This window comes from Trachinotus anak, unplaced genomic scaffold (assembly GCF_046630095.1).
Source record: "Trachinotus anak isolate AG129_WGS33_773 ecotype Australia unplaced genomic scaffold, CSIRO_AGI_Tana_v1 ptg000021l, whole genome shotgun sequence".
In the NCBI taxonomy this organism is placed as follows: Eukaryota; Metazoa; Chordata; class Actinopteri; order Carangiformes; family Carangidae; genus Trachinotus; species Trachinotus anak.
This window is the reverse complement of record NW_027273872.1, coordinates 7,349,187-7,421,275: the sequence shown is the minus strand read 5'-3', so window position 1 is coordinate 7,421,275 and position 72,089 is coordinate 7,349,187. Positions and strand designations below refer to the sequence as shown.

Here is a 72,089-nt window from a genome sequence, read left to right as displayed (position 1 = left end):
TGTCAGCATCTCTGCTGTAACTTATCTAATAATAATAATAAAAAAAAACTCCCACCAGGAATCTCTGCTTAATGACTATTACAACTGCACAGGCTAATCCATCCATCAAAATGAATGTTTTTGCCAACATTATTATTACCACAAATGTAAATTAGAGCTCGACTGAGTGAGCAGAGCAGATTTTGGCATTTCATTCATTTTCTCTCACTCCTATATGATCTGTTCTGTAAATATATGTTAACTGGTTTTCTGGCAACAGATATTCCCACTGGAAACTATTTCACTCACAGCCAGGTTTGATCTTGAGAGACAGCCAGCTGACCTGAATCTGGGTTTACAGTACATCTGTTATTCATGAAAGTACATTGGTTGTGTGATTATTTTTTCTTTGTTCCAGCACTATGGCAACTTTATCTGCGGTATAGCAGCCTGGTCCACACCGAGCTGGACTGTCTGTGCTTGCATTCAGACACACAGTAACAGTGTTACTTCCTCATAGACACAAGAACTGCCGTCCGCTTGTAGGCTACCTTTAGATTGTCCACTAGATTTGCCACCTGTCCCATAATAATATGGAATCGTCCCATATTTGAAGATAAAATTCTGCGTCCTGGCATAAATCAATACGGTTCTCCTGTGCTGTGTAATGTTAATTAAGAAAAACCAAACTAGTTATAGTCTGCAAGTGGACTAGAGAAGTTTATCAATGAGCAGTAGACTTTCAAGCTCTGTTTGCTGTGAGAAAATACATGTATGGTTGCCTTTCATATATAAAAGTAACCACACAGTGTGGGGCACTGATGGCTCACCTGGTAGAGCGCAGGTTTATATTCAACCACAGTGGAGTCTGACCCAAGGCCCACTGCTGCATGCATCTGCTTTCTTCTCTAATACTAATTGTAAAGTTGTAGTACACTGCATTTTTTGTTACCCTTGATACTTTTGGTTTATAATCACATGAAAGAGTGTATCGGCATTTTGAAATATTAAAAAATGTTTACTGTTGGCACTGACCAGGCAACGGATTCCCTCATCATAAAAATAATGTACGGACGGTTTGTGCAGGATTACAGCTGTTAGCACCACTGCACAGCAATACTGCTTCTTCCTCTTTACTTAGCCAGAGGGACACATTTCACGCTGAAACCCTTCCTCAGGACCAAAGCAACACACTCAATTAACACATACACTGACTTATTTTTATACAGATGTTTGTGCCTTTATATATTGAAATAAAAAAGGGGCTTTCTTTTAACTCACAGGTGTACTTTCTTCTTCGTTTAAGAAGTTAGAGCCAACGTTATGCAACTGTTGAGCATGTAATTCTCATACGGACCTAAATATCGAGCTGTTCACACCCACAAGCTCAGACGCACAAGGAAATGATGTGTGATTGATCTGTGTGAAGTGCTGATGAACAACATCTACAGCAACCACACGAAAGGTTTCCCTCCTCACTGTTGTATATGAATAGGAAGGAGCTATTTCAAAAACTCATAACATCTTATACCGAGAGGTCTCAGGAGGGTTTATAAATTCAGCAGTAACCCAGAACGCGCTTTATTTCACTGCCAGCAAACATTTGTTTGCGAGAGCAGTGGTCAGATTTGTTGATGTCTAATTTTTTGGAAGGCGAGCCATCGTTTCTGTACAACCTAATTTCAAACTCCGACATCCAACCAGTCCTCAAGCGACAGCACGAACAGCTCCTGCTGGCTCTCCTCTGTCTGCCAATTCCCACACCTTCACCTTTCTGAAAACCAGACAAGGAAATATATCCTCCTCCTGGCTCGCCATCAAGCTGCCAGCGCTGCATTCGATTCCCGGAGAGATTTAACAGAACTGCTCGCTGTAATCAACCAGGAAAACTCAAAGTGAGGAGCAGTAAAAAAAAAAAAAAAAAAAAAGAGCACACACACACACACACACACACACACAGCCACAGTTTATTTCATCTCACAACATCAAATTAGTCATCCTCTCCTGGTGAATACAGTCATAGAGTGAAAACAGATGTGTTAACTACAGTGGACGCGTGGCGGTTGTTTGGCCGAGAGAGGTGTAAATGATGAGAGAGAGTTTCTGGGGATCAGATGCCCCACAGAGTGATAAATTGAGGGGGAGAGGTGACCAGCTGTCTCTTCGTTCTCCTCCTGGGTTTGTTTTGAACCTTCCTCATTTCAGTCTCTTTCTATCTTTGTTGGGCGTCCAGGGGGAAGCAGGGGGACAGCAGTTTCCGTCTGGGAGTTCCTCGTCTCTCTGTCTCTGTCTCAGTCTTGGCTCTTGCTTGTTCTTTTCTCCATCCTATCTCTTTCCTTCTCCTGGCTTTAGGTTCTTCTCTCTTCACTTTTCTCTCTCCTGCTCTTACTCTTCCACTCTTTCTAATTTCTTCTCCCTTCTTTGTTTGATTCTTCTTCCTCCAACTTCCTTGTGCAGAGTTTCCTCATTCCTGTCGCTCACTTTTTTTCTCATCTTTCTCACCTTGCTTACTCTCCCTCTCTCGGTTCCTTCTTACTTTCCTATTTTCTTTTTCTTCCTCATTCCCTTTTCACCTTCCTTTCTTCCTACAATTTCTTCCTTTTCATCGTCTTTTCTCTTTTTTGTTTCTGTGTCTCCTTTTCTTTCGCTTTTTCTCCCACCTACCACACATCTTTACCTTGTGTTTTAAAGATTTTCCACTTTCATCATGTAACACCTTAATTGGTCTCTAACTGGTCCTGGTGTGAAACTCTCCACTGGAAGCTTTTATGAGTGAACACACTTTACTGATCTGCAGCCAAAAGGAAAGATTTCCAGAGTAAATTTTCATGCAGTTCCAATCCCAGGATGTAAGATCTAAAGCTTTGCTCAGAGTGTGACTCCTCATGAAATGAAGTTGGCAGAGGTGCACCATCAGGAGAAGCAAATGCTTGGGGCCTCTAAGGGGAAAAGGGGCCCTTGATGGCCCTTAAAAAGGAGCATGCACATTGTCTGCTCCCCATCACAACTTGCAGTCCTCTCTGCCTGGTATGCCATCGACCAGATCAAACAACCCACTATATCCACATTGTAAATGAACTGAATTTTGCTGGTAGTGCTGCATTTAAATGCAGTTTGATGGCTTCAAGTTCTTTTTTTTTTTTTTTTTGTTCAGTTAAATATAGTCTTAAAATATTTGTGAATAAATCATTACTCCAAATTCAACTTTTTAATTTTTCAGCAGACTCTGGGTGTCTAATGTACTTTGGTGGAGTTCTGACATTGAAATCACAATATAAAAACATTCATTCATTCAGTAGCTATACCATTTATCCTTTCAGGGTTGCAGGAGAGCTGAAGCCAATCCCAGCTGACACTGGATGAGGGCGGGGCACACCCTAGGTCACCAGTCTATTACAGGGCTGAAATACAGAAACTACCATTCATGCTGACATTCACACACGGGCAATTTAGAGAAGCCAATTAGCCTAAACCTGCATGTCTCTGGACTGTGGGAGGAGGCCGCAGTGCCCGGAGAAAACGCAGGCAGGTACGTGGGCAAACGCCACACAGAAAGGTCGGCAGGTTCAGGCCCAGAACCGTCTTGCAGTGAGGCGACAGTGGCTCTAATTGAAGACCAAAGATAAGACTGAGACTTTAAGATTAGGTTTGATGAAACATCTTTTTGCTTATTGGCACATGAAAAGTCTGTGTGGTGGGAGATGAAATGTTAAAAGTCTTGTTTTACTCAGATTTTCGATAAGGAAAAAAAACTCTTATGGTCCTGCAGCATCTCTCCCTCTTTCCCTTTTCCCCTCTCTTCTTTCTCTGTTTGTCTCCCCCGCTCTGTTTGTGTATGCACCTGTCTGGACATGGCATCCAGCTTCTCCTCCCACTGATTCACCTGCACACCTACTGCTCATCAACTCACCGGACGCCTGCAGAATTTAAACCCCGGTCCTTCACTCTGCTCTTCACCTGATTGTTCTGTTTTCCGAGTGGTACAGGACTTTCGGCTGATGAGTCTCATCTCGCTAAGTATAATTCTGTTCATATTATTTGATGCTGGCTAATGCCTATCTGCCTGTGCTTCAGGGTCATCGCTCCTCTCTTCCTGGTTTTCCTGCCTCGCTCAGTCCCCCGTCTGTCAGCTATGTTTGCTAATGATTAAACCTCTGCTTGTTTCGGTCCAGTGGCTGTCCTGGCTCAGTCACCTGAACTCCTGCCTGCCCTGCTCTTCCGATCTCAACAGCTTCAAAGACTTTTTTTTTTTTTTTTCTTTGAAACGATAAATTGCCCTTGTTTGAACTTTAACTTTGCCTCCGTGTCTGAGCTCTGCTCTTGGGTCCTAAATCTAAATGTTGAGCTTATCCAAAACTCTCCAGATGGCAGACTATAAATCTGTTGTAGACAGAGGAGTTTATGAGACAGAATAAAGTCAAACTGTGGATTCTGTCACTCTGCACTGCATTAATTACAATTAACTTGTCACATGATTGAATATATTTACTGAGAGAGACTGTTGAAGTTTAGTGGCCCCTCCCAGCAGCTTTAAATTAAAACACACCGGTAAGCCAGGCTGATTACAAATCTTCAGGAACGTTCACTTTTATTGTTTCTTAAGTGTTCGAGAGTCGACCCAGCACCGTCCTTGAGCTTAATCTGTTCATTAGCATTAAAACTGCACTTCTTTATCAGCAATTAAGCCATCAGATAAATGAGGCACGAAAACCCCAGTCTTCATAATGATTCACTGCTAAATGGCCTGATACTGTCTAGAAAACACGCTCACGCACTCTTTCTAAACCTTGTAGGATAAAGCAGTTTTTAGCTCTGACCCACTGCCTCTGATTGGCATAAGTATTGATTATCAATACTGTCAGGAAGGTGGGATTGAAGTGAATTCTTACCATGGTCGTTTCTTGGATAGAGCCGAAACTGTTGATGAAAATGTTCACTCTGTCTTCCACAGGAATTCCTGGATTGAAGAGGAGGAGAGACGTGATTGTGGTATTGAGTCGACTGTGTCGTATCTTATAGCAAGTGTCAGCATGTTTCATGAAACCATGCACGTCTTTATTTCTGCGCCGATACAAATTGTTCCTGGTGAATGAATTGAGTCTGTTACTGATCAGGATTTGTGCAAGACTTTATCAACATTGCAAAGTAATAAAAAAATACCCTCTAAAGAGCATCCTGTTCCTCTGCTAAGCTAACACTGTAAACATTTATACAGGCGTCTCTCCCCGCTCAGCCTTTTGCATAAACTAATAAAATCCTTGACGAATCCCGACTGCTCACACTGCTTTGAATAAATGATTTCCTTTGACGTGTTTACTGGAGGCTCAGGAGTTTCACAGGATAAATTTCATCAAGCAATTTACAGCAAAATACAGCTCACATCTCTGATGCACTATCACAACCTAGGAAAGTGATTAATTTTCAAGAAACCCTTGTGGCGTTACCTTAAAACTCTCTATATGGTCTATAAAAGCAGCTCACCATTTTATAGGCCTGGGCAAAGTAATGCACCAGGCACAGTTTAGGATGTAATTTGGGAGATTATGACATGGATGTTAATGGACGGGGAGCTTTCAGCCCACCCTGAAATCAAGAGCAGATGTTTGGCCACTGGACCAGTCACAGGCGGTCAGGGAGGGAGACGACTCTGCTCACAACACATCAAACACCGAGTCCCAGATACAGCTCCTGCTGCCAAGTGCCAGAGGATGGAAACTATCTGAGGATCCACCTGAAGACCGACTCATCAGTTAGGCTGAGGGGCCGCCAGTCACCTCTTTGTTATTTTTATGGCTGTTTCTGCAAGACTTAAGCCTGGTACTCCCTACAGTGTGATATTTACAGCAAACTGTAAAGATACTTGGCATCCGGTAAAGAATGAAGAAAACAATGCACCGTACAATTTCAGTGTTTATAATTAATCTCAAGTGGTTAATGGAACATGAAACTATAGTAACTTCCTGCATTGAAAAGTCAAATACGATACACACAATTTACTCTGTGTGTTGTTGTCTTTTTCAAAGATTTGAGATTGTCTAAGCTAAAAGATTTTTATTCCCACAACAGCCTGCTGTGTGTGGGTCAGTCAACGCCATATCAAACTGTCTCAGAGGAGGGACGGACTGAGAACATCCGCTTACTGCTACAGTGCTGTAGTACAGTTTATATATGCAACTATATGCAGATAAGGAAATTAATTTTCATTAATGTCTCGAGCACCATTGATACTATGCAGATACTTGCTCCAGCACCAAATTCTGAGGAGGAATCTGGAGGTACACATTCATAGTAAACAGGTTTTTTTAATTACCATGACGGCAATGCAGCAAAAATGTAAATTAAAAATAGACAAAGACAGATGAAGAGGGAAAGAGACTTGCCTTTGAAGTTGGGCCTTATTCTGGGATCATAGCTGATCAGTAACCTGTTCAAGATGTTACTGGTTGAATTTGCAGGGACCCGGGCCAGATCCTCAGATGACAGCTGTCTGCAAACAAAAAAAGACAGAGAGGCAACTGTAGGCACGATTACATTAGCAGGTCAAATTCCTGGCCGATGAACAGTGCAGATGCACAGTACACCAAGCTCTACTCTGTATACTCTCTGATTAAACTATAACCTGAGAGAGCTACCAGTTAGGGATTAAATTAGCTTTTAAGATTTGGACCACCCACCCAGGCAATGTTAGAGCGAAGGAATGTTTAGAAATGTGATGTAGTGCTATTTTGAGATATTTCCAGATCATGAGTGGGGAGGTTGACGTGCACCCAGGGCTTGACAGGGGACAGATTTTCAACTTTCTGGGCCAATTTTGAAATTAATTTTTAGAGAAATACTCTAGAATGTACAAAAGTTTAGCCTATTATGATGCTAACATTTGCTAATTAGTAGAAAAAAAACACAAAGTATGAGGGTGGTTAATAATAATATTTCAAGAAAACTTGAAAATAAGCTACAGGGATCAAATGCTCTAATGATACATTTAAAAGTGGCACCTCATTGGCACTTCATTCTTGATTTGACTCAATTTTTCTAGATTTATTTTTAGTTGCATTTTTAGTGTAGAATGGAGTCAATGAATCTGCCATGTGTAGCATAAATGATTTTTGTGACTGTATTTTCACTTTTTATTGAGACCTTTGAAGTTCCCTACAAAAAAAGCAAAAACACAGCTGTTGACTGAAATTTACCATAACATACAGTGGTCGTTTCAAAGATGCTCAACATCATTTGTTTTCTGAGGTTGACTGATGAAGAAACAATGGGACAGAGAGAAGGGGAGGGGGGTGTCAGGGGGTGGGGGGGTTGGCAGGAAAGGAAAGAAAAGGAGAAACAGAAAGCCTCCTTGTGGGTGGCAATGAATTCTCCTGCCAAAGAATTTCCCCTCCTCGAAGCACTTTATATATCATTATGTAAACCTTATCATGCACTGAGGATGAGCTAAAGTGCTCCACAGGAATGCTGCACAGTGTGCATATGTTCTGCGGTTCCCCTGATCAAAGTGAAGAACATAATTCCCATCCACTAAACCTCTTTTTTTTCTCTCTTTTAACAGACCTCTCTGACAACCTCGAGCACAACAGTTAAACTGGAACCAAGTGGCTCCTTGATCCACGAAGGCATCCACAGCTCTGAACGAAATATGTCATACAGCTTACACTTGCCAATACTGGGACTACATCAAACAGTTTCTTCCTCCTTTTAAACAGTTTGATTGTCAAACCATTTGTTACACTTTAGTAGACGGTGCAGAGACAATGGACACTCTGAAGGCATGTAAGGACATACTGATGTCCACTCTGTTAGGAGGCATGTATTTACTTCTTTAGATTATCCATAAGCTGACAACTCCATATTTATCTTACACTTCTTTACAGTGCCCTATGGTACCAGTCAGCTGCAGCCAGTTACCAAAGACTAGATACAGACATGCTTTTGATGGGTTTGGCACAGGTTTCTGTAAAGTCCATTGATCCTATTGGACTTCACTGGAGCGCTTAAGAGAACTTGAGTAGCTCTACAGTAAAGTATCTGACAGATCTGCTCATACATGACAATTGGATGAAGACTAGGAAGTATAATTCATATAACAGAATATAATTTTAGACCAAGTTTTGCTTTTTTGTAGTGCTTTTCTGCCTATTCTGAGGAACCTCAATAGGACCTTTGAGGGGAGCTCCACCAATTTTACAGGTAACGTCCAGTTTACTCGTCATAGGGACTGCAGCTCAGCCAATGAGAACAGTTGTACAATGTCTTGTGTGGCTATGAAGGAGCAGTGAGCCACTCTGAAACTGTAAGGTTACTTCGTATTTGCCAGAGATGCAACATGAAGTGCAGTATATATGTTATGTTATGTTATGTTATGTTATGTTATGTTGTAATGTGTGACAGGGCTTGGTGTCGTTTGTTCCATACTTACGATGGACAGTACACCTGCTTCCCTTTCTTTTTTCCCTTCTTTGTTCCTTTTTCTTTGGCAGACCCTCCCTCCAGGCAAAGAGAGAGAACCAGGAGGAGGACGACGAGCTTCTTCACGCCCATTCTGGTGCGCGCTGAGCCTGTAGAGGGGAAAACAAACTGATTAAATAAAGGGAAGAAGCCACTGAATTTAAATTACTCGGGCTTAATGGCGTGCAATTTAATAACCAAAAAAAAGAATGTTTCTCTCATCACATTCATGGGACAGAGGATGACGGCTGCTTAAGATGTACCCTTGGTGAGAGTACAAAGCCGAGGGGTATTTTATTCTATTTCCTGTGAACACTATGACTTTGCCCCTTTCCTGATATAATGCGTTCCCATTTTCTCTGCATACAGTAAATGTCTTAAATGTAAATTAATCAATCTGACAAGGTTTAATCAAGTAGAGCAAGTTCAAGCACAAATCCAATCAGTGGAGTAATGCACCTGAATAACGATGGTCATTCAGGCCTTGTCAGGTGAATGTGACCTCTAAGGGGCGGCTGAAATAGGTATTACGTAAAACATCCTCGACTTCAGTTCCAAAAGCTGCAAGGAAAAGGTTTAATGATGCTGTTTTCTGCAACTGTGCGTTCTCTTTCTCATGATGTTTAACAACTGTATCATTAGGTCTGATCTATGACAGCTGTGGTTCAGTACGTTCTCACACACAAACACTAGAATGTGGGAGATAATGCGGTCCCTAGGGTTTACCATAAACCTTGTTGTTAGAAGATCCATCGGCGGGTTTAACAGTAGCGCAGCCAAACATATACAAATGCACACGTTATACTCAGAGGCAGTGCATTTTTGCATTTCTTGATAGGGGCCATTAATCAGCCAGCAGCCATAGTACCTGTGTGAATCCCCCCGCCATCTAGGAAAGGGGTGCCCTTTCATTGCATAGGGACATTGAGACCAACAGCAAAGCCAACAGTCTCACCCCACCTCTCCCACCCCACCCACCCCACCTCACCTACCCCACCTCACCTCACCCTGCCAACGAGACTGTATATTAACTGAAGCAGTTTATTGTCTAGACAGAGACACTCTCTCCCTCTCCTTTTCATTGCCTTGGCCCAGTAACTCCGTGTCTGCTCCTCGCCTGCACATTGATCATCATGTTCTCCTGCCGAAATCGTTTCCCCGCTCGCCTCGGCGCCTTTTTTTTTTTTTGTCTCCATGCAAACTCCTGACTTCACCCGAACTAAGTCAACATCACTTTATCGATTCAGAAGATTCCTGCAGAATTGGGAGGTTGGATGTTGTCCTCGTTCTGGAGGAATAAACGGCCAGCATGCATCAACACTGACCCACACATATCCGCCGGCACTTTTCTTGGAAATCGTTTCTTATCTGACCTACAATTTGTATGTCCCATCTTCGCCGGTGGCAGATGACAACTCCCATCTCTGACCCCCTAATCCAGTTTTCCTGACAGCACATTACAGCACTAGTTCCCAACCTTTTTAGTTTGTGACCCTTAATCATCAACCGATGCCTCATCAACCGCTTGAGGGACGTTCCCTTCTCAGAGTTTTTTAACCTTAGTTTTTTGAGTTGTAGAGTCACTTGTTTTGAAGCTCACACTAGCCCGCAGCTTTTCTGGGTGTATAATCACAAAATTTTTTTTAAAAAAGAGAGATAACCGTGAGGGTTCAGCTGAGACCAGGTCCATAAATTGACCGTGGCACTCCCTGAGTCAACTCTGTGCCACCACTGAGGAACATTGCCCTTTCCGTGTTTTACTACCAGCAACGTTAAAACTGCAGAGGCATCGTTATAGAGCAGCTGACAGTGACTCAAGAAGCCTTATATGGTCTGCCCCATGGGTCCAAGGTCAATAAGCAATTCTGTTCTGCCCACATTACTTATACAGGTTGTGCACTTTTTAGATTCTGGTCCATAAACATGTCATTATAAGAAAAATCAATAATATTGAGATATATGAGAGATTATTAGCCTATTTTTTAAGCTACTAATGTTGACAGTAAAACAATAAACCTATGTGTTTTGGTGTAAATAAAATTATACATTATCTATTATTGAATTTTAGTTAGATTCAGCATACTATAATACACTCCAGTTGACTATTTGATATCCTTATCTAACTGCAAAATGCATTAAGCCACAAGGAAAGGCCTCATGCTCATCACAGCACATGCTGATCACAACACTGAGACGCATCCAGTTCAAAACAACCAGCACACACAGTATATAGGCACTCACAACCTGTGGCTGCACGTCGCTTTGGGTCTCCGGAACAACAGAAAAGTAAGTAGCAGAGGCTCACACTCGCCCAAAGCCTGGGCAGCAGAGGAGCGGAGGGGCCGGAGGGAGCTCAGCTCAGGAAAACAGCGACCACCATGACGGGGGATGGAGGGGGATGCAGGAGGAAGACGCCAGCACACATGAACGCAAGCGCTTTCACATGAGCCCACGCTGCGCGAACATGACAAAAACACGAAAGTGGGTTTTTTTTTTTTTTTTATCACACATCACGCCACACGGTCCCACTCACCGTTTCCTCCTTATTACCTTCAGTCCTTCAGAAAACTGGGCTCGGTGGAGCTGAGTGTGCAAATAGTGGTTAACACAGCCTTCCAGACCAGCCGCCGTCTTTCTTTTCCATCCTGTTCCCGCTCTCTGCACTGAAGCGATTTTCTCTGAATGGGTTTTAGTAAAAAAAAAAAAAACAACAAAAAGTTACATCTCGGCAAATTGCCAATTTTTTTTTTATTTCCGCGCGCTGTTTGTTGTTATTTTGGGATCAGTGTGTATATGGCTGCTGCCCTTTCGCCTCAGCTCGGGATGCCCAAGATGGAGGCTGGCGTGTACCTGTCATGCAACATGCGCAGTAGCGGCTGCTCGGAGCCGGAGAGCATCAGTCCTCCCATCAGCACCACGGACAGCCGCTCCCCGCCTCCACACACGCACCCACGGCCGCCGCTAAACGCTGAGACGTGACGTGGCGTGGCGGCAGCAAAAAGAAATGCTCTCATTCACTTGATGGAAGCAAACGCCTCACTCTTTGTGGAAGCGTCTGCACGGTATTTAACGGCAGACGGACGTGAGCGGTGAGCAGGGCTGTAGAGACCATAAAGCAGAAATGATGGATGCCATAGCCTACAAGTCCACTGGTAGTAAGAGCAGGATGGCTATATGGGAATCATATGAATTTATAGACATTAATTCATAAGGAATATATGATTTTTAAATATGATTTCATATGAAATGTATTTTTTCGAAATAGGAGGAGGAAAAAACTCAAAGACTGTGTGTGTGTGTGTGTGTATATATATATATATATATATATATATATATATATATGTATATATATGTATATGTGTGTGTGTGTGTGTGTGTGTGTGTGTGTGTGTGTCTGTGTGTGTGTGTATACAAACTCTTAATAGATTAAGAGAATAGGGGAGAACTATTTTTTCAAGCTGTTGCAGGAGGTTTCAGTCATATAGAGATTAATGTCCCAGAAGTGGGACATTAATCTCTATGACACCTGGGTAACTCCATGATGAAGATAATGTGATATGATCAGAAGCCAACAACAACTACTTCTTGGACTCTTTGGTGCACAGACTGTTTTCCCAGCTGCTGTTTCCAAGATCAATAACTTGGCTGTGAGTCGGTGTGTTAAAACACATATCCGTCACTGTGGGATGGATAGTTGCATAGTGTTTTTTATTGTTGCACCTTTGTCAACATTGAGATTATGCCTTTAGAGGAATGAACTGAAGAATGGATGAATGGCAGACTGGGTGATGATCAATGTCCATAGATAGGTATACAGTATAAAGGTATATGACTTTTATGTGGATATGACTTTTATGTGATTGATGCTCCTCTTGTGTGCAAGGCTTAGACTGGCTTGGATATGGACTAGCAATAAAGCGCCAATGTGATGGAGACTGGAGATTCCTCTTTAAACACGGCCACATCCTGTAAATGAAGTCAGTTTCCCTGTTGTAATGTAGAGTGATAAAATTCAGGGGAATCAAATGAAAAATGAGAGAAACCTTGAATACGATATATGCAACTTTTGGATGGAAAAAGATTGATATTACCGTAACACACAGTTTCACTGTCATTATTTTTATTGGTTGAAACAGAGTGAATATTCACTTCTTCAATAAAGAATGACAAATCCATAATTCGACTTTGTGTATGAATTGTAGCTCTCCAGTATTAAATATGGACGTCAAAATGGCTCGTAAAAACGTTGTGGACCATCATAAAAGCCGATCCAGTCTTTTAAAATAGATCTAATTATGTGGGTGATGATAGAAATTACTTTTAACATTTCAAAGAATTCCCTCCAGAGATTTTGCATTCATTTCTAAAAGCTATAATATGTGCTTGGATTTGGTTGTGGTCGCGAATGTCAGAACTGTTTGTGTCACTTTTCGTTCATTCTGTGAGACTGGTTGAAACACATTAAAAGAACTGAACAGGAAGTCTGATCTTTTGTTCTTCCAGTGAAAATAAAATCCACCACTGAAGCAAGTGAAGCTGATTTTTTTATTTTTTTTTCCCCACAATTCTGATCCATATCTCATTCATCACTTTACTGTCAAACAACTTGGGCGGCCTTCCCCTAGTTTAATTTTGACTGACATGGCGTCCCATTTGCATACACGAATTAATCGGCACCATATGCAAAGAGATTAATGATTTATGTCACAGGGCATGGCTCTCGTGTTACAGTCAAGAAGCAAGCAATTGAGCACAAGGATCTTTTTGTGTGGGCTAGAAAAATGTTCAGTTGCTGGCTGCGAGCCATGTGAGTGTGAGTGACAACTATGTGCCATACCAAAAATATGTCAGGCCGATGGATTGAACCAATCTATTGTGGCATTACACCTGGCATGCGAACCACATTTCTGCTACTGCTGAGAAAAGTTATATCTGTTTTCACATTCTTATTCAAATGAAAATGACGCTTCTGACAGATGTAGACTTGCGCAAGTGTCGCTGCTAAACATCTTGTTTTTCACCATGTGAAAAGTAAACATGTCTGTTTTCAATTCAGGAGAGACAGGCGGTTGTTCCACCGAATCCAGAGGAGCTTCGTGGACGTGACTTCAGAGCGGGGACAAGATAAAATACTTGGAAGAGGAAGAAGCACAAGAAGCTGCCAGACTGAATGACACTTTCATGTAAATCATGAAGGATGGAGATCAAACTGAAGGCAGCCAGACTGGTGGGACTTGCAAAATAGAAATGTGTGTGTGATTTTATATATTTTCAACTATGCATGTGCAAAGTCAATTTAATGCTGAATTCAAAGTAATTTTGATGAATAGTAAAAACTATATTTTTCTGAGCATAAAGAAATAAAGAGAAAATGCTGAATGCTAAGTGATGATTGTTATTTGTGCATCATACTGTAAACACAGTATCTTGTCCATGGGGTCTGACTTGAACTGTTTGATTATAGTCTTTTCTGAAAGGACGCGTACAACACTCACATCAAAATTAGTCTGAGTGATAATTAGCAGAGACGCCTGCTTTTTTCCTGTCAAAAAAAAATGTCAAAAAATACTCCACTGTTTTCACTCTTGTTACAAAATAAGCAGCCGTTGCCACGGTGATTCTGGTTTACACTGACAGAACTGCGAGGCTTTTTGCTTTCATGTTATGTATAGTTTGTCAGAGTTTAGTGAGAATTCAGCTGAACACAGAAGAAAACACCACAACCAGTCTGTGTTTGGGCCAGAGTTTGTTCAAAAATTTTAACCCATATGATTTTTGCTTTTCCTATTTTAAAAAACATGCAAATAAAGAAATCAAACAAGATTTGTGAAATAATTAATTCTGTTGGCTTGAGAAGTAAAGTCCTTTATGTTGTGAATCAGTGTCCTCATTACAGCAGCACAGTAAATAGGCAGTTTTACACATGCTCCCTTAATGGCATCCTCCTGGTTGCTGAGTTCTCCTTTTAGTTATTGATCAAGGTTCCTCTGACCTGTAAACAAATGTGCATGGACCTAAATGAACCCATATCATACATGCTGGAAGCATTTTAATGTCAACGTTATCTTTTAACAACACATACTATCCAAATTGCACATGTTCAGTACGGCGACTTTGTACATTCAATTGGTAACAGTAGACATATGCACAGTTTAGTAGGCTTGCAGATGTCCTCTGTCATACAATCCATCATTGAACATTGCTGGGCTCCAGTACAACACTTGATTGATGACACTCAGCACTGTAGTAGATTTTATACTAGATTTGATTAAATAAGCAGATTACCATACTGGAATGTAAGGACAATGCTATCCAAGACTAGAAAATTCTGAAGAAACTGTGCTGGGATTCCTGCCTCTGCACAGGCTGAAGCTAAACTGCATTGCTGGCTTGAATTTGTGTGAAGAAAAAAGGAAAATTGATGGAGAATGTAAACTGTTTCATATGCGGTGTAAGTGAGTTGAAGTACATGCAGAAAGACTGAGCTGCATCGCTTCATGCATAGCCTAAGACAAACTGCATTGCTTATGAATGGTCTGAAATTTGCATGAAACTTAAACTGAGATGAAAGAAAACGTAGGTTATGGAGGGTGTGAAAAAGCCGAAACAGGGTGTAAAAAAAACAATACTTTTGGGACTTTTTAAAACTATGAATAAATTTAAATTTTTACAAAGCAACAAGCTAGCTTGACCCCCCCATCTCAGCCCAGTGCTGAGCTGCAAGCTAGCTGCTGTTGTTAGTTGGAGTGTGTACTGACGCTCTCACTGTCTTCAGTCAGCCTGAGCTTCCAGTGCAGCTTCTGCTTCTCACATGCATGAGCCCCCAGACATCCCCCTATTTCCCCCCGGGTATCATGATTTAGGTGAAGTCTTAAGCAAGGAACGAGCACAGGCTCTGCCCCATCATCGACACTATGACTGTACCGTTGTAAGTGTCTGAGCTTAGGTCGTCACATTGTGTGAAAGATGACAAATTTGCTTACATTCTGACAAAAACTGATCTCTGTAGAGTGAAATTTGTGGCAGTGAGGACGAGTTAAACAGAAGATTTTCAGACCAGTTGAACAGCTTCTGCCCACTCTGTATGTGAATGTTAGGCCACATACGTACACACCAATGTAGAAATCTGGAAAGGTCCAGAAACGCTCATGAAACTTGAACTATCACTGTATAAAAACTATGAATGGGATTTTAAAGTTGAATTCAACCAAAAATGAAGGAAAGTTTCTGAACATTTTGACTTTTGAATTGAGTTTCTAGAGAGTAGAAGGGGTTGAAAAATGCAATGCAATGCAATGATTTTGAACATTCAGTTCATTCACCTGAAAAGGAAAAAAAATGTCACAAAAATGTTGAATATTTTGGAAAGTATGAAATATGTTTTTTTTTAAACAGGGTATAGAATAATACAGAATAGTGCAGAATAATAAAGAATTTTTGAACCTGAGAAGAACATGTAGTTCAGAGCTTTTTCAGAAATCCTACCTAATTATGATGGAGGCATCGAGCCAGAGAGATGTTCAGCTGGAGAGCTGCTTCCCAATGTTTCTGGACTTCTCTCTACCCCAGTGTAAGGAGGGAAATCCCTAAGGAGCAAAGAGGTTCTTCCCAAAATGTCATGTCCAGTATTTTTAAAAGTTCACACTAAATGAAATGAAGTTCAGTGAAGTTTTTTGTTGAAGCTATTGTGCAGCTACAGTTTTGCTGGCAAACACTAACACTACTTGAAATTACTTTTTGTATCCTCAGTTATTCTTTTATTTCTAAAACATGATTAAACTCCTAGGTTCAAATCAGCTTACAGCTTTAACTATCACACTGCAGACTTCTGTTTTAAGCCACTTTAAACTTGCACTACATGACATTTCAGGAGGATGTATTGTACTTTTTACTCCACTACATCGATTCAACAGCTGTAGTTATTCTGCAGATTGTGATTTAAGATGCAATATATATGATGAGATGATAAAACATGATGCCATGTTCTTGATTAAATAACTAAACAGTATGTAAAGTAAAAACAATCGGCCCCACCTCAACCTGCTCCCCTGAGTAAAACACTGAACGCAGGACTTGGAACAGGGTATTTTTATAATGTATACGTACTGCTACTTTCATGCAACTCTATGAAAATGTTTGAGACTGTTGTTAGTTTCATTACATTATATCATATAGCTGTTTGTGTGACTATTATCCCAACCAATAACAACCAGGCAAGGTGACAGGAATTTACAGGTGAGCACAACAGTGCAATAAAAGAACAAAACCTCACTTTCCAGATTTGCAGAATCAAATAAAATGACCCATAGGTTATTTAATTTATTAATGTAAAACCCAACCCAATCTGAGAAGCTGCATGATTGTCAGAGTTATAGTTGTGAGCCATACAATCTGAACAGTGGGACCAATTCAAGCACTGATAAACAATGGTACATCCCTCTATATTGTGGTAATGATGGGTGGAGCTCAAACATGTGTGATGATGGAGGATCCAACCCCCTGCAACCCTGAACAGGATAAGCAGATTAGATAATGGATGGATGGATGGATGATTCCATTAGAAGCCAACATGTTATTCTTTTACTCTGGAATTAATTTGAGTCACATGATGAAATGTGTTTCCCTTCACTACAGACTGGAATCAAAACATGTGCTGTTTTTTTACAGAAGGAATTTTCCACAGTTCTTGCAGTGGCATCAAAAAGTGTTCAGGGGGCACAAACCTGGCTGTAGCCCTGAGGGGCACCACCAGGGGGCTCTGGTTTCAAAGCCAAGTGCAGCCAGGGGCAAATTCAGCACTATGATGCCACACATTTTCCACATCTCAAACTTCAGCATGGGTCCTCGACATCCACAAAACACCGGGATCTCACTGCACATACTGAAGGACTCAACACCCTGAGAGCAAATAGCCGATTATCATGACCTTAAATCTGTGTTATCAATGATAAGGATTCATCAGACGTGACAACGAAAATAAAACACTTCAATTTGTAATAAATTCTGAGGAAATGTGAGTCATTTCTTTCTAAATTCCTGTGTTGGAACATTTCCCACCCACAATGAAAACCACAGACAACTCTTCGCAGGACCACACAGGGAAAGCTGCTGCTGCTCCTGCAGGAGGTTTTACCATATAAATGAAGTCATCTCAAAGGCCTTTTTCCTCAAGGTGCAATAATGAAGTGCAATCTGGATTTAGCAAATATGTCTGCTCCCCTGTGTTTCACTTCATTTCACCTGGAACAAGACTGGGTGTCTCGCAGACACCGTGAGTGATGTGCTGTGTAATCCAGACTGATGGGGAGAGGGCATTTGTTTGCTTGACAGTATCTGTCCTAAAAAGGCAAGCAAGTCTAATGGGATTTAGCTGTTTGTGAATTCTCTATTGTATACATTTCCATCTCCAGTCCGCACACTGGACACAGAGTCCTCCAGGCTGGCACGTCTCTGTATGTTAGCCGTGACCCAAAAGGTCTGTCTTGTTTCTAATTTCCTCTGTTTATTATATTTCATTGTATCAAAGCCTCCGTGTTTCACAAGACCACCGTGGAAGCGGCAATCAAATGTGGACAACGAGACAAAATACCCAGCTTTTACAGACAAAACCTCAAGGGGTGAACGAGTGTGTGTGTGTGTGTGTGTGTGTGTGTGTATGTGTCTGTGTGTGTGTGTGTGTGTGAAACAGAGAGGGATTCCACAATGTGAAGTGCTGACATCTGCTGCAGGCCCTTGCAGGGCTGGAATGTGATACACTCCTTTACACAAAGGACCTTGGCCCTTGCAACAGGCACAAGAAGACCTCTATATGCCCCTCTCCACTGGGGCAACACACGTATGAAATGTCTGTATCAGTGCCCCATGCCCTCTTTTCCCAACCATTAACTTTGATTAAAACCACATAAAAAACCTTCCTTCATACCTTGATGCTGGAGAGATGGCTGCTCTGCACTTTCTTTGAGGTGGTAGTTTCTGAGCTATGTGAAACTGGGGGTAAATTGCTGCAGCATTGCATCATATGTCTGGCTCAATGGGTTCAATATGTCTCCAGCTCTCCTTTGATTGTTGTGTCTGTGCTGCACCAGACTTGCCATATAGCAGGGGGATACACTGGTGGATTTTGCCAACAATAGGATGGGAGGAACCACATGAAACACAGTTGATGAGCTACAACAGTGTGCAGGGCAGGAAAGGAAATTGAGAACAGAAGGGAGTATTGTTTCAAGCGGTGTCTCTGCTTTGATATGACAAATTGAGAAGCCCTTAAACATTTCCTTCCACACAAACATTTAGGCAGAGTGCACAACAGCGTGTTAAAAAGTCCAGTGTGGGTACACATTAATCTTTCATTTGTGTGTGGGGAGAATGAATCCAGAGTTTAAACAATCGCTCCATGGTTAAAACAAGCTTACTTAGGCATATTTTCTTATGGAAACTTTCCTTTGAATCATAAAGGTCTTGATGTGAATATGCACTGTGGACTCCACTGTTTAACCAAGTATATGTTATAAATTTGATGGACCATGATGCACTGGGCAAAAAAAAAAAAAAAAAAAAAAAAATTGTAAGTGGGCCACAAAGGCCACAACATAACATGAGTCAAAAAAGAGTTATTTATGAACACAGTGGGAGTAACTGGTACACACACAGTAGCAAGAGGATTGTTGTGTTTAATTGTCTTAAGGCCAAATTATCACATCAGCCAAAACTACCTGGAAAAAGTTCCAGTTCTGTAAAAATCGCAGGGATGAACAGAAAATTAAATTATATCATATAAAAAATGATATGAATACAGATTTCTTCAGGCTGTTTTTGTGTGGAGCCATCTATAGAGAATGAAAAAAATACATATCTCCTCAGATTTAGTCTTAAAACTTCAGTGGCAGGTTTCAACAGTTGTTGCAAAGTTTTTCCAAAAAAGATAACTCCACTTTCATTAGATCTGTAAAATGGCTTAAATGTCATTTTCTGTTGTGGAGGAAATAGTCTGCAAAGTTGTAGCCTATTAAGACTATCTCCTTCATAACAGACTGTACCGAGCGTCTTTACTCTGTTATCTGTAGTCGCTGACACTTTTCCTGGAAACGTGTGAGACTGTTTGCAACAAGTGGAGCTGCATTTGCCAGTTTGTAACTCAAAGTGGGTGAAACACCTCCTTGGAGCGGGCAGCAACTGAACAGTTAACATCCCGGGGAGTTTCCTCGGCTGGGAAGTTGTACTTTATGTATAGCACCTGTTGTGCCGTCAGTTGGCAGTCTCCAAAAACCCAACCCCGGTCGCGCAGCGATATTTTATCTCGGTCTCCACCAAGTTATGACTCAAGACCTCGCCAGACAACAGAATCGTCTCGGTGTTGCGAATGGTTTCTGGGTACAGACTGTATCAAGTTGCTGGACTCTCTCGCTGTGTGTGAGCTTTTGTTGTAATGCGTAAAGATTTGCGAGGATTTATTCAGACGGAGTCAAGAAAGCACCGTGGACGCGCGCTTCAGCCAAAATGCATCTGTGCATTTCTAATGATCTCGTACCATAGATGATATGCGTGCGTAAGGACGATTTTTACAACTAATTCCAGGATTATAAATACTTGAAAACCACACTTTGTCCAACTCAAAATCCAACTTTCCACAGAGCCAACAGGTGCGCTCTTGCATTGCGCAGCAGCGGCAGGTCTGGAAGCTTTGGAAGAGGATCAGTCTTGATTTAGAAAGTAAAGATTTCACTTTGTCCGGGACTGATGATTAAGATTATGTGGATTCTACTCTGCTTTTATCCTCTCCAAATGTGTCCAAAGCAGCACTGGTGCCCTGTAAACGACGCATGTGTGTGGTGATACAAACCATCCCGTCTACAGCGCTTTGTGATCGCCATCCACCACTCATCCAAATGATCCTTCCATTATTATTCCTCCTTGCATCGCTTCTCCAACAGTATGGCTCGGAAGCTGAATCAAGTCATGTCAGCAAATTTCACCTTCCAAGTGTAAAGGAGCAAAACGGTGAGTTTTCAGCGTGTTTTTTTTTTTTTTTTTTCATCAGCAAAGTTTACTACATTGAACGTGGACTCTGGAGCTTGTGACACACGTCACTGGGCTTAAAGCCATTCTTTAAAAAAGGAACATCTTGCTTGAGTTTAAACTGCAATGAATGAGAGCGTTTCATTCAGTTCAAACAGCATTATCCGGGATAGGAAGTGCAAAATTACCTTTTTACCTTTAAAGTGTAGCCGTGTATGTTTAAGGGGGAAAACCCTCTGAAATTTCAGGTCCCCAGGGAGACGTTTTCCCTGTGATCATAAAAAGGGCTCCATTCATGCAGCAGTCGCCCCGGGCGTTGTAATTTGGTTACCCTCTGAGCTGCACTGAGCTGCACTATCACATGCAGAAATCCAGTTTTGTCAAAGTTTAATGACACGTCCAGGTAAGGCTGAACTTAATGATGGTCTGTGTCTATTTCTGCCTTGAGTCAATAATGACCCTCCAGTGATTTTTTTCCATCATGGCATTTTGGCAATCAAGTGGTTGTAGGGCGTGTGTAGTGGGAAGCCATCTTTCAAACCATAAATTAATTTAGTCTTATTTTCCACTGATTCATGTAGATTATTTTCTCTCGTCCTGCTGGAATTGTGTTTGTGCACTGGTCCTTTACTTTCACCCTCATAAGGTCTCTATCACAATTAGGTTTTTATAGAGCCTGCATATAATTTAAGAAGGCATTTAAGAACAACACCACCAAGTCAGGACATATTGGTACTAGAACAATGACAGTTTTGCCAAAATGAGTCCATCCTTAATTGGCATTTGATCAATCCTGTGCATATGAGCTTCTGAGGCAAAAGCAGTGAAATGTGAGTTTGAATATAGATGCATATTCAAGGGCCAGCTTCAGCTAACTCAACCCAAAGGTCAGAATTGGAGTAGTAGAATGTGTTTTGTATATTTGGACTGACATATTGTGAGAGTTTTTATCGACCAACATAAAGAGAAAACAGGACCTCACAGGGAGCAGTTCAAAGTGCCAACATGCCTGTGCCCTGCAGACGCTGCGCTGGTCAAAATTCATTCATTACTCAGTCTTCTATAGCCGCTGGGTTTGACTGGCCTTGTGCAAGGATATGCAGCGCTGACTTCACTACAGTAACAGTCAGGGCTGGGAAATCAGAGCCTCCCGTTGGGATCTCCAAGTTTAATCAGGACGGCTGAGAAAGGAAAACAACAGGGAGGAGGAGAGTGGAGGGAGACGGATGGAGGAGGTGGATGGTGAGGAGGAGGAGGAGGGGGGGAAGTGCAGGGGGAGAGATGTTAAACTGTCAAAGAACTCTTTAAAACAGCGGTCACACGTTGGCTGAGGCCGAGGCTGGCCAGGCTGTCTGTAACCTCTGACTGGAGTGTCTGAGCGCTCACCGTTCTGGCGTGCTTGATTGCTGATGCTCTGTGAGACAATTTGATATCGATCCGGGGGGACCAGAGGGAGCCAGACCTGTCTGGCATGTTTAGTAGTAGTTGCCTGGAGAGTTACAGTCCCTAGTGGTATTAAACTTTGCAAGTGGCTGCTGATGACTCCATAAGATATCAGAGGGGGCTGTCTTCCATTGAGGGCCGGTGCTGTGCAGAGGAGCTATCTGTCACCATAAATGACTTTGTCTGAAACGTCTCCAGACAAACAGAGTGGGCATGAACTCTGTAATGTAAATTTTGTGTGCTGTGGTCATAAATAATATGAACATTTCCTTCCTCCACCACTGAAGATTTTGTTACAATAACATGTAGCCTATTGCACATGTCATTTTCATGTGTTCACCACATGGCTATAAGGTTTCGTGGTTATTAAGAAAAACCAATGCTAAAAATTACATCTGCAGTTGCACCAACAAAAATGCCTTGTACAGTTTCAGAATTTGAATAGGGTTGAAGGAAAATGCATATACACATCCACCACGACTACCACCACAACCTCCGGTTGTCTCCCCAAGTTATTCGTCTGTTAGAAAAATCTTACCCAGATGATGTTATTTAGCTCATTTTCTCATGATGATTGGTTAAATGAGCTATTTGTATGTTTTGCTATTGCTACATAGCCAACATTAGCATTAACAGCTGTTTACTTACCAGTCTAGAGGTACGTTGTGAGGCGTCTCCAGTAGTAGGAAGCAGCTCTAGTGTTCAGGTCTTATGTCTCTTATCACGTCTTTTCTTTTGCTTAAGGTAGCACACTAAGCAGCTAACTCTGGCCCATCTCGTCACTTTCCAGTAGTGACTCACTGTATCCTCCAATCTGGCCTGAAGACAGAGCGCTGCTCAGAGGGTGTATTATAACCTATTGCCCTGGAAATGCAACAATGGCTAAAGCTCAATCAATCACCACCACCCACTCCCTGCAAGAAACCACTTTTGGAGACCAAGAATACTTAGAAATAGCCCCCTTAAAGTCCAAAAAGTTGTAATGTACATCACCATTCCCTAAACACCATATTTATACACAGCAAATTTGCACAAGCAAATATATTTTTTAAGAGACATAATGGCGCCTATGTTACTTTTTTTTAACAACATAAGAAAAATGTTATATTTAACATATCTGTGAATCTTTTCTTTTCCCTAGAATATTTGCTCCTGGAAATCAAAGCTGATGAACAGCTTTATGGTTTTGTTAACTCAAAACACTTTGGCTTTGGCTTTGTCTTCGTTAAAAAGTCATTGCTGAGCCAATCGCAATATTAGATATATTAATCCATATTTAACTAAAACTCCAATCTCTCTCTAACCTTATGAAAAGATATTAGTTGCCTAAAACTAACAACATGTGAGGGTGCAGGACATGGACCACCAACACACAGTGTGAAGGTCCTGTCCTTTCTTAGCTTGTCCATTCTGGACTGGAAAAAACAACGCCAGTGACTATTATCCAGGTACCATCATATTACTACCTGGCGTATTTGGAAAAGGGAATTAGTGCACAAATATTAAAGCAATATATATTGTAAGAAATAGGACTTTGATTTGTCATAAAACAACAGGAATTATAGTCTGTGCATTTGATATAGAGGCATAGAGCAAATAGACTCGGGCATATGACAATGAAACTACACTGCCTTGACTTCGAGCTTATTAACTAACAGCCTATATGAGCTTGTTTCATTACACTGAGATGGCCTTTGTTCATGCTACAGTGTTTACAATGACTTTTTCCATTAGGCTTTAATTTGCTGTTAGAGCTGCCAGTTGCATAAGACTGTACATCCAGCTGAAGATGCATTTTAGCTTCCCAATCACACAGGTCATCTCAGGGGACGCCTCTTCATATCACTTCTCTGAGTTAAGTGGTCTGGCTTCACTTTCCCGTAGAAGGCCATGTTTTCACTCCTACCTAGCCCACCCATGTGCACAGACCTAGGTCTTATTAGAAAAATCCGGCTGCAGATATTTGGAGGAGATGTGGATTACCTGCAGATATTGCCACATATCCCCCTCTGAGCGCCACTAGAGGAAGGTATGCACCGCTCTAGACCTGCCAATGATCACAGAGGCTGCTGTTCCGCTAAAGATTATGAGATTAGGGGGAGAACCCGGGTTATAAGGGTCATATGCCCAAGGGGGGAACATGTGCAGTTTTCCATGTATAGCCTACATACATGGAGGGTTGAAGATACAGAGTTGCATTGTGCATTCATTAGATTATGATGCAGACAAATAAGCAGTTTAGATGAGGGACTTAAAAACAGGAAAGAGACTGGGTGGCCTTGTTCGGGATCATGCCTGTTTCAGGTGTAATGGGAAGTGTACATCACCCATTCATTCACAGATGACTGGGAACAGTTGTTAATAGCACGCTTATAGGGTGGTGAAGTGGGAGGGGTTATTTTTGGTCACTGAGAGCTCCACAAGTAAAAGTCAACGTTAGGTGACTGACAGGTGAAGCATGTCTAAGGCTTGTTTAGGTTTGAGATTATCCTGTTTGAATGTTTGAAGATTAGCAACTGGATTAGAAAATATCTGGTTCTTTGATAAAAAAAAAAAGTTAAAAGTAAAGTGTACAAGCCTGTATACATAAAAGCTGAAAGGTAGAAATCAACTACAGGCCTCAAGAAGCATTTTGGTGAAAACGGTCTACAATCACAGTTTAAAATTCTGTTGGGTAATCGGCTGATGGCTAAATATTCTTGTTCACAGACGCCTGATGATGCATCCATCAGTTTAAATCAGTTCACGTTTTGATTTTTGATTTCCATTCAGCAACTGTGGTGCAGTTTTTTGTTTACAGTTGCAATGACAGAACATTCTGGATTAGTTCTAAAAAAAAATAGCGGCTGAAGCTCATGGGTATTGTAGGATTAGAGCCATAATATAAACCTATATAATTAAAAGACTTTGTCTCTATTGTTATAAGAAAACATTTGAATGGTAATTTAGACTCCTCCAACTTCACTAGTTTGACATTTTAGCTCTAAAGTGTTTTGGGAAACAAAATCTCTCACACATAGTTCAGAAGCATCATGATCTTTTTTCTCCTTATCAGCCAATTGTTACCAAATCTGTCCTGACTAGACCAAACATAGTGGTTTATATCGGTTCAAGCCTCTTCTACTGGCAGCTTCAAGTGTGGCCAGCTGTTATTCAAGTTTCCACTGTGTTACTTTAAGTGGTTTCCATAGTGCTTAACTCTGTGTTTTAATTTGAAATTACGACACGGCTCTTAAACCGGTGAAACAAAACTAGCTGGTCTTGGAATCTCCATTGATTCTTTAATACAGGTCAGATGTTTCCTGAGCCTGCCTCCCTGGGAAAGCTTGTTTCCACTTAGGAGAAGCTGTGCTTTGATGGATATGCTTGAATGAATGAATGTAGCACTATGCAGTTAATCATTGTAGTGGGCAGTGCAATAGCAACCGGTATGCTTGGCTGAATTAAAACCATCAAAGAAAATGGATGGCTTGAATGTTCAATGAACTCAGCGAGAAGCAAAGAGGGCAACAATTACACTGAGTATATCACTATTGTCAGATGAAAACCACATATATAAAGAGAGGTTTGTCAGGATGGTTAAGATGATTTCTCATTGTAGAATCAAAGTCAATGTAGTTTTTAATTTGAACAATGGATTTCCAACTGGTTTTATGGGCCCGTCCATCCTGACAGTCTTCAAACACATCAGCTCCCATGTAAACATTCAGTTTAAGTAAGAAAAAGAAAATCCCTAAATCTGCAGTCAAGTGATTTTTTCCATGATAGCGGCAGTACAACCCCTCATCTACTGAATACAGGCATGTCTATGTCTCCTGGCAGGAGGAGTTTTTTTCCCCTCTACATCTCACTCCAGAGAGGGGGACCCTGGATAACAGTGTCTATGTTTTCCCTGTCAGCACTATTTGAACATGGAGTGCTGTATTTGGCAAGCAAAGCATGCCACCGCCTGCCTGCTGTTTGTCATTTTGGGCAGAGAAAGCACTGTCTCCGCCACCACCTCAAGCAGCCAAGGGACTTTTCAAGGGATCTGGGTCACAGGTTTAGGTTTTGCTGATGGAGAAATGCTCTCTCCAGACCCAGTCTGTTTGAATCAATGTTCGTGAAGTTTATTTACACACACTGCCTTTGCTAGTGATGGTCTGATGAGGTCAAAAAAGTAGTATACCTTGGTCTTCAAAAAGTGGATGAGCATGATGTGTTAAACCTGCAATAATAGATGTGTTTGACCACTTGGGGGCAGCACAATAAACTGTGCATACAATGACATATTATTACCTCATAAATCTGATATGGCAAACATGTTAGCAAAGAGTTTATATATCCAACATCAACATTTGTATTTATTTAGAGTCGTTGCTTATTTGATAGTTTTAAGTGCAACATGAATTTTACCTTTAGTTCAATTTTGGGCTAAATCAACATTTTAATCTTCAGCTGCTAAATGCTCCACCATGTTTACCAGCTACTTGCTATCATGGTCTTTCCGCTGTTTCCGCTGCAGTGCACACCAGGCAGCATGTGGTGGATCTATCAGTGCTTTTTCACTGAAACAACCACCACTAAAACAAACAAACAAAAAAAAAACACTTTCTTATTATATGTAGCTATTATACAATGAAGTTATAAAAACTGATTCACTTTCAAGCGACATTCCACCCTGATCAACCATTTTTAAGTATGAAAGATTCATGTCTGCTTGGTGTCTGTTGTCATCTTGGAATCACCTCAGTTTCAACCGATTTCAATGGTGACAATTTCTTATGATGGAAAAAAAATATCACAAGTCCAATAACAATGTTATGGGTTTCTCCTCTCAGTTTGCAACCTATACACATGATCCATAGGCTCCAAAATGGATGTGCCATTTTTGTGTATCAAACCAGTCATACTGTAAACAAAACAGGTGTCCAACAGTTAGTGTTGTATTAGCCACCAACAGACAGCCTCAGCTAGTATCACAGCTTTCTTGGTTTAACAGTGAACTGATATGAATAAAACCTAGATTAACTAATTGAAAACAACTGTAATAGCTGGGGATGCTTGAGCACCTGTCCCTTTGCTATTGCTATAAGTGGATAATTTTTTATTATTTATTTATTTATTTCAAAGCCTCGTCCTTATCAAGAAGAACATTTAACAATTAATAATGATTTAGGAATAAATAAAACATCCGTTTACGTCATGTGATGACCTTTCACCAGAGGTCATTCGTGACGTGCCCTAACGGACTTTCAGCTAGCTGCAGCTCAGGAGGCTGCTGACAGACCCAAACAGGAGAAATAGGCCAACTGGTATTTTCATTTTTTCTTTTTTTTCCCGAAGGAGGAATTTCAGCTGCCGGTAAGTGGGGTTTGCAGTGGTATTTTTGAGCGTTGTTTTGGTGTATTTTACGAGACAAAGTGAGGGAGTTTGTGTGTATTTGCACTTTTCACTGAACAAGCAGCCGTTAGCCGTTAGCCGTTAGCCGCTAGCTAAAGACACAGCTGTTCTGCCGGGGGAAAAAGAAAGAGCAGGGTTCACGGCGGCCTTGTTTCTCTGTCTGTATTGTCTTAGTCACTTTCTTTTTTTATGAGCGAATTGTATTCATGTCCACAGTTTCAAAGAATGTCAACATTTAATACGTTTCCTGCCTTGCTTAAAGTGGGTTGTCAGAAATACTCAAACAAATTGAATGGAAACATAAATACATTATTGTGATATTGATTACCTTATTTATATCTAGAAATGAATAAGAAGGGCAGGTTCTGAGTAAGCACTGTGCCTGTGGAGCAAACATGTGGCCTCAGTTGATTTGGGAAAACGGTGTGATATGTCACACAATGCTCGTCCACTCATCGGAAGGACGTTGGTTCGATTCTCGGCTCCTCCAGTCTGCATGTCAAAGTGCCCTTGGGCAATATACTAATCCCCAAATTGCCCCTGATGTGCTATTTGTGTTTGGGTGTGTGGAAAAAGCTCTGTATGAATGTGTGAGTGGTCCTGACTGCAGTGGTCCTGGTAAATAGCTGGGCAGTATTTCTCAGGTAGATTTGCTAGTTTGGAGGACAGAATAACATCTAATCCTGTCCCCTTATTGGTACGATCAGTATTACTCTGTGACGTTTAATAGGTGATAATCAATGATGTAGTATAATGCAGTTTGTTGTAAGATTCCTTGTTACATTCTGTTTGAGAATGGGTTGCAATGATTCAGCAGTTTATGCTGTAAATGATATTGGTGTAAGTTCCATGTGCCTCATTTTAACTTTGAGCACCTGCCTCTCTAAAGAGCTCTGCATGGCCCTGTAACTGAGAACCACAGATAATACTCCAACAAACGTAATTTGGAGAGTAGATTAAAGATGTCTGTAAATATCAGCTTGGTCACAGATCTGACAGTTAAACTGCTGATATAGTGGTTGCTACTAGCAACAGGAGGGTCACAGGGTTCGATTATGAAGCAAGTAACCTTGCAAGAAACTGAGACATCATACATTTCCTTGTGAATAAATCATATCCATATCTCAGTAGCTATTACTGAAGTGTTAAAAGCAAAATACTAAACCCTAAGCTTTTGAGTGTCCAGTCTCATAAGTTCAGTGAGTGTACTTGCAGCTCCCAGGTGTGTCTGAAATTGTCTGAATAGAAATCAGGGTGTTGGTGAGGAAACGCATTCACGCTCAGCAAACATTGCTGGATAACTAATATCTTTAAATAATAGCTTTGATGTGGCAGTGTGCTTTTCCTCTTTGACTTTCTTATCAGTTCAGCATCTGTAGTGGTCTCATTGTCCTGCCTCCGTCTGCTGCTCTCTAATGAGAAGCATTCTTTCTGTAATATTAGCAGTTTGCAGATAAGGATTGTCAGCCAGTTACACCATCAGCTTGGCAATATCATCAAATGTTTGGCTTTGACAACATTTCATTGCAAATGCTTGTTGTGGAAGCCAACATTTCATTGGCAGTTGTAAAGATTTTATATTACCACTCTTCCTCAGAAGCAAAATAAATACAGATAACATTTCTATCGTGTTTTTTCCTTATCTATGTAATGAAATTACTCAAATTGAAAAGCAATTTAGCTTCCTTAGCAGAAAGACTTGGTGAATGTTATCAGCTGCCTCTGCACAATGACTCAAGTAGCCGCAGTCTGACAAGCTGGCACAGAGCAAAGCAGCGCCACATGAAGCAGCCTGAATAAAACAAAGCAAAAAAAGAGGGAGCAATTGTGACTGAAGTGCATACCTCTGAGACTCCCAGAGCTGAAAAATGTACAGTTTATAAATTTAGACTTCTAAACAAGGCACTGTAAATAGTCCCAATGCTAACATTGATTCTGGCCGACAGAGGAAAGAGTCTGCCTGGTGCAGTCTAAACATGAAGGGTGGAGTATGTCTGCCTTAAGTCAAGATTACTTGTCCGAGCAAATACCTGTCATTCACTGAGGCAGCATCGTTTCCTTAGCTCCCTTTGCTTTTTACTTGGCTGATTGTTGTCTTGACCTACTGTTTAATGGCTCACACTGACACATTGATGCCCTGGGTCAAAACCCATTCACAAAGATAGGTGGGCTCACTTTCTTCGCAGCTCTTAAGGACTTAAGGGTCATGAAACTTTGTCAAAACATAAAAGACTTGACTTTTTTATTCAAAAACCGAAAATTTATAAAATAGCATAGCATCACAAAGCATATTCAGCATGACATATCACTTTTCCATGGCTTTGTATACTTAAATTAGATAAATTAGATTCCTACAGGTGAATAAGTTAAAAAAAAATAACCAAAAGATATCACCATGAAACTTCCACAGTTGATTACTGACATTAAGAAAATTTTTTGTAATTCTGAAATGTTCTGTTTAAATATGCAAATGAGGCACTTCCTAATTAAATATGTGCTAATTTGCATACATTTCTAGAACAGAAATCTGAACATCGGATAAAGGCGGGATAAAAATTTTGTTTCATTTTGTTGACGTATTAAGGTCAAAGATTTTTACAGAGCGGATTTTGGATATCTCTTTTTATCGCTCCATGAATCAGAAAATAAAGTAAAGATCCATTTTCACCATGTTTTTATGGATAAAATGTTCTATAAATCAGGTTATGAATAATGTATGAACAAACATCACTGTAAAAACCTCAGATAGGAATATAACCTCTGGCTCAGCGTATAAGAAAAAGTAATTTTGAGAAAATGGCCTATAAAGATAATTTTGATTGTAAACCTAATAATATTATGCAGGAGTGAGTGAGATTCACAGCAATACCTGACCAGACAATGATCACGCTACTGCATGTTGAATGCTGGAGAGTTTAAGTGAAATTTACAGATGCAAATATACAAAGTGTAGTAAAATAAACACCTAAGTGTGTATTTTGGACAATTTCTCTCCACTGGGCTGAAAGGAAAAATGAAATGGAAGCAAAATAGCCCAAAATCTCAAAGTTGACCCATTTAAAAATAAAAAATAAAACAATAAAAAAAAAACCAAAACAATGTTTTTTTTTGCTGTGTCAATGGGGTTCATCAGAATTTGAGTAACACACTGGTAATTTATCTGCATTTTCAGTGAAAACTGAGCATGTCAAGGCAAGCAAATGTATGTATCTCCTAAACTATGTAGCATAATAGTATGAAAAAAGAGGTGCTCTGAAAGGTTGTTTGATCTACTGTAAATGCTGGCAAAAGTATTTCAGTCTTGTTGTTACAAAACCGATTCCCTCTAATGCAAAAGCCTCCATTGATAAAACATTTGGATCAGCTTGAGGCTGCAAGGTTTTGAAACATTGCCAGTACGGTACTGTTTTCATACAGACCTCAGTTGTCCTGTGAGTATTGGTTGTCTTATGGCAACTGGAATTCCAGTTGGACTTAAAATCTTGGCAGTGAGATGAGTTGACCTTGGTTACCGTCTCTGGAGGGCATGTCTGCATAGCTTGGCAGATGTCATCACCTCCCATCAGAGAGGTATTTCAAAGTGTCCTGTAATGACTCTACTCTTCAATTCACTGGGCGTCATAGGCATCACCTTGCAGTTGACTGACAGGGAGCCTGACCCAGAGCAAGTTCTGAAGAATCCCACAGCTGTGCCTTTTATGATAGAACAGTTTCTTGGTAAAAGTGAAAGAGAAAACAAGAAAACAGTTTTCTGTCTATATAAAATACAGAGTTGTTAGCAAGGAAGATGTAAGAAACAAATCTGGAGATAAGTTCTAATTGATTAGCAAAAGGTTGCTGACTACTATACAAATTAACTGAGTACTGCTGTACTAATCAACCAGTATCTCATGAGCAACACACTGGCCACGTTCTTAATGAATCATCCCCAATTTGCTCTCAATCAGGTGCTGAATAAAACTTAATCAATAACCAATCATCATCTCCCTATTATGTGTGCATATTTGTCACTATTTGTTTTAACTGGCACTACACAATATTGCATGAATGGCAATAATTAAATACATAAAATTACTTGTGATCTTCCAGACATTAATTCATTAATTATGAATCCACATCATGGCAACACACAAAACATTCATTTAATATATTAATTATTGTAACAATAAAATGACACAAAACTTATTTCAATCTGTTGTTGTTTGGTTGAATTGCACATTTATGTTGGATTCCTGCAATATTTTTGTCCACAGAAACACTGTAGACAATGTAGCCGCCCTGCCTCAGAGGTCACGATGTGCAGACACAGCATTGTGGCAGAAACACACTCAACTGGTTTCCCTTTGTCTCCCTTCCTCTTCATTATGATATGAAGGCTTCCTCGCGTGTGCGAAACTGAGCTACTGGATTCATCTGATATGGCAGAGACATTTCATGGTTATCAAGCACCGTCATTAAGCGTGCTAATTTTAGAAAGCAGCAATGGGAGTTACTGATGTGTGAACAGCCTCATACAGTTTAGAAGACATATTGGACACCTCAGTACAGAAATGATGTGAAATCCTATTTCAGCAGTTGAATGGAGAATTGAATATATAGTTACAGCTTTTTACTGACTTACAAACAGTATTGTGCAAACAGAAAGTAGCAACTGTACTCACAGAAAATGTATTAGGGGAAGATTAAATGCTTAAAGCCCAGATAATTAGCTTTATCACTAACACAAAGAATGCCAAAACATGTGTAAAGCCACTTGTATTCTGTACTGTAACTGAATGGACTTAGTGTGTTACTGCTCAGGTTTTTTGCTCCATCAGACCTTAACACACTAAGGACTTACAGGGTGTTATAGATGGTGACTTGTTTGCCAGGCGACATGTTGGTTTATTTCTCACTATATATACTGTCAAATAATATTTTGGACTTGCAAGTCCTTGTTGAAATTGCACACCTCATGTCTGTAGAAAAAAATAATGCAGGTAAATGTTAGTAAAAGTAACTTGAAAGATGGCCAGTGCACTCAGCTTTCCAGTTGTTTGCTTTACAGTTACTGTACACTGTACCAATAAGATCTTGATTATTCACCAAATTTTTCTCAGCAGATCTTTGCATTGGCGACAGCTGATTGCAGTGTTTTACTCGACACCACTGGGACATCAGGCTGGCTGGCTTTCCTTGCTAGAGCTCATTATGCCTTGCTGAACACATCTTAACAAAATTGCCTTTTCTCTCCATGTATTGCTCATGTGGCGTGCGGCGCATCCTTAAGATGCAGCAGCCCTCAAATATTCATCCCTCCAATGTTTATATGGACAGATTTTTCCTGCTTTCAGTTCCTATTACCTAAAATACTTACAATACTAACTCATATGTCATACATGCTGCTGGAAATCAAACTACCACTATGTCTTCTTTATGTGAGAAAGGAACCAGAAGCTATTAAATGGAGATGTGAAATATCCCAGCTCTAATGCATTTAGGAGGGGAAATAAAAAACACACCTGTCCCAGTAATCATCGGTGCCGCGCCGTCCCATGCTGGCTGGATTATGTCACCTAGCACATGGTGAGATGTGATATACGACGCTATGCCAGTGGCATACAGAGACGGTAACCCAATCACACATACTATTTTGAGAATGTATGGCTTTTCCCAAAGCACAAATAGGTTTTCGGTGCAGACTGGATACGCTCTGCCGCGGCATGCTTACACTTGGATCCCCAAGGGAGGGTATCCATTTCTACAGCCAAAATGGAATGAAAATGCACATTAGCTATTAGGTCTTATGACTTACTGGGATGATTTCACCAACTGTGTGTGTGCATGTTTGTGTGGAGCTGTCTGCACACTGAACATGATCTTGCAGCAATCTCCATTTCATAAAATAAGAGTAAAATTACACCTTCCTTAAACCAGCTCCTTGGTAATACAGGCTTGTTCTGCAGCTCTAGAAAATGTTTTGTCTTGGAGACACAGGTTAAAACCCTGTCACCTGTAGCTTCTGTTGGTGATCTGGAATTTTACTCTCCTGTATCACTTTTTACTCTGTTCTAACACTCATATATTGTCATAGCAAAGGTAACAGTGGACATGCGTCGAAATCCATTCAATTATTGTTTTTTTTTTTTTTTTTGGTTAGTTGGGGTGTACATAATATCCTGACACTGGACATGGCCTTTTCTGTTCCATTCACCGTTGTTGACTGAGGAAACTGTTGTGATGAATATGATACATTGTGCAATCTTTAACTTTGTGGCAGTGTGAGGAGCTGTCCTTGTCCTGCAAAAAAATAACTTGGCACTGACACTGACTGACTTACTGGAAAAGTGCACTGTATTCGTTCAACAGCCCTGAGGTGAAACACACAGACTCTTCCAGTAAGTCAATAAGAGATGCCCAGTTATTTTTCACATTTGGTTCTCTTGTTACTTGGACATCAAGTTGAACGCTGAAGTAGCAACACTGTGCCAGTGTGAGTAGCTGATTTGTCTCTGCACACGCTGCCATGCATACTTGATGATTGAAAGGGAATCTGATGCTGGTTGTGGTTAGACAGTTGGTGCAGAGGTGTGGAGAGGAAAAGGCTTAATGCCCAGATGTTACGTGGTTCAGTACCAGTTGAGGCATACAGCTTATGACAAATTCAGTCATGTGGTGAAAACATAGGCAAGTTTATAGAGGATCTGAAATTACACAGGGACTAGATGGTGTAATCAGAGGATGTCAAACAAGCTTAGAACTGGAAGTAATGTGATGTATTCCAACTGGTTGTTCGTTTTTTTATCCATGGTTGTGCCATTGCACCATGGAAACCTAGGGTAGTATGTAGTAATGTAGTAGGAAGTAGTATTGGGGATACTGTAATTTACCACTATTTAGGTCTTTTCGACTGTACTGTTCACAGACAAATAATAGTAAATGGAGAATCTTAATCCTGGAGGGCTTGGCATTTCTTGAAGCAGACATTTAAACTTGTTGTAACAGGAAAAGCACAGGTGTAACTCATAACCTTAATTATGGCTCTGCTCCATTTAGGTGTGCCAGTAAGCTGTGCCAAGGGACCAGAATGTGCAATACAAAGGCCCCTGAACTGGCCCAAGTAAACGCAGTGCAGCCTTTATTTGTGTTATAAAGTAGACCTGTGATTGACAGGTGAAAATGCCCAGGTAGAGACAAGTGTCTGTTAACCCTAGAAAAATCCAAAAGTGTCTAAAAGGATGTTGTGTAAATTGAAGACCTTTAGTCTTGAATGTAGTTAAAGATAGTGTTTTTAGTCTGGAATGAGGGTGGAGTGAATTTGTATATCCGTCCAGAAGATAATTAACATGACATAAACTGGGCAGCTCGCCACAAAAGTCAGTAATAGACATTAGGAAAAGGAAAGCATTATTTATTGGTGATTTCACTGTGTTTTCCGACTTGACACATTTGCTGTATGTTAATGTGTACATTGAACATACTGCTCCTGTCTTACACTGTGTGTTACACTGTTCTGTCAGCAGTTTGATGTTAAATCACAGCTGTGGAACATAATGGTGTACACACGGGCAATTTAACTTTCGCTGTTTCTGACATGCTGCTCAATTGTGTTGTAATCTTAAGTTAGGTTTTGTAGTGAGTGTTTACACAAGGCCCACACTAAGCTGGCAAAATTGAAAAACATATATTTGGCCTCACATTCACAATAAATGAAACCATTTTTCACATTTGACATTGGTGCTTTGTAAAAATTATATCCAGAGTGGATCAGTCTACAATTGATGGCATTGTGGTGTACAAAGCTTTAATCACTCACTTAACATTTCTGTCAGTATTAATGCATCAGTGTACACAGTGAACAACAGCTGTTGACTTTTTGAGTGATACTTAAACACCAAAAAAATAAGATCAGAAAAACACCTGATTCAGTGTTTCTCAAACATGCAATAACTGATTAGATTAAATAATAGACATATGTAGGTTTTTCTCCATATTACCATTTTAATATTTTACTGCCACTACTAAAAATGCTCTTCATAGATTGTGTGATAATAGCTTGAAGGATGCCTTCTGAATGAGTAATCCCGAGAGACTCTGTAAGAAGAGTATGACAGGTTACCCACTAGTTAGTAGAGGAGGTGTTACAATCCCCTCTTCCTCCGTCTCACCCTACTCGCTCCACATTTTACATCTGTTCAGCAGCCTCTAATTAGGGCTTTTACAGACAACAGCATTAAAATGTCCCAGAATCATGCCAGCTAATGAGATGCCATTGACAAGGCAGATCTTTCATGCACGTTTTTTTCAAACTCATTTCTTCCTTGACAGCCAAGTTTGTTCGCACTTTGTTTCCCTTCACACCTGTTGACAGGCCTTAACTGAGATTTGAAGTGAGTTAGATTGTTTTTGGCGTAGTTTGCAACATCGGATGCTTGTGTTGAAGGATTTTCTTAGGCACATCATTGACACGTTTCCATGCATGCTGTGGACATGAAACATTTTTCACCACTCTGTTGCTGCCAGGATGTCTATTATGTTGAACAGAGATAGTTCAGCACTCTGCTCTTGCAAAGCATTGTTCTTTACAGATACAGAAGAGAACAATGCACTTAAAGTCCACATTAGTTCCACATACCCTAATTTTTGTTTTACATGCCATTACATTCCAAAGAGTTCAATGGAGCATATTAGGAAATTCCAAAACACAAACATTGTGCGACTAAATATATTTTCGAAAAAGACAGATATTAATGAGACCAATGTCCAACTTGAATTCACAATAACATGGTCTTGCATCATTAAAACATCATCATTCAATATGTACCTCCCATTTTAAAATGCCCTCAAAAATGACTGATTGTGAAAAGAATCAAACAAATGATGAAGCATCAAAGACCACCATATAAACATAATTTATGAGAGATTCATTTGTTTTTGGGTACATGAAAAAGAGGATTGTCTTCATTCACTGCCAAATCTGGCTTAATGTTAGTCGGGTGTGGGTTAAGGTAACTATGACTTCTTTTTATCCCTCCTTTCACAGCTGTGGCTGTAATAATGGGATGGAATATTAATAACATATCTATTCACAACACAAGTGAATCACAAATCTTAAGTGTTTATAACAATAAATATCCCATCTCTAGTATCTACGAACAAGCACCGTCACATTTTCAGAATTTTGGCACTGAGGTGGCACCAAATTATTGGGTCTCATGACATCCTTTGGTCAGGAATTAGCTCGGATGGTAGAGCATGTTGCAAAGCGAAAAGACATTTTTTTCTCCACCCTGAAAACTGGACAGTAATCTGAAGTAAGCGTTCAAACCACTGGTCTGATTTTGGTACAATAGCTATGGAGAACCAAATGTTGATCATCATAGGAAATGACAAAACAATAAATTGCTTCAAGAACTGGAGAATGTGGGCATCGATCCCACTACCTCTCGCATGCTAAGCGAGCGCTCTACCATTTGAGCTAATTCCCCTGTAGGAAGGCATTGTATGTAATGCAGCATCAGCCAAGTATCTAGAAAAATGACCCCTTCTCAGCCCTTAAAAACAGAATAATCTTAAATCAGCTTTCAAACCACTGGTTTACTTTCAGGTGCATTTTTGAACAGCACATTTGTACTGTTTAACTTGCAAATGTCATAGGAAATGACAAAATAATTGCTGCAATGATAAATTTCCAGATATATATATCATAACTTTGTTCCGGACTATCATAAACCTCTGAGTAGTGTTCATGTGCCTGATAAGTGTTAAAACCTGTTGATATTTAAATTTAAACTGGAGTATCAGGATTGCATTTTATTGTTACCTGAGATAAAGTACTTACTTATTTTGTCCATTAGTCTGGTGTGGAGAGCCTCACTTTGCACACACTGCCTCATCTTCAAGAGAGGACTTCGAGGCTAAAGTGTACTGGAGAATGTGAGCATCGATCCCACTACCTCTCGCATGCTAAGCGAGCGCTCTACCATTTGAGCTAATTCCCCTATGATCAACTACTTCTCATTGGCTCTGACAGTTTTTTTCCTAGCACATGTGACAATGTATCAATGAGGAAGAGAGCATTTGGGTTAGAAACTTATCTTGTCCTGAAGGGAATTGTTATGAATGGCACTCTAAAGAAAATTGCATCTCGACGAGGATGGGATTCGAACCCACGCGTGCAGAGCACAATGGATTAGCAGTCCATCGCCTTAACCACTCGGCCACCTCGTCTGCTCAGTTGTGCTTGTCTAAGGAAATCTCGTCTGGGCAGTAAACCCGGGAGACGTGCCTTGATTTTTTTACATAAAAATTATGAAATGTCATAACAACAACAACAATAAATGGCTATTGTAACCAAACAAAAGTATATATAAAAGACACATAATTAGTAATTCGTTAGTTTACTGTTGTTGAGCAAGATACTTAAAAATATAAATCACTACGCTACTTATTAGTTATTATTAAAAGTAACTACATTGATTCACTATTTACTCATCAATAGAGTTGTTTTCTAGTCCACAGTCGAAGTTATCAGAGCTTTTTTGCTGAAAACCGCTGCTGATGTTGAGTAGAGAAGTGAAAACAAAACAATGAGTTAGAGATGCTGAAATGCTGTGTAGAGTTCAGGGGAACTGCATGTTAATTCTGTTACAAGTGACACCTTTCACATTACACGAAGTAATTTGATCCAATTTTGATGCACAGAAAATGTTGATTTGAGCAGCTCCCCAGTACAAAACTGCTAATATTAACATAATGATACGTAAGAAAACATTTATTCTTGGTGGTCTAATTTACAGCAACTTTTTCCTTATAGTTTACCCAACAATTGGCTAATCAGCAAAGCATTAGTGATTTCGCATAAACTAACTCTGCAGTTCCTCATACACATGCTAATTAGGGGTTACTGTAAAAGCCACAGCTAGTGATTGCTTGGCTCAGGAAATTAATTGTAAAGTTTTAGTGAGAAGTATTTTGATCTAGACTATATACAAGCACTGGAGAGAAAGGCATGTGTTTTGTAACCATTTATCTCAGGAGGTAATTACACAGGCATTGTTCCTTAAAGCAGCTTCATGAATATTCATTGTTTCCAAAGACAAAATAAGGCTTTTAGTGGCTGGCGGTGTTCTTCCATTTCGTGTTTTTGTGTCTGTGATAAGGATTGCATCCAACAGCGGGGTTATGTTTAGAGGCAAATGGACTCAGATGATTGAAAGGCCTTTTTATGAGCAGTCAGAGAGGAGCGCTCGGAGGCCTTTCGTCAAACAGGGGACAGTCAGAGGTTTAATGACCTGTATAGTCAATTACAAAGGCAAACTGGGTGCTAAGTGCTTAGTATCTCCATTTATTTGTCATTTCTTAAAACATGCCCCTTAAAACAAGCACATAAAAATGAGTCCCACTGAGTCTGATGATGTCACAGCAAGACGATCTTAGTCATAGTCAACTGAAGGTCAAACAAGGGTTACTGGCAGTTTAGGTGCATAAAAGCACTTAATAAAACTCACCCTGTGCAATGAGGGCCTGATGGTTTGATAAGCTGCAATTACATCTAGAGAGCAACTGATTAAATAAAACACCACTGAGTTTACTAGATGTGAGTAAATCATAATCACATTCCTCTTTCAATTACAGCTGCAGGTTTTTAATTTATTTTATTTTATTTATTTTTTAATCTGTTTTTATGAGGCTGACTTGTTTTCATATGAGAATTGCTACAGTTTGCCTTGATAATTTACTTGCAATTAGCCTGCAAAAACAGACAATGTGTCAGTCGAAGGTCCAGCTGCGATTAAATATGAAATCCAGAGCCTCATGTGGTGTTCAGTGAGCGAATCACATAGTGAAATTCCATCTTATATTTCAGAAGACCGTGGTCAGACTATCAGACTTAATCTGCATTTTGTTTCACTTTTTGCTCTCACAATCACTCTGGGCTGACAAATTCATCCCATCAACGTAATTTAAGATGGCACAAAAGCTGCCATTAAAGGTTGCCATGAGCAGTTAATGTTTGTTAACGTGAGTGAACACATAACAACTTGCATAGCTGTGATGATCTTACCCAGGCTTACCCAGGCTTACCCAGGTCATTTTACTGTGGATATTTTGCATAAATTTAGCTAGGTAGCTGGCTATGTAGGAAGACCTACCAGACCTATATGAATTACAGATTTGAATTGGAGAGTGGAGCCAGTTATTCTGTTTGCATTTCATACTGCTGACATTCTGATGTAATATTTTCATAACCTCATACTGTTCACATTTGATAACACTGCTAAGACCGGTAAGAAAGGCAGATGGAGAGGCAATTCATCAAAAGATTTAGAGTTTTAGAGTTTTGCTTTTTGTGAGTTTGTTTTCAAAGACTGTAAACTACACCTCTATGTAACTCTTTAAACTGTGCTGCCAAAATGATTGAAATACAAATCCTGTGGAAACCCTTGGATGAATGGATCCATAGAGAGCTACTCTGTGAGCAACGTTGCAATTATACAATAATTGTATTCCCCTCTTACAGGAATTAACCTGGAGACACTAAGTCACTGCCCACGCTTACATTCATTTCCCCTCAGAAACATCAATTTTCCCATTTTCTAATCCTTAAATTGCTACTCATGTCAAATAAGAAGATCCAGATACAAACTTGCATGGTTTAGTAAAGGCAGCCATTTGGCAAGTTGTGATCCTGGCATGTGTGCACAGATATTGTTCCCTGGGCTTTGGCATTGATGGTGGCAAGCATATGACTGGGTGGGTGGTTTTTGGTAGCCAAATAGTTTGGGAACCATGGGGCCGTCAGTTTGAATCCTGTGAGAATTTCCGGACAGTGAATTAGACACACTCTCAACCTTTTTTAACAACTGCTGTCACAGTGCTTTTGACCAAAGCAAGAAACCGTGGCTGTAGTGGGTAGTAACAGGCCTGTATCTGCATGAATGTACGATGTTACAAGAAAAGAGCAGTTGCACTCAGCAAACCCTCCCTTAGTAAATACATAGAGGTTGAAAGGAACACACTTTCATTACCCTGGATTCTACACTGCAGCTCCTCTTCTCTAGACAGCTGGGCCAAAAGGTTAGAAAGGCTTGGTGGGGTAGCAGTAATTAGAGATCCAGGGCAACCCGCTTAAAGAAATCGATCTGTATCTGAAGGCAGAGCCAGAGACTAGAAAATGTTATTCTTAAAATTTTATTTTACTTGTCTCCTTGTCTGCAGATTTGGATTCATCATTCAATTTGCTACAGCTGAAAATCTCATCAGACGTCTAAAGGCTTTGTTCAGATTTGCTTGCATTGCTCCAAGCACCTTAAAGGGTTGCTGAGAGGTTATGTTTGCTGTGTAAAATGTATGATTTTTTTGGGAAGTTAGACAGCTGTTGTGTTTATATGACTATTACTTAGTTGTTACAATGCTTTAAGCTAAGAGCCAGGGGATTTAGTACAATGAGCACTGGGAGGTCTATGTTACTAGGATTTTCCTGATTTAAGATAAGATTAAAGTAATGGGACAAGGGGGGAAAGATGTGTTAAGACAAACTCGCCCAGTGTGTGAATTTGGCAGTTATCCAAGCTGCAACCTAAGCTTTACTGAGATTCCAGAGCAGATATGTGCGCTCCCAGATCAATTTAGAAATCATTAGTTGAAAACATTATTGACCTCTTCCAAGCTGTTCATTGCAGGTTTGAGAGTTTCTGTCTTGGAGCCAGGGAGCTACAAAGTGAATTTTGATCAGCTATCAATCCTCTCAGCTACATTAATTTCAAAAACTGGATCTTTGATCAGTCTTAATAGTAGGGTCTGGGGCTGGTATGGCAAAGCTGTCCTCCAATCTGGCTTGCCACAGATCAAACTGTAATTTTCTCCAAACATCCAGCTGTCCAGCTCACAGATGTGACTACAAAGCAGCCTGGAGCTGTCGTCCACAGCTGTGGCGAGAGGTTTAAAAAAGACGTGGTTCATCTGTCAACGCCTGGTTTCCAGCCAGAAGGGGAGGTTAGGTCCGTCTCCTAATGTTTGTGAGAAACATTTCACAGCCATTTGACTTTCTTTTTTCTGCTAAACTATCAGTCCATCCACTTAACAATAATTTACTTTGATACTGATTCTGAGTTTGACAGCTGACAAGGAAATTGAAGTTGATATGGGGAACCCTGTATTAATGACGGCACAGGGCTTGATTGTGATTTGAAGAGAGAGACAGGGAGAGACTCACAGGCCTATACACAGTTGTAATTTGTTGTGTGGCCCTGGAGTCAAACAAAAATGAAATATATTTGTGCAAATAAGGTTCTTGCTCTTAATTGAAGCCCTTGGCAACTGTTATGGTTCTTGGTTATTACCAAGCACTCGTCTTGGTTATTGCTGTCCCAGAGGTCATTTTTCAATTAAGGTCAGTAGTATTGGGATGGCCTTTTACTTCAGATTTTTTTTATTAGTGCCACATTATGATGGCCATCACTCTTTTGCCACCTGTGCAGCTGTGTCAACACCACCAGATGTTTTGCCAAAACTGAGCAACAAACCTGACATTTACTAGAGTCAGTAATCATCTTAAAAGATTGTCACTTTAAATAAGAGAGACTCATGCTGAATTTGCTGGTAATTGTTGTGAAGTTTATTACGATTATATTATTATTATTATCATAAATAAAAGAAGAGTAAAACTGAGCCTGGATGGGTTTATTTTTCACTTTATGACTGATTTTGGTGCTGATATCATGTCTAAATCCAGGCTCAGGGGTTCAGACACAGAATTCCAAAGGGTCAACACAAATGGACGGCTGTAGTGAAAAGACTGACACTCAATCTTCCTTTTTCTGGATGCCAAACACAAGTGTGGGCACTAATTAGAGGCTCTAAGAAATCATTCAGGGGCGGGGAACCATTGTAACCTGAGGAGAGGCTGTTGTGTGGTGACGAGTTTCATTTTCTGCGCTAAGTCCAGCACAGAGAGCCTGAGGGGTTGAAAGCCTGCAGTTTAGCTTTGGTGTGTCTGCTTTTTCGCACAACTTTGCATGTGCTTTCACGTCACCGTGCATTTACGATCATCAACAACCTGCAGCTGTGGCTTTACAAAACCTTATCACAATTTGTAATCGTTTCTCAGATAACACTTTGTGGATTGCATTAGGGATACATTTCATAGCAGTTATGGAAGTTAAATCCTGCATGGGCTTGAGGGCTTCTTGTGAGTCAATGTAGGCTGTTTTTATGGAAGAATTAACTGGAAGAAGTTTGTATTTTAATTATTTTTTGGCTAAATTTAAGGCTCATTATGTTTGGTCTTTAATATTTTTTCACCCATAAATATTACATAAGTAAATACATGATTTTGAGTTACTACTTCTTAACAGTTAATACAAGTGTAGTCTGTATTTTACCAGAAAATGATATCATGTTTGAGATCCCCTTTTATAATACTTAAAAAAGCATTGACACAGACATGCATGCATCCGTGTGCGCAAGCGCGCACACACACACACGCACCCACACACACACGCACGCACGCACACACACACACACACACACACTAATGGTATCAGGTTGGGCCATCTGATATGATCCGCAGATGTTTTGTTTTGCCGCAGCAGGTGTCAACAGATGTCCCTCCTTCCTACTTGGCCAGGTTGATCTCATGTAGAAAGACTACCCTACAGTCAGACAACCCATGGGTACAGCAGCACCCCTCGTGGAAATTATCTGCCCTGCTGAAGTGTTCCTGAGCAGGTCATTCCCACCCTGCCCCCTCAAGGGTCACTGGTCTGGCACCGCTGTAGATGGAGCAGCATGAAAATGGAGGGGATCAATAAACTATCACATTATTATGTTGCAACACAGCAAAACCAAAAGGTGTTCAGTCCTTTTAGTGCTGGGACTGATTAAATTTCTTGAGACTTCCTCTGACCTTCGACCTCTTCACATAAAAGTCTTTCACGGGTCATAATTGTCCACCTGTTGATGATAGGAATTAAAGTGTAAGAGGCCTGAATAGAGACGTAGACAGAAGAGAGAGCTGTACTCTGGTGAATAAGTCACAATTAGTGTTTTTTTTCCCTCTTTATCAGTGTGAAAGCATAGAGAAGAAACACCTTGTCTGAGAGCTTTGCTTTCCCTGTTGTGGGTGACAGTACTATATGTACTGGTGAGCCCCCTAGAGGATTGGGGACCAACTGCATATTCACTCTCTTGATGTATAGCTGTGTTACTGAAGCTTTTTTTGATACAATTGACATAATATCAAACACTAGTATATGATTTAAAATAGATGTACTGACTTAAGTATTGATGATGGTTGTTTACTTGACAGCCATAGATGCAGGACAGTGATTTTGGATTCTCTCCAAGCAGGCATATCACGACTCTGAATCATACATTATTAGCATCATCATAGGTTTTATTTGTGGGGGGAAAAAAAGTGTCCAAAGCACTTTTCCAGTGTGACTTAAAATAAATAAGCAAGTTAGAGGTCTCTTGTTTTGCTCAAGGGCTCTTCAGCAGGTCATTCAGTATTGGCAGCTGTGGATGGACATGGTGATCAATATTATCTGTGACGTTCTGCAATGAAATGTCGTCTAATCCCTGGACCAGTCATGTGTGGAGATAAGCAAAGGCTTAGCAGCTTTGCCCATGCTGTCAATCAACTGTGCTGGATTTAAAAAATCTTCAAATGTATAGAGAGAATAAATGAATACTTACAATCAAAATACATGTGCAAACATATACACACATATACAAATGTATGAACTGTGACACACATTACATGCATATGATAAGGCTCTTGGTATAGACAGCCCACACTGGATCACACTAAATACCTACACTGTATAAATGATCCTTTACAGAGACTGAACATGGAGTTGAAATGGATATGCTAATATGTTTTAATATACTTTAAGTACTTAAACATACATGCATTAATTCATCAGTCTTTCCTCCCTTATTTAACTCATCTCTGCAGGGAATTTTGATGTCAAACCTGTTATGCTTCCTCTTCAGCCCAACACACAGGAGCATATGCCTGGCAGATTAAATCGCTGCAGAAGGCTCCCACGCAGCCAAATTATTTTTTAATGGTATGAAAGATTCCCATGGCATGTTATAGCCCTTTTTGCCCGACTGACTGTAAACCCAAAAGCAATAAATATCCTAAGCAGGGTCGGGAATTTACTGCACCTGTAGTAACCACTGCACCGTCTTAATAAGCAACAGATGTTGTAGTGATTGCATCGAACCTGAAACGCATGCATTGAAAAAAGGGAATTCTTTGTTAGGCACAGTTTCATCACCTGGCCAAAGCTGCTTCAACCCTGTTGCTCAGGGCCTCACATTCATTTTGATCAGCAGGTAACATGGCTGAAATTAAAAACAATTTGAATTAAGTGTCACAGTGACTCGGCTGTCGATTTCCAGACAGGAAATAGCTGTCGTGAATGGTTACCCGTGATGCAAAAGGCTGCTGGGTGAACACGGTGTAGTACTGGACCGATCTTTAGCCCATTATGTGTGAAAATAATCATTTGACCAACTTGTTGAGCAAATACAACCCTGTAGCAGTGTAATCCATACCTATTTGATTTCATTTGGGAATTCATATATTTCTTAGTTTAAGTTTGAGTCAGAACCAATTGAAAGAGAATCTAATGGCCTCAATGTTCCTCATTCTCCAGAAGAAAGCCAGAGCTATGTCTACCTGATAAACTCCAAGGCTAAGACATGTGTAGTGAGATCAGTGAGACACTGTAATGATATCACGTGAAGAAAGATGAATTTAGTGAGCCTAACAGAAGCCAGAGTGGAGGGTTTTCATTCCTCCCTTTGCTTTAATATGAGAAACATGCAGCCGTCAGGATAAAGGGGCTGCTCTTATTAGTTAATCTTTGCTTGAAGGCATTTAACATTTTATAATGCATCTGGGTATGCATGCACATAAGTCTGCATGTCTGTGTCAGTGTATATGCATAGGGCTTGTTGGGGGGGGTTGTGTGCACATTTCAGAATCCACTGTGCTGTATGATCATTGTGCAGTTTCTGTGTATGTTGATATATATTACTCTTTTATTATTGTCTTTGTTATTATCCTTACAAGTAGTAACAGTAGAATTAATACAGCTTTACACTAATGTTACTGTGCAGATGTCCATGGCTCTCTGCTTGCACACTCCAGTTTTGTTTTGGCAGTGGAAAGGTTAATGTTTAACAGCATGAATGTTTCACCAACTAACGTGTGAACAAAGCACAATGGCTGCACTGTATAGGCCCCTATTTATTCAGAGTCACTTCCTCCCTTAATAGTCAGCTCTACTTTCCTCACAGAGGAAAAAAGTAGGTCAAGGAAAAGTCATGTTTGAGGTAATTCACTCTAGGGGACCGCTTCTCTGATCATTAGATGACATTGGTTAACCCCAAGAGTGAGGTCATTTTCAAGTCAAAGTTACGCCCAGAATCCACCCTGACTGGTAGCGTGTCTGTGTATTTTACAGTACACAGAGGGTAAATCAGAGAGGGAGGATATCAGTGGGGAGGTTGAAAAGAGAGATGCATGAAAAGACAGTATTGTTTATAAAAAAAAAAAAAAAAAAGATCAAGAAATTCTTCAGGAAAAAAGGACGGAGGCTGTTTTTTTCAGGGTTTTTTTTTTTCGTTTTTTTTGACCTTGCGGATTCTCCTTTAATCAAATATTGGTTTTCAGATGATGTACTCTGAAGGAGCTCACTCTTAAGGGGTTTCTGCTTTGATGCAAGTGAACAAAAGATCCACAGCGAAGAATCACTTGGATAGTTCATTCTTGAGCTTCTTGCGCAAAGACCTGAACAAATGAGGAATGCTAACACATTGTTCCCCCACCCACTGAAATTACTTGTGATGAGAGTGTAAGGTTTAAGGTGGATGTTTGCAGACTTTTTGGATTAAGTATGATTTCATCCATGCACTTCTCTGGACTACCTTTTCATCAGGACCTAATGCTTTTATTCAGGCCTTTTTGTCTTCTTTTTCCTCTTTCTCTGCAACATCAAGCTCAGACTTTCCTTTCAGATTCTCCCCTTAATTACAGTCATAATAAAGATGCATTTCAGTCAATATTTAACAGATTTTCCCAAGCAATTATGTACAGAGAGCGCCAGAGAAAAGCAGGCATCTATTTACAATTGTGCAAGTAGATTTTTTTTTTCTATGAATACCATATGTACATGAACTGTGACACATGCAATACAGTACATCTTGAGTCATATATTGAAGAATCACATATTTTTTTCACATTATTCATTATATACTTTATGAGCCTGTATGTTAGAGCCCACACTAATGGGGATGTAATTAAAAACATGTCATTGTGATGGAGGGCCGAGGCTTAATAGCATGAAAGCTATCGGCTTGTTTCCTCCTGAGCCAAGCAAATGGATATAAAAACAGTCAATCAAATCTGGTCTGTTGCAGCTACTTGCACCACAGATTAAAAGAGCAATCAGCTGTTGTTTCTTTTTTTCCTGTAATTTCTGCAAATACATCAAATAAATATTGACTCCAGCTAGAAAAAGTTTGGTAAATTTATTTGAATAGTATCATGCTGTAATAACCCCCTGAGAAAGGTGTAGTCCTCAACCACATAATAGTGCATGTATGATTTTGCAAAAAGTGTGATTTGCCAGGAGAAAGTAGCTCTCACTTGGTAAGACAGTTTGTACTTGAGGCCAAACTCTTTGCACAGTTATGAAAGAGCCTGTTCATTGAGAAGTCATGCCTGGGCTTTGTTTTTCTTTGCATCTGGCACACTGTCATTCAAGTCTGTTCCCACCTGGCTCGCCACCAAACCTGAATGAAAACATCAAAGTGAACCTGCAATCTCAAGTAATTGTTCTTTCGAAAAGTGTCAGTGATGTTTTATCCGCACACTCTGTTGATAGACAGCATCAGTCAGGATGCCAGGAGAGAAAGTGTGGATGACATCAAGGTAGATCTCGACAAAAATGCTGCTTTTATCTGAATAAGTGTAGAGTTGGATACTGTTCTCAACAAAAAACTAAATGAAAAGAAAAACCAAAAAGAAAAAGCACTGATGCCATATCATTTTTTGTTATAGGTAGATATTAATGTATGTTAGAAAATAATTATTGCACTCTGAAAAGCAAATGTGAACAAATATTAAATAGACAATAACTGACTCCTTTGAAAATTCATGTGCAACAGTTCAAAAATGAACCATTTGCTAAAACTCTCCACTAAACAGCGGTTGTCCTTTCAGAGGGTAGCAATCATAACCAGACGCAGCAGGCCTGTCAAGCTTTGGATTTCTCCACTTGTTGAAGTGGTGTGCATGAGGCTGTAGAAAGACTGATATTCTACATGTAAAGAGTTTCTTACGTTCACCAAAAACACAGGTTAGCCCTCTATAAGCCTTTTCTCCTGTAATGTTACCAGTAGAAACATACTGCTTAAAAATGTGAACAATAGAGCACAAATCAAACCCCTCTCTTGCTTGTCCAAGCACAGCATGTAACCCAAAATGGCCAAAATAAATGTGTAAATAGCCAAATGTGCAAATAGCCCATCTGCCTATCATTAATGTAACCATCAAGTGTATATTATATAAGACACTTTTTACAGATTTCTTGTTTTAAAACAGGTCAGCTTAAAACTTTACCTCATGATGAAAACATTAACTAAATTAGTTAGCTAGGTGATCAAATCTGCCAGCGACAGCTGGAATTTCAGCCTGCTTTTGTCTACCTCTAAGCCACATAAGTCCCATGTGAGAACAGAAAGCTAAGCAACAGAGGGGTGAACTGTCAATTCTCGTTTCTCACTTTAAATGATCAGAATTCGCACTGCTAGAGAAAAACAGACAGTGCCCAGCTGAAGTTGGTTTCTTATTTTCAGTGACCACTCCTTTAGACAGACTTGTTGTCCTTGGAACCATCCTTAGAAACTCAGAGTCCCTGTGGAACTTTTATTTGACACTGTACAGGGTGAGCACAGGGCACAAACTTAACCTGCCTGTGTTTTTGTTTCTATTGCAGGCAAATAACCTCAGAATGAATCATGCCGCCGGGTATGAATCACATCCTTAAATCAAATTTATGACAAAATAAAGAGTAATCAAGCTCAGAATGTGTTTCAAATATAAATTTGACTATACAAGTTGCACTAGGGAAATGGTTACTCATCCGTTTAATGCAGTAACAAATTTGCAGCAGCACACTTCTTCTCTGAGCACATTAAACCCCTGCTGCTGGTTCCTCTGGCAGCTGGACATATTGAATTGGTTTATGAATATTGAATGATCATCAGTGGCACCAAAATAAATACCGCACAAACAAATTGCGGTCAGGCTGGGGACAGAGTAAATTTATCAGTACAATCTCTGAGAAAGTCATCAACATTTCAACACAGCATGTTGATACTAATAACAGTATACTAAGTCAGTGTTTGCATTTTGTTAAACTGATAATTTTTGTTATGTGAAACAAACTCTTTGAGTGTTGACAAGTGTTCCATGTGGAATTTAAACACTGAATCATAAAAAAATGCTGGGGTGCAAGTGTTTTGTGGCCTCTGTATTGCATTTCAAACAGTCTCATTCTGCATTGCTTAATGGTTCTAGAGACAAACCAGAAAGACATTTTGCTCTCTTAAATGTAGCTACAGCAACACAACATTTTGTGAAATGTCCTTATTTTGTCGTATCAAGGGTCACATTAGAAGATCTGTATCAATTTCAGCTTCAGTACATAGCTCAGCTAAATTTTCTCAGCCTAGCTCACCTCAAATATTGGCAGCAGAGAAAAACTGTTTGGCTTAGATTCTTGAGGAATACTAACCAAAAAAAAAAAAAAAGGTTTCTAATGTATGTGCATTTCACAGGTAAACACTGTAACTATCTTGCATTTTAGACCAGTGATGAATAAGGTGACTGTTCATCACAGTTACATAAAGGTATTATGTTATTATGAAAATTATTGATGCTACATGCAGCCCCCTTAAGTGTATTGTGTACTGTGTATTTATTTTTGATTGCTTAAAATGTGAAAATGGCATAAATCAGTCCTCTTATGTACTTACATTTGATCCATTATTGTACCGAAATGGTCCTTTAATCAGAAGGACTTCGGGGTGTTGTCATTGCAATGATTGTGAGGCTCAGGTGGAAGTAGCCTGGCAATTTTTCTTCTGAAGGTGACAGGGCCCGATGGAGCCCTGCAGGACTGAATGACAAGCTTCATCACAGTGATTAAAACCCTGCAGTTGCTGGCCCCAACAGGCATTAATGGCTTTATGAGAGGAACGTGGTGAAACTCATCAGGCTTTCCTTTGAGCTAATGTTTTAGATTCATGGACTCATGATAACAACACACAGTTAAAAACAAGACCATACACATAAAAAGTCAACATACATGTTTATGATTGTATACTTGTTTAGTTTGGCTTAGATTCTTGAGGAATACTAATTTTCATCTTCATATTTCTGTCGCTGTCAGAGCAAAGCCCTGAGTGAGACCCAGCTTCAGGTCCAGGTTTCCTTTCATCGGGCACCAAGGCGTCAAATTGCCAAATAATTCCTACATATCTCCCAAGCAATTTTTGTCACTCAATCAAGTCAAATAAAAAAAATAATATTTCAGTAATTGTAAATGTTCTTCGATGTCTTTTCATTTGTCTGAGAACTTTGAAAGCAGGTTGTCTCCAATAAACAGAAACAGCCTTAAAAAGCTTTTTGATATGGCTGCATGAGTTTTTGTAAGTGTCTACAGTGTGTTGCATGAATTTGTAATCTGGAGTCATTCAAAGAAAATAGCCAGAGGGAGTCATGAATTCCCTCTTCAAAATGTTCTCCTTTTTAATTGAGCACCATATACCAGATTGGTTATGATCTCAATTATGAGCTTTGTATGCAGCGTGTCTCAACCAAGCCATACTTAGTCAAATTATGCTCATTGATTACTCCTCTGCTGTCAGCGTACCAATCACTTTAATGACATGCCTTATTTGTTCTTTTTGGCTTCTGTTTAAGGAGTGCAAGATTCCCATCAGGAGAAGATCACAACAGTGTCCGGAGAGGGCATGGTCCACAGCCCAGACTTCCCACACACTTATCCCAGGAATACTGCATTGGCCTGGAGGCTAGTGGCCCCCAGCAACATGAGGATCCAGCTCACCTTTGATGAGAGGTTTGGTCTGGAGGACCCTGAAGATGGCATATGCAAGTAAGAGCGTAGATAGTGCACTGACACTACTATCTCAGCATAAATACAAGCAGATCAAAATACTTTTTCTTTTCTTCATGAAGGAAGAATACACTACATTTGGGGACAATCGTTATCTCATCAATAGTTCCATGCTGACAGATTACACAAACACACGGACTGATAGCAGTAGACTGGTTTTTGAAAAAATAAATATTTCTGAGTAATATGATGTAATATGTTACATTATTTTGTAAGATGTTCCTGTCCTCCAAATAGGCCAGCTTTCTGGGTCAATGTAATGTGGGCTAAAGCATTAGCATGCACAAACAATATCATCAATGGATCAATTTTCCTTATGACTCATGTGCCAACCTCCAGAAAACTCAGTGTATTCTTTGAACAGTTTACACAGTTAAGTTGGAAAGATAATAAGTGTAGATTTCACTTCAGAAAAGAAAATCTTGTCTTAATGTCTTCATTTCACTGCACTCATGAATGCAGGACAACCTCCTCCAGCAGTTAGAGGTAGTAATGTGCAGTGTGCTTGCTTGGCCAGCTCTCATCAGATGTGGTCTTCCCCAGTTGGCATGCCAGATACATGTTGGTCTGCAGTTAAGACGTGTCCTGCCTGTGTTGGAGCCCATCTTTAAAGATTTAGAGTCAGTGTGTGGCCATTTGTGAAATTACCTTTGGTCTGCTGTGGCAGCTCGTGAATATTGAAAACCCAGCTGCAGAGTGATTTGTTTAGCCCAAGACACCACGGTGACGTTGTTCAGGCCGGTGTATTTTTTTTTTATGTAGTCAATATTTTTAGCTGCTCACGTGATTGTTAGAAAGACACGTGTCACCGTCTGACCGGCAACACATAAACACACACACAAACATAAACACACACATATACATTCACTACATCCTCTTCATTATTGAGGAGCTCACTTTCAATTACTGCCTGGGTTTGCCTCTGTTTCCATTCAATTTAAATGGGGATTCCAAGCCTCAACAATCGATTGAGCCTCTGTGCATTACGCTCAGTGCCCTGCCATCAGTATATCACAACTGACTGGTTAGCATCGAGGAGCTCAATCAGGGAAAGGTGGAGAGGAGCTGGGGGAGGGTGACCTCACTAGTCATTCCTGGAGAGCCCCCTAATGGATGGCAAGGTGAACAACAGCAGCCGTTTTCCACAGAGCTGACAAGGGTTGGATGAGGGACGTGGCAGCACAGGATGAGCAGTCAACTGAAGATAGGAAATTAAAGGAGTATGTGGCTATGAATCAGTATGCCTCTGTTCCAGTGTCAGTTGTTGTGCATTCAGTTACACTGATCAGTGAAGTGTTTCGGATTCTGTTCTGTTAAGAGATGGGTTGCAGCTGATTCACTTGTCTAAAGTGCTGTAATGTGCTGCCATCCAGGATTAATGCCTCTGTTCCATATTATTCTTTCCATATCATGTCTGGTTGTTGTCAGCAGAACTAAAAATCAGAATGTGAATGCATGTAATTCGAGCCCTCCTGCACACCTCTGAGGTGGGCCGGGTTCCCGTTGACGAATGAGGTTATTGTTGCTGTCAAAACCCCCGTGAGGGGAAAGTTCCACAGTGGGGCAGGGTGCAGATTGACAACTTTTGTGGCGTCCTGCCCTCACAAGACTGCACTAGTCAGCGTCCTCGGGGAGAAGGGCGAGAGACAATAACAACATCCTTTTCCAGGGTCATGAAAGTCACCGCCATGTCTGTTGCTCCAGCTCGGGCATTTTTCATTCTCCTCGCCACCCCCACCCCACCGAGATCCAACAGGTTTTGATCAGATCTCAAGATGCACACTCCTGGCAGTGGTTGGTAGACAAACAAATGCAGGATAAAATCACAAGCTGAAACAGACACAAATTCATAAGTTTATCTACTTGTCTTTCTCTTTTCTCACTTAAGCACACACTCACTTTCTCCATCCCACATACACACTCACATGCATAAGCTTTCAGCTTAGTCTGCATATCTTCTCTATCTTTCATGTGTGTTTAAAAATTGATTCCCCAAATTTCCCCTTAGACCTTCATTGCAGTGGTGTGACAGCAAAAGACATTCACACACAATGTTATTGAAATGCTTCTCTTACCCGTGTGTCACTGCACAATGTGATGCAAATAAACAAGACTGTAATCTCCTGTCCAGTGATTCACGGCAGTGGTCAGGGATAAAACAAACAACAGGGGGAGATGTGTTTGGCTCTGGTCTCAAGCCTGGAGTGAGAATTCTTTGCTAAGATGAGAGGGAGGCTGTGTAGTTGAGATGCTCATCTGCTATTCTGTTTGTCTGTGGCACGATGAAAAGCATTCTTACCAAATCCACTGGAGGAGAGGCATATTGGAGAGGGATTGGTCTTGCTGCTGTTGGCATGGCAGCAGAGTCGTGCTTGACAGCTCACAGATAGGACTGTTCTCAGAGAGGCATTAATGCTGTGCGTCTTCTGTCTGAAAGGAGAGGGCTAAACAGTGTTTGCGGTGCTAATCTGCTTCATCTCCGTGGTAGATATTGTATCTATTAATAATGTACAAGGAGAAAACTATGTAAGAGAAAGCTTTGTGAATATTAAATACAGATTCCTTGCACTGTGCAGGAAGGGAATCCTTTCTGGTTGCACCTCATATAACCTTCCTTTGCTGTTCTGATCCTGTTCACTGTGACTGTATACAGTTTGGTATGTATGTCAGTGCATTTGTAAATCTGAGAAACCGCTGTTCGACATGGTGATTCTGAACACATGGCGATGTGTAATGATCAGGGCATCCTGCATTATTGATGAGCCATCTGTCAAAGCTCTGGAGCTGTCTGAGGGCTGATTTTTGGAAAGAGACGCTTCTCTTTTCACTGACCTCCATCTAGAAAGCAGAAAGAAGCTAAACTGATATTTTATCCTTTTCCAAATCCAGTTGGCTTTCGATTAGTATAATTGAATCTTTTACAAGTTGTAGAGTTTTCCAACATTTGTACATTTAAATTGTGACTATATGGTACAGTTTCAGTTTTATCTGTCCCAATAGGTTTGTTTGTGCACATTACAAACTTCCTGTATAAATTTCCAAATCAAAGGCAGCAGAGTCAGTAAATCTATCGACCCTCCCACCCCCCTCACCTCCCTTCAGTTTATTTAACATCAGAGAAAATCCATTTTTAGTCTTGTTCAAGTCCCTCCATGTTGTTTTATTGAAACCAGCTTGAACTGAATCTGTCAAGCTTGTGCAAAATGTAAACAATGTCCTCGAAATCCAAATATCCGAATTGGCAGCACTGAATGAGAGGTTAGTGTGCCTTTTGACGCAAATGGCAAAGTGATTAATCCCAGACTGTGAAGAGTCAGTGAAACAAGGCTGTATTGAATGCAGTGCAGCAACTGGTTACATACACAGGTATAAATAATAAAGGCTGAACTCCTGAACTGCATGTCTTAAGTGCTGAGGTTGGTCAATGTTAGCCTTGGCACACCAGAGGAGTCTGGAGCACGGCCATATGCTGCTGCACTTCATAATGTTTACTGGTATTATGGGTTGGCAGGGTGGCCGTTGGACTGTCACGTAATTACAGGGTCGTAAAGTTTGATCTCCACAACAAGCAAAATGGTGCTTTTATTTATATTTTTGCTCAATTTATGCTTTAAAATTCAATTTAAAATTTATGCTATCATTTTGCTGAGTTAAATTTACGACACTAAATAATTGAAAACTGTAAAATTCAATATGTTAAAGCTGAGTATCATTTAAAAAATTCATGGGATTTTTTCAGATTCAGTGTTTGGTTTTGAGCCATCAATAGCTTCTGCAACTTTGAGTGATTATGTTTATAGCCTGAACACAACTGTATAATTTAAACTCTGTTGCAGTCCAATTACATAGATTATATCTGTGGTTACTGAAGAGTAGTTGCTGACAGTGAAAATGGAAATACGATTCTGAATGCCCAATATAATGCTGTCAGAGTTGAGAAATAAAAGCACAATTACAAATTTGTTTTGAAAAGTACGACCAAAAACCTATTCACATTATTATTAAATCCTTTATTTAAAAATTGAGTCTTATTGAGATTGGGATCACTTTTCAATAGAGGCCTGCGTACAAAAACAGACATATACAGTTTATACATAATATAAATTGATTGTAAAGTGATTGTAAATACAAAATAAATAGATAAATAAAATAAAATGTTTCAGTGGAATAAAATAATTTTTTGGAGCACATTCCATTTGTACGCAGCATAATATCTGAAACCACTTTTCCCAAGTTCAGCATGAACAAGAAGTACAGCTAAGGCTCAAATGTCCTGTGACCTGACGTTGTAACTGCTGTAACCAGAGAGCAGAGATAACTAGGCAGTTTTTACAGCAGAGCCTCACAAATAAAATACATACATTGATGCTCCCTTCTATTTGTTAAGGTGGACCGCCCCACCTTTTCATTTAGGATGCAATGGTGAGTGAGAAAAGTGTCACCTGTGATGAAGCACAGTGCACTGATACATGAAGTCAAGAGGCTTCACTGTGGAGGGAGAAGCATGCATATATGCAATATGTAATAATATATACATTACATATACAGTGAATACCATTTTACAATGGTCTTCCAACTATCAGAACAGTAACATGATTTGTTTCTGCACTAATGTCCAATTTTTACCTTCAATGTGTTTGATAAATGTTCCACATGGGTCTCAGCTATTTCAATGAACCATGAAAGGCTTGGATGTGGGCAGGAGGCTGGATACATTGATATCCAAAGCTAGAAGGCTGTATCTAGCACACAACAACCATCATATAAATTTAAAGATTTATGAAGTGAGTCTTCAGTGAGTCTTCAGACAACTGAGAATTTGTTTTGGAGTGCAAGAAAAGAGGCCTGCAGCTTTCCCACAGTCAACAGACAGTAGTATAGCAAGCCCAAGGTTTAATTAAAGACTATATTTCAATGACAACATGTAGCGTCAGTGTAATAGTCCTGGCAGAAGACTGCATCAGCGGACATGAACTGCTTAGCAGTAAGAACAGCTGTTTATACTGCACTGTCAACCAACCTGAGATTCGTCCTCAATACTCTTCCGTTCATTTTTATTCATTTAATTCAGGCAATAAATAACAGAGACAAATCTCATCTCTCACCGCTGATAAACTGTAACCTGCTGTTCAAGATATTTATTTTCTTTTTCTTTTTTTAATGAGGTTAAACTTTTATTTCCCTGGCGGCTTTATTGATATTAACAATCTCACCTTCAGAAGGGCGAGGCAGACCTGAGGAGACAGCACCACGGCAAACTTTAAAGGTGCTGACAGACTTAACAAGCAGAGATATAATTAAAACTACAACAGGCATGCATATGAAAGCTCAAACAAAACCTGTAGTAGTTGGAAGATGTGGTATTCACTTGAATAAAGACAAATTCACAATAATGGGACAGTCCCAGAGTGGACCCAGTAACGTGTGATCTCTCAGAAACCAAAGTAATCTCTTCCTGAACTTTCTCTGTCAAACTCTTTACAGGTACGACTTTGTGGAGATAGAGGATCTGACTGACAATACCATCCTGGGTCGTTGGTGCGGGTCACAGTCGGTACCAACTAGTCACACGTCCAAGGGCAGTCAGATCAGGATCCGCTTCATCTCTGATGAGTACTTTCCCTCTGAGCCGGGATTCTGCATCCACTACTCCCTCCTGCCTGAGGTAAGTAGAATATCAGCCCTCAACAAATTGAAAAATGTGCATTGGGAGAAGTTGTGCATGTAGGTGTCATAGCATTTCTCTGCTTCTGCCTGCTTCCATCAACCTCGGGGAATTCACATGGGAGCAACCTCTCCATGTCAACACAATTAAAATAATTAGCTTGTTGCATAACATGATCTTTTAATTTGCAATGATCTATTTCTGACTCAGTGTTCCCATAGTTTAAAGCATTGGTGGGGAGAAATTATGTTTAAGGTCATTGGAACATCTGGCACCTGTATTATTCTTTCTTTTATTTAGTGATGAAGATACACAAAAACCAGGACATCACCAATACACAGATAAAACAAAATGTCCATAATCTCTGCAATGACAGTGGTGAGTGTGATTATTCATTCAGGCAAGTTTCCAACATATGGGTACAACAGCCAAAACTTAAGTAGAGTTGTCCTTCAAGAATTAAAATAGGAATTTTCTCTAATGGACACTAGAATAGTTCTGAAACATTAGAAAGCAACAGACACACACGCTGCCTCCTCAAGCTTCAATTCAGAGTGAGTCAATAGTCCCTTCAAATTGTTTCAAACCGTAATTTTCTCATTTTGTGGGACTACAATGGTTCCCACTTTTAAATACATGTTACACTCTCCATTATTGTTCTATATAAAGCCCCATACCCTCTGAACCTGTACTGTATCTATAGATCCAGTCAGAGGTGTCTGACAGATGAGGTGTCTCTGTGTGACTGGTGGTGTTGCCTGCAACTGAAATGGAGAAAATAAGTGGTTTCACATTCACAAAGAGGTCCTCTGACCTCCAGGGGGATTCATTCATGCCCCTGAAATGAAAGTAGGAATTAAGAGATAGAAGTGCTTTTTATGTGGGAAATTGTCAGGCTGCTGTCTGTCTGTTTCATTTTCTGTTCACGTTTTATCATCACATACAGTAGCTCAAATGTAATACCCTTTTTTATGTGTTTTTACAATACCCCACTTCACAAAGATACCCCTGTTATTTGACTCCATACTTCAGACAACATAACATGACCAGTCTGTCTTCCTGCTCTTTCCTGTTATGTCTCCCTTTCACTTGTCTTTGCGTGTAATAGAGACTATAATCACTAGTTCAATCCCTCCTTAAACTTTCAGTACATCACCAGAGCACAATACACAAGCAGCAGAAGTAGTCATGGGCTTGTGTTACAAATTAGTACAGTAGTACAGTATCAGAGCAAACTGTAAGTTAGTTACGAAAAGTGAATGACAAATAAAGGTCTTTTTTAGAGCATCTTTTTCTTTCATGCTCCTCGACCTTTTACTTGATTTTAATCGGACATTAGCTTGGATAATAAAAATTTGTTGTTTCACTTGTTTTCTTGTTTGGAGGAAGGTTTTTATTTTTATTTTGCCTTGCTGTAACCATTCAGTCACAAATGAGAGCTGTGGCAGCACTTGCTAGAAGCAGTGAAAATTTTTTATGACAATCTGAGAAAAGACGTACAAAAGCATTTTGGAATTAATTTACTCTTATGTGTATTAAAGGTCAGTGGATCTTCCACCTTCTGAGAAATATGTCCTTAAAAATTTTGTCTTCTTACAAAAACTCATACAGCTGCATAATTTAAACCCATGCTAGTTGCCATTTTCATAGCCAATCACTATTTTTCGTTAATACAACACGCTAACAGCTAGCCCTGTTTCCAATTTCATTTCCTGCCTACAAAGCTGTGATTGGGCAATTGCTTCTCCAGCTGAGGCCAACAGCCATCAGTGAGTACAACACCACACCTATTTGTAGTGTGTAATGTGGTCAGTGATTCAGAAGTCAAGAACTAAGAACTGGGCGAGCTCAACATCACCTTGCCAGGAATGCCACAGCTCTGTGGCTCCACTCACTGAATTTTAACAGAACCAGTGAGGTTAGATTTTACCCCCACAGCAATTCTGCTTCCAACATGTACTTTGCATAACTACTGTAAAATTCAAACATCTGAAAAAAAGACTTCCTTGCCTGTGTATGTCTATCTGTCTTTGTCTGGGTCTGTCCTCCTCCCATTCCTTATTCTCTTTCACTTTCACTTTTTTTTCTGTCCTGATCTTCAGACCACACACGTGCAGAGAATCCCTTCGTCCCTGCAAACGTCGCTGACAAAAGCCCAGTGATAAACTGAAGAGACAACTGCCATGTTTTAACCTGCCATGTTTTAGTTCTGTTCACTTGCTTTAAGTAAACAGCTCTTCTCCTCATCAATCCCTAATGGCCCACAGCACTGTGGAATCTGACAAGCACAAATAGGCAACTGAGGTCACTGCTAGTGATTTGTATTCCCTCTGTAACTTCTTCTTCTCTGCTTCAAAAGCCTTTTTTTTTGTTCTTTTATTTCTCATACACATTATTATTGCATTCTTTCTTCATCCTTAAAATCCCAAACAACATTGTCAATTGCAGAACTAACCAACAGAGGATTCACTGACACTCTGAAAACATGTCACACTGAGCATCAAAGATTTCTTCAAAGTGAAAATTCATCGAGTACATATGCTCTCTCTGTGATGGAGACAATAAATGTTGTTGAATTAATGTAAATAGCAGCTTGAAGACTGCCAAGTTACTAAAAAGAAGCTTTCTCAGTTAGTCTTCAGTAATGACAATTTCCATGTGGGAATCAACTGTATCAAACTGTACTATGTTTTTACTACAGTGATTGTAGACTGTAGTGGCTTGTGATTTTAAAGGCACAAGCAAGGCCTTGTTTTATCTGTTAGACATTAATCCAATAAGAAACTATGACAAGGGGATACTCCATTCCAAGATCCCTGGACTGGAGAGAAGTTATTTATCATCTATACTATACTTTATTTTATTTGAATCATCAGTTTGGATGAACTAAAGGAAGAAACCATAGGCTGTAAATAAAGCTGGGTGTAGCCTCCATGACGTCACCCATAGGTGAAGAACAGCAGTTGTTGGCTTCATTTTTCATCTCCAGAGGTTGCTGCTCAAAGAAACCTCAAGAAGTGCAACAGAGGGATCTCTCTTCCAGGATGAACATACATGCAGCTGAGCAGAACAGAATGTTAATTGTAAAATTAGACTATGACAGAATGACAATATTTGGTGGAAAATTTGCATTTATTTTTAACAAGTTCAGGAATAATCTGATCATAGAATAAGTAAAGACAACTACAAGTATGTTCGTAAATCAGTGTCAGTACTTACTGATACTTGAAACACATTTCAGTTTGTTACAGAAAAGTACTGTAGTTAGTAACTATATGAGAGCATATTGGAAGATTACTCATTATTAATCATGTGAGGGTGTTGGGATTGGTCGTAAAGTCATATGAGAAAGAGTGTTAATGTTAAACAGGCTCTACTATATGTTTAAAGGATTGTTTCCTTCCAGGTTGAGAAAACTCCACTACTGCTTGAATAAACCATTAAAAGAATAACAATTATCTAAAAATGCATAGTGATGAGGCTGTTTTCCTACCACAGGAAAGTTGAAGGAAAACAACCTTTTATAAGTTTAAGACATTTTCTAAAATAATTTATAACAATAATATATTATGTAAGGGAATTAGAATGAAAGTATTTTGCTGTGGTGCTCAAAGGTCTGCCTCTAACTGTTTGATGGAACAAGGAGCCAAGTTTGTGTTTCATATTCCAACTCTAGAAGGTGCGGAAACCGTGAGGAGGGGGAAAGGAAGCTTTGGCCTCTGCACGTTCAGTCTGGCTTTCCTTTGAACTTTCCTCTGACAGAGGAGGAGCACGCTAGAACAGCAGCACTCTGTTTCCTCTGTGGTAAACCAGCAGCTACTGAAACCTCGTGCCACGCAGGGGCCAGCACTTTAGTTTATATTTAAACAAGCAATAATTCCTCCCCACCACTTCCATGGAATGGAGGGGGGGGGGGGGGGGGGGGGGGGGGGGGGGGAATAAGACCCGGTCTGTAACTCACAGGAAGAGATTTTAGGGAAAGTGAAAGGGCCGAGGCAAAGAGGTTGTTAAAACACAGAAGAGAAGGAGTCTGTTGAATAGAGTGTGAGGGGCGTTGAGTGGCCTGAGTTCTGTGTTAAAGGAGCAAACAAAACATACATCATTGTCTCTGTGAGGTCTCGGCCCAGAATTAAACAGCACCAGTTGGCATGAAGAACTACCAGCTTTGTTTGTTTTTAATGGATTGAAGAGAGTTTTACGTTCTCCGGATGTAAAACACTCACGTTATCTTTGCCAAGATAACAGCTAAATAGCCAAACTCTACTATTTCAATAGAGAGACTGGTGAAGAGGGAGATCGCACAGAGGAAGTGAGGACTAAAATCCTAGTTAAAGCAGATGGTAATGACTGGCAAAGCCATGCAGGAGTCTCACCGCTGGCATGATGAAACTGAGGTCTGTTTTTACACCAACCTCAATTGCAGCGTGTGGCGCATAGTGCGAGACAAAAACACTTTTTTCACGCACAACAGACCTTGTTGCTTACTCAAAGCTCTCTTGTGCAAGGAAGTGGTTTGCAACTTCATGTGAAAGAGAAGATATTGTTTTCCAGAGCTCTCCCAAGATGCTATTTCAGAATTGTCATCTCAACATAGTTAGCTGAACCTGTCATTTTAGTTACCAGAAATAAGATCATGTGGTTGTACTTTATAAGAACAAAGAGAGCTGGAAACGAGGTAATCACAGTTTGAAAACAAGGTCATTTCTTGAGGGTCAGGGGGCTCAGAGAGTTTGGTATTGAGACAAGGTACATTACAAGGTTTCACCCTTAGAAATAGAAAAAAGGATACACATTCAGCCTTTTACCATTTAAAAGTAAGTGCACATTCACTGTAATCCAGCTGTGCATTGCAATTCTGCCATTCTGTGAAGCTGCCTGTACATATAATGTGCAGCATCTGTGTCTATAGTAAATCTCACAAGTGAACATATTTGAGATAATTGGTTTGAGGACAGAACGCTCCACTGTGTCTCTACTCTGAATCTCTCACCCTGCCTCAGGCTGCTGGCTCAGCTATTTTTTCATAAAACATCAGCATCTAACAGGAAACTCCTTTTTTATTAAGGAAGCCAAAGGACATAATAGATGCCAGTCTGGGTTTGGGTTTAATACCTTGAGTCTAAACTGTCACCAGGCTGAAGGTGTCCCTATAAGGTTACAGACTTAGCATCACTTCAAAAAGAGTAAATCCTTCGTGTAATTTTGTGGGATTGCTATGCAAATACAGATTATAGTTTAGTCATTACACTGCAGTCACTTGACAACTCTTTTGGCTGAAGTGACTTACGTTATTGCCCCACATATCCACCCAAAACAGGGGCAATTTGTGGTTTGGCATCTTTTGCTTAAGAGCACTTAAGGAGAGGAGTCAAAAATTGAACCCTTCAATTTCTAACCCAGTCCACTCTGCCACCTGAGCTACAGTCGTAGACAGTTCAATATTTATCATCATAATGCTGTATTTTCTTGAGCATGTCAAAATAACTTCCTGAAAAAAGGGTTGTAATCATATGTAAAAATACATTTTAAATATCATGTTGTGCTATTATGAACCTCTTACATACAAAAAGCCAAATTTGTGACTGCACAAAATCCTTGCAACACTGCCACCACACAGTAGCTTGTATTTATGCAGGGGACATTTGGATTCAGGACATTGTTCCTACTGTGAAATCGTGTCTGAGCTTTGGTTAAAGGAAAAGAGCAATGTTGTATATGCTTTAGCCTTTGTTTTCATACTGTGAGACACCGAGACACCTATAGAGAGACTGCACCAGGGCCTGGACTGACCTGGGGGCTCAGTGGGCCAAGGTGCATCTGTCATCTCTGTAATTTTTGCTGCGTCCTGTTTTTGACTCTCTACCCAGCCTTCACTGATGGTCATTCCACTCACTATATTTCAACCCTTTCTGTTTCTGTGTCCCTGGAGCTGCCTTACTAACACAAAAATATACAACATATGAAAACCTTGTGTGTTGGTTAGTGGGATTAGAAACACCTTTCCAATATTCACAATTTAAACTCAGATCATCAATCTATCATCATCTGTTATTAAAACAAATCATTTATGGAGCTCAGCCTAGTTTGAAAACTTTTTGTCCTCTTTCTGAACTCAACAATGATTTTTTTCTTTGAACTCACTGTTATGTGTGTTCATACATCAAGTCTTAATGTGTCAAACTTCACACGTAGACACTCCTCTAAATTCATGCCAGTTCAAATTGCTGGTCCATTAAAGAACTGTGTTCCTGAATGTCTTATATGGGAGCTCTCATCTGCTGCTAACAGCTTTATTCACACCATATTGATGCGTCTCTGAAGGATTGCTTGGCTTCCCTATCTGAAGCCGAGCTTGCAGAGCGCCGCTAATTGGGGGAATGCTGCACCAAAGACATTCACAAGCTGTTAATGGCTCCGGCTCAGAGAAAGGGCCGTTCAATTCACTCTTACATATACTTCTACGGTGCTATATGACCAGCCGTGTCTCAATCAAATATTTCTTTCACATTTGTGTCTGTTTATCTCAGTAGGTGCCAAATAAACCAAAGATATGCTCAGTGGTTGTAAAGGCAGCCTCATTAGAATGAGTCAAATCTGTGGCATGAGCACAGCTGCACATCAGCTGTATTTTTGTAGCCTGTGGTGCAGCCATGTCAAACCACCGGCATCTTATTTTAAAGTCTACACCAAAGGGGCTTGGATTCAGAGTATTTTACATGGACTCATGCTGTCAATAAGTCTTTGGGGTGTTTCCTGTGCTACACCTATCATTCAGTGTGAAAATACTTATGTCTACCCAGTCGGGAAAAGGACTACATCCATCCTGCGTATCTCTGCTGTCTCTGCTGGTACCCAGCTGAAGTTCACTATATTCACTCTGGAGTATTTTAATGGTGTCTATATGGAAATACGATATGGTTTCTTATCCATATGTCTGTGAGGAAAAAAGCACTTTGAAATGAAATTATGTAAACCTCTTGATTGATAACGTTTGAGGTTTAACATTGCCACGAATACTTAAATTTTTAGCATAAGTAGTAAATAGGAATCTAACCACAAATCCTTGCAATGTCAGTGCCATGGCCTCCGGTGAAAGGAAAACCTTTCCTCTTCTAACCCCCTTTTCTCACTGGATTCCTTTCTAATTCTCCCCTATAAGTCATCAAAGGAAAGATACAGATTCCTGGAATCATTTTTTTCTTTTCAAACATGTCTCCCTCCCCAAAAGCTTTAAGCCCCAGCTGCCAGCAGCCAATGTTTTCAATGCTTCACAAGCTGCATTTTTTTGTAGGTGTCACAATGTTTCCTTCTACCTGTCAGTCACAAAAGATTAGAGGGACCAGCGAGCTGACATGTTGGACAAACGCAGCGTCACAGGACTGAAAGGTTTAACAGATTAGCCTCTTCTCTCATGGGAGGACCAACACCCCAGGTATCAATCTTTTCTGTGACTGCACGCTGTAGCCTGGAGAGTCGGGAGCTTGAAACAAATAAAGCTGCTGCCGACGAGAGCTTCAGGGACAAATGTCGTTATGCAAAGTGGGAAGAGGAGCTGACAGAGATGTGATCACATTTGACAACCTAAAAAATGATGCCATTAATTCACATGGCATCTCACATGGAACCAGTTCATATATAGTCAGCACAAAATGAACCTTTGGTGGAGCTCAGCTTCACAATGACTCTGCTATATCTTCATAACCAGAGCTTCTAAATGATGTCCCATCCTTACATGCAGAAACCCAGACTCCAACACACCTACTAATGGAAAACTGATCTGCCAGATGTAATGTTTTATTGAAATATTAATCTGTCTGTGAAGGAGTGGGTTCTCTACATCTTCTTCTTCAGCTCTCGGAATAAAGCGACAAACTGTTTATCCAACACATTGACCAATGTGGGAAGTCTGCCTTTAGTCGCAGTGCTGCCACACATTACCAGCTCTAACACATAGAGCCTAAATGGGCCCCAGCTGGGCTGGGCCGTCATGGTTTCTGTTTAACTCAACTCAGATCCAAACCACTGTTGCGTTTAATGAGCCTGAACCCAATTTAAACCTGTTTTATTATCATGACATAAAATGTGCCATTGCAGAGTCAAACTTCCCTTCAGTTTATACCTTAACAGTTTTTCACAATGTAGACATAAAAACACATCTTGTCACTGTTGACAAAGTTGTTCCTTCAGTGTAATTTTTCCTGTTTTAGTATTCGTAACCTGGAGCAAGCTTACAAGCTCTTAAATGTCACAGAAAGTGGCGAGGATGTGAGTATCCTGAGGCCGTTGGTGCAACGAGGCCGTTTCTGGGTGTGGAAACTGCATGTCTATTGTCTCTATGGCAAACCTCATGATGTTGTGGGAGTTTTATGTATCTAATAGGAGATTTACGTGGCACAAGAACACATTATAATCCTCTGGCAGGAAACGGGAAGACTTTTTCAGTGTACTTGTCCATCAAAAGCTGGAACCAATAAAAGCAGAACCCTACGTCTAATACATTTTTCTGTTGTGACTTCATATATAAACACTGTCTTTTTGTATAAATGACCTTTCTGTTCCAACTCTCTTCATCATCTGTTGGTCATCCTGCAGAGTGTGTCAGAGCCCGAAGTTCCTGCGGTTCTCCCTCCAGCCCTGCAGGGTATTGAGGAGCTGTCAGAGGCTGTGGCAGAGCTGGGCACGGTGGAGGAGGTCATGAAGTACCTGGAGCCAGAGCGATGGCAGGTGGATATGGAAGAGTTGTACAAACCTACGTGGCATGTGCTGGGGAAATCCTTCATCCATAACAAGAAATCCAGAGGTAGGACATTTTTAACTTGTACACTAACCAATTTACTGAAGCCAAATGCAGTAGTCGAGAAAGTAATGTAACTGTTTACACTTTAAGACAATATTTAGGTATGGTAGGTAGGACGTGAAGTGGCCTTGACCATGTCTTATCTTTGTCTTTGAGGCGGGGCCGATCTCAATCTGTTGAGGGAGGAAGTTCAACTGTACAGCTGCACTCCACGCAACTTCTCTGTGTCCTTGCGTGAGGAGCTGAAGAGGACAGATGCCATTTTCTGGCCTAGCTGCCTCCTGGTGAAGCGCTGTGGTGGAAACTGTGCCTGCTGCTCTCACCGCTGCTACGACTGTCAGTGTGTTCCCGCCAAAGTCACAAAGAAATACCATGAGGTGAATATCAAAATATCAACACAACAGTGATATTCACCTTCGAAATAATTTGATCAAATTTGACCACAAAGAGACATGAAAGACTTTCTATTTTAGAAAAATAATAAAACAATAAAAATTAAAAGAAAAAGAAAATTAGAGCATTCCAGAGCTTAAATTAGAAAAATATGTATCTATAACTGCAGATTTACTACATTATAGTTATAATTTATATATGGTTCTGAGACCAATATGTGAAGAATGTGGTAATAACTCTTCCCTGACAACACAGGGAAAAGTGCTGCTTCCAAAACGCAGCCAGAAAACCAGTAGAAAAATATCCAATTATAATGGAGTTTGATTACAAACATATCTTATGTAATTCAGAGCAACAAAATCACAGGGCAGTTTGCTGATATTGCCAAAAAAGGAAAACATGAGGATGTTGCAGCATCCTATGTTCAAAGAAATCTATACAAGACTTTATAAGACTTAATGTGGCATAACAGTTTTCAGTACAAGTAACAAGGTGCTTTACACCAGCCAATATGAACACAAAATAAAACTAACAGAGGATCTCAGACTGTGCCCAAACCTGGCCTTAAAAGTAATTAAAAGATGTTTAAAATCAATCAAACAGGCAGCCAGTGTATGGATGCATACATTGTTTGGACTGAGTCTAGACCTTTTTCCCCAGTAGCAGTACAGACTATGAATGGCAGTGTTTATTGACCCTGAATAATTTCATATTTTCTTCTGCGCCAACTTAAGGCCAAATCATTAATTTTATATTCTATTCATGAAAAACATTTATATTTCATATCCTTTGGTCCTGTGGCCTTTCCTTCTCTTAAATCAATATTTGGAATTGCACACAAAGTTACAGCATAATGCAATAGGTTAGACTGCCATGACATTTGCCATCAAATGTACCTCAGTTTGGTGATTTGATTATTCTGCAGTGCCACAATCAGGTTTCATTTCTGAATAACCTCCTCACTGAGCCTGCTTTACATGAAGTATTTGATGTCCAGATGTTAACTCAAGCGTCCTTGTTTTCGGCAGGTTCTACTGTTGAAGCACCGGGGTGGTGGGAGAGGCCTGCAGAAGTCCATGACTGATGTGCCCTTGGAGCACCATGAGGAGTGTGCCTGTGTGTGTAAAGATGACGGGGACTGACCTCAGACATGTGTAATCGCCGCCACTGGAATCACACAGGATGTTAAAGACGAACCTCTGCCACTGTTGCAACCAACGTTCTGTATCTCATTCACTTCCGCCGGGAGCTAACAAGATTCTCCTTTCATCCTATTGTCCTTCCACTAATTGGATGAAGCAGAACAGACTGGAATCTAATAAAACTTCTGAATGGATTTGACTGCTGTGGAATACCAATGGTGTACTCTGAGTGCATTTTAGAGACAAAAAATCAGTGGAGCAGATCTGGACTATTACCAATGTGCTCTGAAGACCAGTTTCTTCAGCTCCTCAGAGATAAGACCATTGAGACATTTTTTTGCTTCTTCTTCTTGAGGTCTTTTTTAAAGTTCAGCCAGTGTTGGCTGATATTTTAACAGAAAATGGGAGCTTCTTTGTTCAAGTACTTTTTTCATTTCTCTGGTGAGCTCGCTCCAGCTGCCTCGCTCCCTCTGCTCCTCTATTATTACCATCAAGGCAAAGGAAGGTGCTCTTTTATGAGCAGTTTTCTCTTGCTGTCCTCTTGTTTTACCACAGATTTAGTCAGCAGTAAAACGCAGCCACAGTATGGCCCCTCTAATGAGACTGTATTATGTGTAAATATTTCATTTACATTTCTTCTCTGTACTATTGTGCCTTTTCTACCAAAAATTCTCAAGGAGTAGATAAAAAAGTTGCACATGTAGAAGCAGCTGCGTGTTGTCCATTACAGCTCTTCATTCGACCCACCTTCACAATAAAAGAGTCAAATCTGCTTGTTTCGGGAACGCCTAGCGTCAAGCGATTCTCACTCCATTTGAAATTGTTCATATTGGATATTTATTTGTTTAATGAAAGGGAAACTTTGGTCCAAAATGTCTTGTTGCAACATGTGTCAGTGTGCAGTAGTATTAGCCTGCATTTTCATTGTTAGTCATTTTTACATTTTCAATGTGTCATGGATGTTTTCCATTTTCTCTAAGTCAAAGTTATTTATCTCTACTTTTGCAACAATTGTTTGTGTATTTCATTGTACTGAACATCAAAAATAAATTCTTCCATGTCTAACTGGAGGTACAGTATTGGGAATAATGAAAAAACTCAACGAAGAAGATGGTGTAAAGACTAAGTGTGTTTCCAAATGATTGCATTTACCAAAGCTTGAAAGCAGAGACACCCAGGTACCCCGTGGACATGTGTTTAATGTTACTTTCTATATGACATCAATACAGATCAGAGAGGGGGAAAAACCTGGACCATTGGTAAATAAAGTGGACTGAGACTTTCTTCATGAAGTATAGAAGTGTACATTACTCCTCAATCCAAATAAGGTGAAAAGCAAATGTAACTCAATGTCCACATCTTCCCGCTCAATATATTCCTCTGTTCAACAAAAATTATCCTCAGCCCAACAGAATCACACAGATAGATTTTCTTTCAACATGAATCAGAGGATTTTTCATAACAGGAAGTAATTTTCTCTTCGTAGTATCTCTAAATGCAGTTAACAAGTCCTTCACAGAAAATCCACACAAAAAAAAGACTTCAAGAGAACTAGAAGACATACAAAAAAGGCCCCGTAAAAATTGAGATACATGCAAAATGAAGTGAAAACTTCTAATATGTGAAATGATGTTTGATGTGTTAGCTCGCTGTAAAAAGCAAATGATGAGCTAGAAGGACCTAAAACCATTATTATTGATACTATTTGTTCATTTATTTATTTATTTATTTTCAAACTCTATTCAAGGTACAGTTTGTCAAATTAGACCTCCAGATTTTATTGTAGCTTTCAACATTGTATCTGCATAGAAATGTGAAAAAATGGATGATGTTGCCAAGTTGGTGCATCTTACTGTAACCTTTATGAATCCAGGTTTGTCCTGATGGGACTCTGATGCTCAGAGGGCTGAGTGAGTTGTCCAAGTGTCTTTCTTGTGTGACCCTATACGGCTAAAACAAATTTTTACCATTATCCTAAATGATAACCTCAAATCACTACCCTTTGGTTTGCGAGACTGTCCTCCTGTAAAACAAGCCCTGAGGTGGTTTTGTGCAGCAGGTTATTATGACACATAGTCACGATTTGTTGTTAGGCGACATCTAGCAGCCATAATAATTATGACAGAAGCAAAGGGAAAAGTGCGGTGACATAGTTTATAGAGCGGCAAAGTTCAGGTCAGGGGGATGTGGTGGATGGATGGTTAACAAAACACAGGAATATGAGACAAGAGGGCGGTGTTTGATTCTTGTGTGAAAAGTAGCAGTTTGTGTTTTCTATTATCCATGACTGTTCAATAAGGTGGCCCAGGTTGTTGTTATTGTAACCATGATGACAAAGATCGTCTAATTTTGAGGAAGTACTTATTTTAATTCAAATCACCATCTTTTCCTAATGCTAACCAAGTAGATTTATTCACTAAACCTAACCAAGCCATGACAGTTATTATAGCAGCCATGACGACGAAGGCAGGCATGCTGCTCTCAGGAAAGTCTGCGTGTTTATTATTGTAACCATGGCAACCAAGATCTTGTACGCCCACCGCTATTTCAGGAGACGCTCCTGTGGGTCGTATCAGAGGGTTAAAATAAAACGACCTCTGTGGTTGTTCAGGTCGGAGGACTGGCTGGACTCTGCACATATGTAAACACTTAAGGCTTCAGCTCATTCATCACACTCAGTGACAGTAAGCATCAGGAAGTGTTAATTAAAGAACCAGGAAAACTTTCCCTTAGCCAAAGTGTTTTTTCATCCTCAGTGTGTTGATGAAGATACTGCAACATGGCTCACAGTCTGTTGGCTTTGTGCATGAATGACTGAGGTAAAGTCAGTGAAAGTATGTGTGTGAGGGAGGGCGATGGAGTATGAGAGGAAATGATTTAGAGGACATCGCTGTCTATATTTGTACTCGTGTTCTCAGGATTTTGTATGTGTGAGTTACCCTAATATTTCCTCCTAATCTCTTTTTTTTACCTAATATTAGAAGCATTACCTTAAAAGCTAAATAGAAAGCACTTCTCCCCTAAGCCTTATCTATTTTTTATTTTTTTATTTCACAAGCTCCTTATCAGACACTGAGCAGCGTTGTTCATTCTCCCCCTCGGCCATCAGGTCACCCAGGAGGAGGTTCTCATTTGTCCATCTCACGCTGCTGTCCTGGCCAATTATTCTGATCTAATGTGCGCCCTGGCAGGCATCTGCGGTGACGCCAGATGCTACTGCACATACGCACCGGCTCCCAGCGTGGTTTTTATGATATTAAACAGACTGCCTTCCTCAGTCGGTGCAGTGTTACTCTGCAGAGGAAACCTCACTGCACTGGCACAAGATGTGACACAGCATGGGCAGTTGGTCTGGTTCTTAGTGTGTTTGTGTATATGTGAGCGTGTATGAGGATGTGAGCGTCCACAGTCCGGCACTTGACGCCTCCACCCTTCACCCACATGGCCCTCTGCTCATTGAATCCTGTGAAACCAAAGAAGCCTCAGTCAGGCTAGACCGCAGCGTCATAGTGCAATTTAAATGTCTCTACTTAATGCAAGAAACTAAATTTTAATTCATTTTGTCTGAGGAAAAAGAAAGCTCCTAACCATCGCCCAGTGAAGAAGTTTTTAGAGTTATAACCTGTTATGACGTACTTATAAAAATGTACGTCTAAGAGAGTAATTAGCATGAGTGGTAAGAGCCACTGAAGTATTTTAATGCGTTTGATACTCCCTCAGGCCAAAGGCTGAGCTGCAGTGACTATCTCTGTCTGCCTCCTCTACACATGAATCATCTTTACAACAAGCAAAGCGCTCTCAGCCCCAACATCACCTCCTGCAAAGACCCGCCTGATGTTATAACCAGACTAACCTCTAATAAATTGCAAGTTTGACCTTACCTCTGTATATCTGAATCACTAAAAAGATTAAGTATCCCACACCTCTATACATATAATCATAAGAAATAATAAATCACAACTCATTCACATTTGTCCCTGACAATTTTTCAGTCAGTGGAAAGTATGGCGGCTGTATGGGGTTTTTTTTAAGGTTTTCTTCCACCAAGGAGACTATGTTTTCAGAGTACACACGAAGCAGTGAGCCGATTTGCACCGAACTTGGTGGAGGGATGGGGCATGGGCCAGGGAAGAACCTATTAAATTTTGTGGCATATCCAGATCATTTACTATGAATTTGAATTTTTCTCTCTGAAGTCTGGTGTATATTGTTTGATATTGTCCGTAGCAGAGGTCTGTGCTCTCTTGAGTGCTCTTCTAGTTATTTGTTGTTGGGTTTTTTTGTTTTTTTTTATCTCATTTTATAGCTGGGAGGCAGATTTTCTTACTTTCAGACAGAGCCAATCTCGCTCTCGTTTCCCTCTTTTTCCATTCTCGATGCTAAGCTGAGCTAATGGGCTGCTGGCTATAGCTACATGTTTAGTGTATGAACGCATGGGAGCAGTATTGATCTCCTCATCTAACTCAGCAAGACAATCAATAAGTGCATTCCCCAGTTATCCTTTAAGTACTCCATTAAGAAGTAGTGATTATCTACAACAAAATCACGACATGGGCAGATTCTGTCATAAGAGTCTTCAGTGATTTCTCCCTCTTTAGCTTCAAATTCGAATGTTTGCTCACTTGATTTCTTTCTGCTTGTTTTGCAGAATTTTGAGAGTAAATTTCATCTGTCACATATTTGCTCCCGAGAGCTTAAAACCCTCTGGGCCTGTCTCAGATTTCAACCACCAGCACTGCAGCTGATGGCAGCAGCAGCAGTGGTCGTGACGTTTCACTTATCTCTGTCATTTTCCATCAGTGCCGACTGTTCCTACTCTACACTGCTGCCATATGCATGTGCAGTACTTTAAAATATATAGATCTCAACATTTTGATTCCAACTCACCAAACAATCAGGGGACACTGTGACATTTTTATATTTTTGGATCCACTCTCTGTGGTTTCCCAGGAGTAGCTTGCAACTGCTGTTAGCATGCCCCCAATAAAAGCATGGGTCACACCTTGCTGCAAGCGCGTTGTTCGCTGTGCCTGCAGAACGCTAATGACGAACAAGCCACTTCAACAACCAGACACAGAAGCTTTTCTTTTCCCCCGTGTGTCAAATGTCTGGTAAAAAAATTAACACCTAGATTTGAAAATGTCAACGCATCCCTGCAAACAAAACTCAGAAGAACTTATTCAGTCTGAAACCTCATCGCCCCTGCTGCAGAAAAGGAAGTGTTACAGTCCTGTTGCATTTTCCATCAAGTCTTATTATTGTATCCACAAGAGGAAATCTTGGAAGATTCACGACTGCCTTTGCAGAGTCCTCCACATTTGCAACCATCCATCGTCTGTAACTGGCAGCTGACTATAAATTTCAATATGCAGCCTGGGAATCGATTGCAACTTGAGGTTGTTTATAACTGTGCTGGGTCTTTGAACACTGACTGATGGGGAAAATGTGGCAGCCCCGTCCAGATGACATCTCCAGCATCCCTAATTGGTTCACCGTATACGGATGGAAAGGCCAAATTTACGGGTGCATGTTATGTTTTGATAATTATAGGGTGATGCAGTAGCGGTTTTCGAAGAACCGGCTGTTGCCGCTGGGAATGTTCGGTTCTCCGCTTCAGT

The 72,089-nt window shown here is 40.3% G+C and overlaps 2 protein-coding genes and 2 non-coding genes across 10 annotated transcripts in view; 1 reads left to right on the top strand and 3 right to left on the bottom strand.

Annotated features, from left to right (window-relative positions):
• The window catches only part of glrbb (glycine receptor, beta b), a 28,104-nt gene extending 16,688 nt beyond the window's left edge, over positions 1–11,416 (bottom strand). For 2 of the 7 annotated variants that reach the window (XM_071457830.1, XM_071457834.1), the window contains exons 1-5: positions 10,964–11,274; positions 10,675–10,884; positions 8,402–8,540; positions 6,360–6,466; positions 4,869–4,936 (exon numbers count right to left, since the gene is read on the bottom strand). In XM_071457830.1, coding sequence (XP_071313931.1) covers positions 4,869–4,936; positions 6,360–6,466; positions 8,402–8,523 — 297 coding nt within the window. In that variant the 5' untranslated portion in view covers positions 8,524–8,540; positions 10,675–10,884; positions 10,964–11,274. The other 5 variants (XM_071457829.1, XM_071457835.1, XM_071457833.1 and 2 more) reach the window with 5 other exon arrangements.
• An 8,185-nt stretch (positions 11,417–19,601) lies between these two features.
• On the top strand, positions 19,602–67,565 carry pdgfc (platelet derived growth factor c). Its single transcript, XM_071457748.1, has 6 exons — positions 19,602–20,427; positions 50,261–50,453; positions 55,959–56,139; positions 64,732–64,939; positions 65,093–65,313; positions 66,358–67,565. The coding sequence occupies exons 1-6, from the start codon at positions 20,250–20,252 to the stop codon at positions 66,469–66,471; spliced, it is 1,095 nt and encodes a 364-aa protein (XP_071313849.1). The 5' UTR covers positions 19,602–20,249; the 3' UTR covers positions 66,472–67,565.
• Positions 36,665–36,737, bottom strand: trnaa-agc (transfer RNA alanine (anticodon AGC)). Its single transcript has one exon. It is a non-coding gene; the product is annotated as a tRNA-Ala (tRNA).
• Positions 37,398–37,479, bottom strand: trnas-gcu (transfer RNA serine (anticodon GCU)). The gene has a single exon. It is a non-coding gene; the product is annotated as a tRNA-Ser (tRNA).
• Positions 67,566–72,089: the final 4,524 nt, after the last annotated feature.

What these genes read in the sequence shown, in the direction of transcription:
- pdgfc (XM_071457748.1), top strand. Translation starts at nt 20,250, where the DNA reads ATGTGTGTGGTGATACAAACCATCCCGTCTACAGCGCTTTGTGATCGC. An exon ending in AAGTGTAAAGGAGCAAAACG is followed by an intron (nt 20,428 to 50,260) that starts GTGAGTTTTCAG and finishes CTTCTGTTTAAG; the next exon opens with GAGTGCAAGATTCCCATCAG. An exon ending in CCTGAAGATGGCATATGCAA is followed by an intron (nt 50,454 to 55,958) that starts GTAAGAGCGTAG and finishes AACTCTTTACAG; the next exon opens with GTACGACTTTGTGGAGATAG.